The sequence below is a fragment of the Poecile atricapillus genome, chromosome 17, assembly GCF_030490865.1.
Source record: "Poecile atricapillus isolate bPoeAtr1 chromosome 17, bPoeAtr1.hap1, whole genome shotgun sequence".
In the NCBI taxonomy this organism is placed as follows: domain Eukaryota; kingdom Metazoa; phylum Chordata; class Aves; order Passeriformes; family Paridae; genus Poecile; species Poecile atricapillus.
This window is the reverse complement of record NC_081265.1, coordinates 4,996,834-5,068,922: the sequence shown is the minus strand read 5'-3', so window position 1 is coordinate 5,068,922 and position 72,089 is coordinate 4,996,834.

The following is a 72,089-nucleotide window of genomic DNA, read 5'->3' as shown; positions in this document are numbered from 1 at the left end:
CTGTAGCAGTTGCAGTCAAACTCCAGGCAGAGATGCCTCTCTGTGTGGGGGAAAAAACACCTCTCCAAAAATGTGTGGTTTCTAAAGCCAAGCCAGGTTGAGAGAAGCTGTGCTACCAAATGTGCATCATCAAAGTTCACGGTGCTTGTGGATTTCTTTCCCTTCCTCTCATCCTTTAGGATTCTGAAGCAGCATACTTCAAGGGTTTGACAAGAAAGAGGCAGATATTCCCTTTTGTGCAAATCTGCTTGATGCTTAGGAGCACTGTTCATTCAAAAGCTCCATTAAGGTACTCTCCTAGTGGTGTGCCTCTGACAAAGAGAAACAGAATTAGTTCCAGAGCAAGGAAAAGGGAAAAAAAAAATCAAGAAAGCCAAGTAACATCTTGCAAGCTTGTCACTCCAAAGAATATCATAAGTTAACATTAATTAATATATCCTGTTAAATAGGTTATATTTATTTTTATCTAAAGGGGAGAAATGTGTGCAAAAATTCAAATAGGGCAGCATAGGCACAGGTTCCCCTACCAAAAGTTACGTGGCTGTAGTGGGTTTAGTGCTGGCTAAAATTGTCAGTGCACTTACTAAAATTATTTACTCATTTCCTGATGTGAGATATGAGTTAGGAGGAGGGTAAAGCAGGCTCAAAACTTGAAAATTATAAAGAAAACTTTATGAACAGAGCAAAAAGAATAATAAGAAACAGAATTAAACATTCAGAACACTTCTCCCCTCCCTACAAGCTCTTTTCTTTCTCACTGACAACATAGAGACAAAACTTGGGTTTTTCAGTCAGTTACCACCTCTACAACAGTCTTTCATCAGGTCTTGTTGGGAGAGGACTTTCTCTCGCCGTGCCATGGAGATTTCTCCACAAGAAACAGTTCTCCTGTGGCTTCAGTGTCCAGTGAATCAGCCACCTGGGACAGGAAAATCTGTTTGCAGTGTCAAAGTCCCTCCCATGCCTTGCAGCTTTTCCAAAGCTGCTTTCATGGGCCATGTCAACCTATGGGGTGCTGTTCTAAGGATGAACTGTTAGAGCATAAAAAAACAGAAGTTCTCTCTTATCTCTCCAAACAGAGGCTTTTCTTTTTCTATCCCTGGGGCAAAGTGTCTCATCTCTCTCTGTTCAAGTTCTCATTGGATTACAGCTTTTCAGCACCCACACACTCCAGCACGAGAGCCCTTTTCTCATGGGCTGTGGGGGAATGCTGCATCCCCCCATTTCTGTCCTTCTGTCCACATCATGGCTGGCTAAAAGCAACAAAATCAACAGAGCCATGCCAAAGTGGCCATGGCTGCGTGCTGCTGTCCTGGTTGTGCTGTACAAGACAGCAGAGGCCACTCCAGGCCCCTGGAGTGAAATAGTAAATGTTTCACTTTTGGAGGCAGTCAGGGAAAATAAATCAGTATTTATTCATTTGGTTTTGTTTATCTTCCTAGCTAAGATAATACAGTAATTTGTGCAAATCCAAGAAGTTGCAAATAAGAATAGAGGCAACCTTAAAAGGTCAGGCAGAGTATGATCCAAGCAGTATTTTCTGCCTCATACGTCCTTTCTCCCTAATTGGAAGGGTAAGCAGTTATTCTGTGGCTGCTTTTTACACTGTTTGGGTGAAAACACAGTTGGTTTTGGTAAAAACATTGCCATCCTAATGATTGCAGGGCCAGCTGGAATCTTTAGGATGTTTGTGTCCCCTGCACACATAATAACTTCAACTCTTCTCAATCCTTCTGGTTTCACTGGTGGGTGTCAGGATGACAACCCAAATACCAACATGCTGCTAATTGATTTTTGCAATTTTCAGTGGATATTACCATTTGGAAACTAGCTCCTGCTACCAACAGGAATGTCAGTTAAAATTGTGATAATTCTTCTTGAATCTTTCATAGCATTTCTATCCCTTCCTGGCTCAGTGTTGTGTGCTGACAGCCACCTGATAGGAATTTAATGGCATTCTTTGAAGGCAGACATGGGGATTTCTGCTCTGTGACTATGCAAAAGGAATTAAAATCTCCAGTGCTCAATGGCAGCCTATTTTCAGACATTATATATTAACTTTTTTCATATGTGACCATGTCCATGTGTATTTTCTGACTTTTGCTGTGTCTCTCCTCTCCTGACTGTGGTGTTTCCTGGCACTCTTGGATTATTTGTTTGGCTGAAGGATAAAGGAGTGGAACGTGGCCATCCTGGGAAAATACAAGGCTGCTTTTGCCTCCTCCTGGTGCATGTGCTGGAAAAATATTGAGGAAATAAATGCCTTCCATTGGGCTCACCTGAGAAAGGCCTTTTAAAACTGAGTCAACAAAATGAAATACTGGGACATACTGAAGGAGAAGGATGCACAGATGAGCTGGTGAGAGCTGAGTGTCACTGCAGAGGAGACAGACCTGCAGATCTTCTTTCTTTTAGCTTTTTCTTTCCTTTATGAAAAAAGATGCAAAGAAAGAAAATTAAAATACTGTTTTGCTGGCAATGGTGAGCTGAACCTGAGTTCCTTCACACATAAACCCATTCAGATCTTTAGGTGTTGTGACACCATTTATTTTAACTGTTTTACAGTGGAGCCTGTGGATTGAGTTCCACATGTACCATGTCCTCATGGATCTCCCAGAGACAGAAACCAGGGACCAACTCAGTCTTTGATGTAATTGTCTATAATTTGGGAACCTTCTCACCAGGAAGGCAAGTGCCAGCTCAGATTTTCAAATTTCTCTCACAAAATTATCAAAGAGAATATCCCGAACTTGAATTAAACTCAAACAAAACATCTTCAAAATAGTTATCCTTCATGAGGAACACAGAAATCCCAATCTTGTCTGACTCCCTTTTCTCCTGAATGCCTGGCCAGCCATAGAGATGCATTTCAATCTGCCAGAAATCATATTTTCCATCCTTTTTTCCTATTCTTTCTGAAGATGTTTGTTAATGAACCTCCTTGAACACTCACAAAGGAGGATGAAAGGCCAGGGCACTGGGTGGAAAAGCAATGCAGATTGGAAAAGACAGAAAGCGTATTTAATTATTTCTTTTCCTGATCTCAACTCCCTCAAGTAATCTTTAAAAGGATGTTTAAAGCTTCCTGTTAAAACTTTTCTACATTTAACTGTAATAATTAGAATCAGAAAAGGTAGCACTCAGAGAAAAGGGGAAAACTTTCACAACTGATTTCAACCACTGCTGGTCATGTGTTTGGGGGTGGGTGGAACCTTGAGCAGGGTTCACAGCTATCTTTTTAACTTTGTTTTTATTTTCTAATTTGTTTTGCTTGAATTTCACTTGTTGAGAATGGAAGTCTTCATTTTGTGCCTGTTGCTTGCCAACCCTCTGAATTCTAAATGGGCACTAATGACTGTCAGCAGCAGTGAATTGAGCTTTAATTGAGGATGGAGTTTATGATTCTGCCAGTAAGTGAAAGGTGTGGGTTGAAAGAAGGAAGTGGGGGTGTGGGAAAAGTAGAGGGATTAAAATAGTTTTGATCAAGTTCCCAGGAAGTGGCACTGCACTTTGCATGTTGCTCACCACATGGATCACCCTCCCAGTGGAATGATCAGGATTGATTGTTCCTAATGAGAACATAAACCCAGGAAGTCTGGTATCATCCCTACATCAATAACTAATTCCAGTCATTTAAATAGGACATAAAAACCCTGTAATGAATCTACTGATTCCGTAAGGGAAGTGCTGATGTGATACTCTAAATACCAAGGTCTCAGACATAATTAATATTCATTCTCAGCCATGCTTTGCTCAGGATTGTTAAAGTATCTTAAATGTAGACCAAGACTGTTACAGGTAAATGTCTTCAGCTTTTTTTGGGGAAGATGGAAATCACTGGTCTAATGGCTCCTGGTCAAGTTGAATTTTTGATGTAGTAGTAACTCAAGGGCTCAGTTAATTCCTGTATCATCTTAGACCTGAAGAAACAGGAAAAGAGTAAAATATTCCTGGACAATGGTCACTAGAATATGATACACAGCTGGAGTAGGGGCTAGAAACAGGGCCATCCATGGGCTTTAGGAACAGGGAATAGGGACAGTATAGTCACAGCTGCCACATATGCCCCTATTATTTACAGTAAAGTTGATGTCAACAAGAGGGAATGATTTTCTTCTTTTGTTCATTGGAAAGGACTCTGTAGGTGAGGGTTGGAGGCACTGAGGCTCTGATGAGGGCTCAGATGGACAGGGGTCACCATTGCTGTCAACAGGTACAGTTGCTCTGATTTTGGCCCCGTGTCCTATAAATTTTCTATTGCATCTGCAAACAAGAAATGTCCATAAAGTCCCAGAGTGGCTGAGGCTCAATCTGGAGCTGCTCAGTCCCAGTTGAGAGCAGGCTTACCTGCAGCAGGTTGCTCAGGATCTTCTCCAATTGGGTTTTCAATTTCTTCAAAACTGGAGACTGCCAAAACTTGCTGGGCAGCGTGTTTATATTTTCTGGATGTGCTAAACAAATAAATTAATCCCTGCTGTAATTCCTTAGAAAACAATGAAGTTAGAATTGGCAAGTGTTTCTCTGAAGTGCTTGTTTCTTGTTTGCATTTTTTTATATACCTTGTTTAACCACACTATTAGAAATGTCTTGCCAAAAAGCTGGACACAGTTACTCAAATTTATAAAAATACAGCTGGATTTGTGTCCAAAAAAATAAATCCTAGGAATGAACAGGTTGCTTGCAGGAGTCTCTGCTAGTGAGAAGGGTTCAGGAGCTGGCACCTCTCCGAGTCCATGACAGCACGTCAGTTTTATTTGTTCTGCTCAATCCCGTGTTATTACACAGGAGTGAAACTGCAATTAAAAATTCGTACGCTGCTCTCTTCCCCCAGTGCACACAGGACAAATCTGCTGGGCTGGCAGCACTCGAGACAAGGCACTTCTGGGAGTTCCAGCAGCCACAGAATCCTGTTCAATGATTTCCAGGTGCTGTCTTCTCTGCCATCAGAGCACTGCCAACCCTGAGCCTTTGTTGGAACTTGAGCTCACACAGGTTGAGTGAGCACAATTTATCCCATGCACAATTTATCCCATAAATCCGCTTTTATGGATAAACACAGACCTCTCACCCAAACTGAGTGCGTCCTGCACAGGCTTCATGATTGCAAAACTAAAATCCAAGGGAACTGTTTTAGTCAGATTATTAATGTTTCAGAAGGGTAATTCTGAATTTCTGATTTCCTTCCACTACTCTCCAGCTGTTCCCTTACCTGGTCCTCAAAAGGTTATGCATGTGGGTTTTTTCCCCCAGATTTTACAGAGCTAAAAGGCAGAGGACTGAGCTCACTGATGCTCAGAGAAACAGGCCCAGAAACACCAATTTTTCTGAGTCAGCTTGGCCATGGCTTTGCCGCCAGGCTCGTCTGCTGCTCAGTCCTGAGCTGCTTGTCCAGGGAAGGCATCAGGCCAGGTATGGGAGCAGCAGCAAATCTGATAAGGAACATAACAGTGACATGCTTTATCCCAGCTGCTGATGGATGCAGAGCAATGAGGTTTTGCCCAGACTCTTCCTTCTGCTGCTCCACAGTGGACATTTCCAATGGCAAGAACAGGGCAGGAATTAGGGGGGGAGGTGTCATGCATTTTATATGCAGAGACCATAAATAATGCCTCACTAATTCCAAATGACCAGTGTCAAATGACACCATTTAACAAAGTCAGCCTCCCAAGATGCAGATAAATGTAATCTCTAAACCAGAAGCTCTGTGTTGGATCCTTATGCCAGTTCAAATGCTGATGGATTTATACTGTGAAATGCTTCAGCCTGGCATTCCCTCTCCCCACTGTTTTAATCTCAACCACATCTACCACTGTCTCTTTATGCAATTATTAATAATAAATCTTCAAATAATCTGGTTACAACATGATCTTCAGCCTGTTATTTCCATAATTTGTCAGACAAAACAAACCAACAGATGATTTGGAGACTCCTGAAGCAGTATTAATGGGGATTTTCAGTCACTTAAATATGGAAAGATTTAGCTAAACATTGGGATTATATGACAGATTGTGTCTGGCTGCTTTGGCTGTTACACTGAAGTAACCTAGGGATAACTTTAATGAAGTTATGAGACTTTCCTTAAGGCAGGAGTCTTCTCACAGACCTATGTAGGTCTTGGAAACTTTTAACAGCAGCTCATTAGTCAGCCTTATGTTAGATATTAGTGATAAATAAGCATTTTGTGGGCCTCTGCAGAGTGGTTTGTGGTAACTGCCATGGAGCAGTTGGACACCACACACTGCCCACACATTTATCACAAACCATCAAGCTGCTATTAAATCAAGTGGCTCCATATGTGGAGCTCTCCTGGCACCCTTTCCTCGGTGTCTCACCTGGAGGTTTGGTTTCCATCTGATCCATCAGCCAGGCTGTTCTCCCCCTCGCTTCCCTTCTTTCAAACCCTAAACTGCCCCATTTGCAAAACTGGGAAAGTATGGTAGGTCCTGTTTGGAAATGCTGCACGTGTTCTTTGGCATCTTATTCACAGGGATTGTCAAATGCCTGCTTGCCTTGGACAGATATTTTTGTGTGAGAAAGCAAATTTGTGTATTTGGCTGGCTAGAAAAGGAAGGTTCTGAATGTGAATAAACTGACACTGAATGTTACACAGTCTTCCAATCCCTTCCTGGAGCATATGTGTGTCCCAGCACTTATCATACAGAAGGGAGAAAAAGGGAGAGGAAATGAAGCTGACTGTATCCAGAACACTGGTGTAAAACTGCTACCCTAATATGTAAACAGTTTTGAGTTAGGGAACTGTTAAACTGGAGTGAGGGTAAAGAAGGCAAATTCCCAAAGCTTGGAGTGCTGTTTGTATTTGCTGATTAATTCCTAATGAGGTCAGAAGCACTTAAAGGAATACAATAAAGATACATTTTCTCTTTTCATTTGGAAACATAACATCTGAGAATCATTTATTAGCAAAACCAACTCTGCACATTTCTAAATAGAATGTTAGAGCAACTGAATTTTAATTTTTGTGTCTGTAATTTGTTGATATAACTACTCTACAGTACAGTTAGTTGCTTTCAAATCTTTCAGTGTTAATTAAAAAGCTAATAACTTGAAAAGCTATAAATAGTAGTGGGGGTAGTTCTCCAGGAACATAACCCTTTATTGGTCACATAGTAGAGATTCCTTTACTAGAAGGCCAGGCTTTGTGCTGGTACTTTGTACTTCATGTGGCACTTTGTTACTCCACTCCTCTGTGCTGCCTGGTAGATATTCCCACAAACAGTGCAGGGGTTGATTCCCTAGAACAAATCAGCATATTCATTTATGATTCATAATCATAAATGCAAGCAGAAAACAGAAACAACCTCACCCCTTCAGCCCATAAACTTTACTTCCTCCTCTGCTTTCATCTTCTCTGACCCATCTAGACCCACCTGCCTGTCTGTGGATTGATGGTGAGTTCTTTTCTGACTCCTAAAGCATCTCCAGCTCCTCTTGTAGTCTGATACGTAGGTACTGTGAGAAACTCTGAAATGCCAACAAGCCAGCCATGAGCAGTGGGGTGTGTCTGTCACAGGATGTGTCCTCCCAGCTCTGAAACTGAGGGCAGCAGTTTTGGGAAATAACCCCTTGATCAGAACTGACTGTGGTATTTTCAGTTTTGGGGGGAAAATTTTCATGTCTCAAATTAAAAAAGGGAAAGGAAAATTTAAAAAGGAAATGGAGGGTTTCTCACTGGAATCTTTGCTTCTGTGAGTCTCCTGAAACAACTCATTGAGGTTCTCAGCAGCACATCCTTCCCTGAGACTGCCCAGGGGATAAAATTCCACTTGCACTGCTACATCAGTGTGGATGTGTTGAGCAGCCCCCACAGGGCTAATCACAGCTGAAGGTAAAAGTATTCTGTTATCTCTGTGCAGTGCTCAAAGCAGTGTAATTCATGTTGTACTGCTGCAAACAAATTGTGGTAGGCTAGAACATGAACCTCTCTTCCCTGTGTCGTGTCTATTCTTTAGTCAGTGGGAATGGAAGGAAGATTTTATTTAAAGGTAGTGATCCTGGTCCTAAATTAACTTTATCTGGATGTAGCCTCGTTTTAATACAGTGACTTGTGAACTGAGAAAAATGCTTTGCAGTAGACATACTATGGTCTGGCACTGATTGTTTTAAATCTTCTAAAATAAGATATTTATTTTAACCAAAAATGGACTTGCTCTGCAGTTATGTAAATGAAGCACAAAGAAAATGAGGCTGGGCCACCTCACAGAAGGAAAAGCTGTGTTTTAAATTGTAATGAAATGGTAACTTTTAGGCCCATGCACCACACACACCACAAAGCGATTGAGGCTGAGTTTTAAAACAATCCAATAAGACAAATGCTGGAGCTGGGGAACAACACACCCTCTTAATGGTGCACCTCAGCATCATCTCAGCACACAGCCATTTCCCTCATGGAAATCATTCATTCTGCACAGCCTTTCTGAGGAATGGTGCAATGATGAGCTTCCTAAAAGGCACTCAGAGGAAGCCCTGCGTGCTGCAGTCACTTTAGATTGTTTAATGTTTGTCAGACCTGAATTGTGTTAGAAGCAGACATTGTGAGAAATGGATTCTCTCTCTATTTCCACATGGGCAGGGCTGTGCAGCTGCTCCATGTGCCATTTACTGCACTGCATTTGGATCAGGTGGTTTTGCCAGCAGATACATAAACACAAAAGGGGGGATGGAAGAAGAGCACAAGAGAACAAATTCATGTATTGTCCAATATACAACTCTAAGCGATAATTTAGAAAATTTAAAACACTTGTGTGCAAATATTTTGGAACTGTAGCTTTGAAATGAGTATGTTCTTGCAGAGAACATGGTGGCTTTACCATGAAACCACTCTTCCTTCTGTTGGAATTATCTTCTAGCTACTGCACTGCTGCTACAGGACACCTGCAATCCCAAGAGCCTGCCCTGAAAACATGATGTCACATGCTAAAAAAGGAGCTGTGCTTTATAATTTCTTACTGCTTTAAGGGGATTTTAGGTGCTAAGTCCATTTGTAGACCTGCTGTTCAAACTCCTAAGATGAAAGTGTGCAGCAAGTAAGAAATGCCAAATGTCTAAAAAGCACCCACCAGGCACTGATTTCCAAGCACCCACCATGCGTGGATTTCCAGCAGGCATTAGAGAACGCTCTGCTTAGGGATTCATTGGTAAATCCTACTGGGCTGCCCTCTTGGTAGTCAAATCACTGTGCTGTTCTGTCTGTGAGCACTCACAGGAGGTGCCAGACCCTCTCATTGCTGGGTTCTCCCAGGCTGGCTGTAAATTCCTTTCTGATCAGCATTCAGATGGTGCAGAGGTGTTCAGCTGGGCCAGTGGGGCCAGTTCTATCCTGCACAGCCCCTCGGAGGTGTCAGGGGAAGGGTGAACCTGGTGACAGTCACTGCTCACCCATGGGAGAGCACAGCCCTTCAGTCTGGCACTGCAGCAGGACTAATCAGAATAAATCACCAAAAAAGCCAGGAAGGGTGTCAGAATTTGGCTCTTTATGTGCTGTTATGTAACTGGCTTGGAGCTTGGCATCCAGGTAGCTGGGAATCACCACCTGTGTTGACCACGAGACACTGGCATTCTGTCAGGGCAGTTTCTTGGCTTTCAGAGTACCACCTAACCTGGAAGGATTCACTTCTGTTTCTTTAAATCTCATGAATGCTGTGCAGAACTGAAGATCATTATGGTTTTCCTGGATGAGCTGTCATGGAGAGCAAAAGGAGAGACAGCACATTGCAGACCAGGGGTAATATTTAGACATTTTGTCTCTGACTATGAAATCCAATGGCAGAGCCTGTGATTCCTTGGGGAGGCTGTAGGAACACAGGCACACTGTCAGGGTATAAATTGCTGTTTGTTAGTTCTGGAACAAGCTAACTGATGAGCACTGCCAGGGCACCAGAGCCAGGGACACATTTCATGGAGTGAAAGGGACCTGACAGCCAGCACAATGTCAGATACAAAAGCTGCTTCTCCAGACTTACTTCCCTTGCAAGACGTAACATATTCTAAATATCTGTAATATTTTTAGAATTGGGTTTTTTTAGCATCACCTAATACTTACAGTGTACTGCTTCTTGTGATGTTGGAGTCAGAGACACAGAGAATATTACTGTTTCTGTGCTGGCAAGCTCTGACTCTCACAAGAACAGTGAGTGTGATTTAAAATCATGGGTAAAGTTTCTAGAACAAAGTAGAGAAACTGAGAATGTGAGTGTGTAAGTTAGAATTATATTGTCACTGGTGAGAAAGTTCAGGGTTTATGCTGTATTAGTGAATAAGAGACAACAGGGGTCATTTAGGGCATTATCCTTTTCTCCTCCTCCTCCTCTTTCTTCTCCTCCTTCTTCTCCTTCTTCTCCTTCTTCTTCTAGGGTTTTTGGGTAATATTAGGGGATTGGATGAAAGAATCCACATTGCAGGACACAGGTGTCAGATTATTGGGTTAGTAATGACAATAAGTTACTTGGCATTTCATTATTGGATGGGTTGACACTTAAAAGACCTTGAAGAGATACTTCAGCCATTTTGCACCTTGTTAGCCTAGTGTATATAGCTCCTTGTACTCTATAAATATCTAATATAGATAAGAAAGAATAAACTTCCTAAGCCCAAACATGAAAACAAGCCTCCCTCATCAATCTTGATCCTGGGGAGAAGAACTGAGCCACCACTGTCACCCCAACAATGTGAGACTGTTTTAATACTGAGCACAAATACAGCCTTTTGAAGGTCATGACAGATGCCAAGATGTTTTTTCTATGATTTGCATAAGGTGGGTAGGGACATGAACTATCTGTCCTGAGCTCACAGATTTGCTTTGTCACTATTAAACCTCAATCTCAAAATATTACTCCTTTCCCAAGCTTTTCACCAAAATTTCTAGACCATGCTATCCCTACTGAGAAAGAAGCAAAAAGAGAATTCAACAGTCTCTTGGGTGAGCTCTAATCCAGATCCTCAAAGGCTTTTGAGACTGTTTCTCTTCAAAGATTATGTCCTCAGCCTGGCAGAAGAAATAAACTTAACCAACCAAAACCATTTCTAAATTATACCTAGCAGGTTGGATCCATCCCTTCTGCATGTTGAAATTACTACTAATATACTTAAAAAATACTAGTCCATGGAAGAAGCAGCTTAATTCTAGACAGTGCTAATACTGAATGCAGGAGTATGAGGATTGATAGTCATTGTAATCTCTTATCTAAACATGGAAGAGCTGCATATGCTTTTCATAAAGCACTGAAATCAATCATCATAGTGGCAGGCAGGTAACTGGGAAGCAAGCTCCTGCTTGTGCTGACCAGGAGAGGATAACAGCCTGCAGCAGGTTTTTGTGGTTTTTATCAAAAATTATTCCCTGTCTCAGGTTTCAAACTTCAAAATCTAAAGCAAGTCACTTAAAATCCCTGAGTGTGAGCGCTCAGAAAGCCAGAGTGGCTTTCAGAATTGCACAAACCTTGTGTTCCTTGCACAGCTTCAGAGAGCAGCATTGCATTCCAGCACTGCAGGTAGAAAGGCCTAAAAAATAAAAAATAAAAGAGCTCAGTGCTGGCTGCTGACACCTGACTGCAAAGAGAGGGTTCAGAGTTGTGCATCCTGGTTAGAGAGAAAAACCAGTTATGTCTGCATGGCCCTATAAGTAGGATCAGATTTTAATTAAGTTCTTTGAAATGTTAAGATTTAATATAATTATGCACAGTTTTGCAATTTTGACAATCAAGGTTTTGTAAGAGGGATCTTGGAGCAGTTAACAGCTCTGTTTACATGTTCAGTCAGATGAGGATAGTCAGAGACTCCATAATTAGAGTTTGTTACTAAAAGCCTTCTCCATGTATTAAACATTAACAGAATGTTTCTAACTATGAAATGAACTAGAGCTAACTAAATTTGTAGGAATTAGAACTATTGACTCTGATTTTTCAGATTAGTTACATTAATTTTAAATACTGCTTTGTGCCAAGAAGAGGCTGGTAAAAACACAATACTAAAAATTAACTGTGTCTCATTCAAACTTTGACAAAAGAATATTCCTTGCATTTTTTTTTTTAATTTTGAGGTTTTTGGCAACTCATAATCCCTGACTTTCATTGAGATTGCTGGCATTTATCCTTTTCTTATAACAACACTAGTAATCATTTTGCTTTGTCTTTTATAGCTTCATAATATGAATGGAAGTTCTTTCCATTGATTATAGAAGCACAGTTTAGCTTTAAGAGGTGTGTGAAATAGGCAATGGTCCCACTTCTCTACACAATTCCTCTGAGCCCCTCAGATGGGAGAACTTATCTGTGCTTTCCTAATTCCAGAACAGCAGCTGTTTCCCTTATTCAAGGCATGTGGATTTGTTTGGAGGGTTTATGGTCTGTTTTGTTTTGGGGTTTTTTTATTGTTTGCTTTTTCAGGGTTTTTTTTGTAGGTTTGGTTTGGGGTTTTGGTGGTTTTATATTGTTGGGGTTTGGTTTTGTTGGGGGTTTGTTTGTTTGTTTGTTTATTTTCACTAACTGTGTTTAGGATCCTGAAGGAGTGTGCGTGTGGGCAGAGCTGTGCATCCCTTGGTCTCCCCTGAAGTGTGAAATGCAAACTCTTGTTTGCCTCCTCACATCCCATCCCAGAGCTGCCTTTTGGCAGGAAGGACTGCTGGTATTAATGTTGTGGGTTGCAACCACAGCTTTCTGCAAGTACAACGAGCTGACAGTTGGCTGGGTGGCAGTGGAAAAGCAACAGAAGAAATGTGGGAATTTTTATTTCTTTTTTTACATCCTGTGATAGTAAAGCATCTTCTTTTAACATACCATGCATTAAATTTTTGCTGCTGCATGTTGCATTTATTCTCTGATGATTCATAGCACGATGGCAAATGCTATATTTTCTTCCTTAATATGATGGTATTTTTAAAAGTGCAAACAAAATAAAAACCTCATGTAAGTTTTCAGATTACTTGAATAATTTACCATGATTTAAGCTGTTGCACAGTATGTGTTAGCATTTGTTTCAGTTCCTTTGAAGATAAACAAAAGGCTCTGGAAAAAGGTTGGCCCTCTTCCTTCTCTGAAGACATTGTCCTCTCCTTTCCTTTCCTCTGCACTCTCTAACTGCTATTGCCCAAACAGAAAACTCCCCCAAGAAAATGTTGTTTTTTTCTAGAAATATTTACATGCTACTGAGCACAAAAGAGTCCTCATTTTAACCTGATGTCTTTAGATGCCACCTTTATGCTGGTCAATAAATAACCATCCCTAAAAATACCCATGGACATGAATCTCGATTAAAAGCAGCACCTGGGTCTGCATCAAAATTTCCTTTTGGCAAATCTTCAGCTGTAATCCATCATAAACTCTGTGATATATTACAGAATAACTCCCTGGTACCACCATAATGACTCAGCCTGCTCTGTCCAGCTGTGTCTGCAGGTAACGTGCAGCACTGGGGTAGTAATTTCATCTTAATTTACTACCTGGAGTCTGAAACCCAGATGAAATTGGCATCAAAACATCTTCTTGGGTCTGGGTTTAAAATGATACTTGGCAAGAACTGGGAGGGGCTTTGGTCTCTACACAAATTTGTGCTGACAGGGGAAGCTGCTCTGGTCTTCCAGGGTGACACTGAGAACATTGGGGTCCCCTTGGCTCAGATCAGGGCTAGGCCAGAGCCATTCCACATTTGCCAAGGATTTAAGCAGCTCCCTAGGGGTGCATGCAGGAACCCCTGTCCTCTATGAAAAGGGTTTTACACTTCTGTTTTAAATTTCAGGTTAATTGAGCAGAGTGCTGGTTTAATGTCTCGTTTTTCCCATCCGTGGTAAAAGCTGCTTGTAAATGCAGAGCCATCAAAAACTGTTGATATTGTCAGAGTTTAAAACATGTTATCTCAAGCTGAGTATATATATAAATAAAGGGGGAAAAAATGGGTTATTTTAAATTGGTTAAAATATATAAATATGAGTGGATTTGAAATTGTTTGTCTCATGGGAAATTCATATTTAAAACCCATATTTGGATGTTTATGTTCTCCAGACCGTTTCTGTCAAGAAGGTAAAAAAAAACCTGCTCCCATTTTCTGAGTTTATTTTTTGGCAAGTTACACCACTGGCAACACCTTCCCTGAACGCTTCCCAGATTATATTTCTGTTCCACTTATGTGGGGCTATTTCAGTTCTTTTATGGAACTGAGTCATCTTCTCTTTACAAGATACCACTAATTAAACCCAAGATGAGCAACTTCTTCCACAGCTTGGTGGGTACGAGAGCAGGATTGTTGGAGCACATGTTGCAGCATATGTATCCTACAGGAACATCAGATGGATAAATATTGCTGAGCTGCCCAAGAGTGTCAAATCCCTTGAGCAAGGGCTCGACTGAACTCTGATGCCCATCTGAGACTGTGAAAACATTAAACACAAAAGGCAGTTTGCCACAAGGATTGATTTCATCCCACCCCTCCAGCCTGCTCTGGGCAATGGCCCGTGCTGGCTCTGCCCAGGGGTTCTGAGCTCTGCATCTGACAAAAGAATTCCAGCAAGGATCTCTGCTGAGACAGCATTGCCATGGAAAGCTGAACCAGCTTTGCTCTGCCCTGTGTCCCTGGCACTCTCTGTTTCTCCTGGCTCTGTACACAGCAGGTTCTAGCTCCAAAATCTATCCAAGATGCTCCCTAGATTTAAACAATTCCACATCCAGGCTGGCATTTCCTGATGGGGACCAAGGAGATCTCTCTCTCTATCTACTCATATATTTTCTCCATGTAAAACTACTTGGAGTTTGTAACTACACTTAATGCTCATTCAAAGGCATGAGGCCTTAGTCAAGCACAAGGAGTTGAAAGCAATTGTAGTCACGGTGCCTCCATTTCCAGGCAGAAAATGTGAGTATTAGTTGCTCACCTTCAAGAAGTTATTACACACTTAGTGGTTTGGGCCCACAGGAGGGTTGGTAAATAAGGACATCCAAGATTCTCTGTATTTTTAAGCTTTTGTAATCTCAGACTGCCTGCTTCAAGTTAGCAGCCAAAAGGCAAATGGAGATAAATAACTACCTTCTAAAATAAACTTTCTAAACTGGTTTTCTTTGCTTCAGTTTTATGTAAGTTTGCCACTGTTTCTGCAAGCATTCTTCTTAGAACTTTTGTAGCTCTTGAATATTTTTGTAAATAGCAGTCCTCATCACTGGAGGTCTGAATCTCTCTACCAAAATGAACCAAAAATCTTAAGCAAACCAAGATGTTAAAAAAATCCCTGCAGCCAGTGCTTTCAAATTCTCTATTCAGAGAACCAGACTGAAGAGCATTACAGAAATGGATTAAAAACATCATTAGCTGTTCCAGTTATCAAAATGATGTTAAGTTGTTCCATGTGGATGCAGAAACACCCACTGCAACTCCACTTTTCTTTTAAGCCAATCAGGATTTCAAGGCATGTGAAGCCTTTTATAAGAATTCAGAGTTTACATTTGAGGCATGTGAAAACAACATGGTGTTCTCAGCATTTTTGTGTGGTCACTGCAGGACAGTGGCTCTCTTGAGTCCCTATGTTTGGCTATAAATTCCTGTGTCAGTGGCATTACCTTAACACAATGTGACTGATCTAATTAGACAATTAGCTGCTGTGTCCCAGCAGCTGCACACCAGTCTTGAGGCTGGCACAGGCCTTTCAGGTGATGGCAGCTTTATGTGTTCCTTCCAGCTGGGATTAAAAACGCTGCTGTTTTCAGCCTGGAAGCCAAAGCCTTTCCACAGTGCCCTGAGGGGTGACAGTCACACAGAGCTGGGTGCAGGCAGTGCTGAGCTCCTTGGGGTGTTCACTGCTCCAGCCTCTCCTCCACCCCAAAGCTGTGGGCACAGCTGGGCAGTTTGGGTGCACCCAGCTGGGCACTGAGACCCAGTGCAGGGATGGGCACATCCACCTGGCACTGTGATGGAGCTCCAGGAAAGCTCTTCCACTCTGGAAGGGATTGAGAAAGAGGCCAGCAAACACAAGCACGTGGATCTCCACCTTGTCTTTGCCCTCAATCCTCACCTGGTCCCAAAAAGCACATCCATGAGCAGCACTGAGGCCAGCTGGGTGTAGTGGCAGTACCCTGCCAGGACCTGGTGATGTGTACAAAGCTTGGCAGAGCTGGACCTCCCATTGTACCTGGACATCCAGGTCTTCCTTTTTGACCATAACTTTGATTATCAAGATTTATGAATTGTATAAATGGAAGAAAAGGATAAGAGTGTGGGAAGATGAGCCAAATGATGGGACTGTCAGAGGAAAGAGTCACCAGTGTGGAAGATGTCATGAAGGATGTCAGACAAGATCTCTGCCAACACTCAGTCCTGCCAGAGCCAGGCCACCTTCCAGACCATTCTCAGAAAGAGAGAAAATTTTGTATGCCAAGTTTTCCCTAATTGCTTTGGCTGGAAATGAGTGAGGCACAGACATCTCCACTGCAGACAGACAAACCAGGCTGGAGGGCTCTGATATTAATAAAACCTTCTTGGCGCTTGAAAGCAGGGGGCTAGACATGTAGGAAAATATTACAGTGTTGTTTCCAGTTCTTTTTCATTGTAGCAAGTAAAATTGGGCAGCTGTGAGGATCAAACTGCAGGAGAAGTCAAGAATTTACAGAAAATGTCTCACTTCATGTAGGCAGGTTTCTCCCTCGTGGCTGTAAAAGGCACACACACACACCTCTCTGTAACTGCCTGGATGGGGCCTGCTCTGGGGTTGTGTCAAACAGCACCAAAATCAAAGTCATTTTCCCGGGGCAGGAGACATTTGGAGTGATTTAAAAAGGCACTGGAGTGCAAAGCACTGTCATCTCTGAGCAAGATACATTTGGGAAATGAGGGTTATTTTGTCATGGCATAAGCAACGGCTTTATTACAGCCTCAGCTCACGTTATTCTGCCTCTCCTTCTCTCCTTCTTTCTTAACTATGTTCTTATGAGACATTAAAGGATGCTGGAACCTGTCTTCAGAAAAATGAGACTAAAGATGATGGCAATTGCTTGGCTGACGGGGAGAGGATGTGCTTGCTTTGCAGAGGGAAGCAGGAGAGTCAGTGCCCTGTATCAGAGCCCTGATGAGAGATTTTCTAGATCAAAGGGTCAGAAAAGCTGCATCCAAAAAAGCACTGATAGTGCTTATCAGTGCATGGCCCAGACTGGGGCATCATTCCTGAGGGGAAATCTGCAAAAACTGCTCTTTGCAGGGAGGTCAAAACATCAAGTATATCTATCTATGATTACAATTCCATTTGGAAATTAATTAGCATAAAATACTGAAAGGATAACAAAGAAGTGGATTAAGTTAAACTGGATAAATCATATCTAATTAACTGATTATAATCATCCTCCATTTCCTCACACTCTGACTGTTGGTCCCATACACCAGTTTGTGCCAGCAAATATTTAAATACCTGGTCTGAAGTCTGAAGAAAACAAAAGGACTTCAGTAGCCTTTGTACTGAAACAGAGATTTATTTTCAGTGATGAAATTATGAAACAGCAAATATTGTTTATATGCTGGTCATCTCCTAGTAATCATACACTGTGCTTTTCAGCTGCAGTGCACTCTACAAGCCTTTATTCATTGGCATCTTAACTGCTTTGGTAGTCCCAGCTTGAGCAGCTGAAGTGGTGTTCAGAGAAACAATGAGACATAGGTGCTACTTGCCAGATTGAGATAAAAATACCTTGTTTCCAGAGGGGATTTACCATGAGAGTGTTTTCTCCTTTCTGAAAAGCAGCTTCACTGAGGTTCCTTAGCGTTTCTCTTGGATTCTGGTGTATGGAGTGCTGGATGGAGCAGGGCACCACAGGAGAATGTGCAAGCAGAGGGTCTCAGTCCCTTGCCTGGCAGTGTCAAGCTGGATCCCTTTTCTCTGGGTGTAGGAGGTGTTTTCCACGCAAGGCATGACACAGATCCACTCTTCTGGCTGTCTGTGCTCTGCTCCTTCCTCCAGGGCTGAGCTCCTGCTGTGGCCATGCCTTACCTGTAACTCATGGGCATCAACTGCTTTGGCAAAAAGGGCTGTGGATTGACTGAACTGGGCACAGCTCTAGAAACACAGTGTTAATGAGCTGGAACAAGGTCATACCAGGGTGGGATGTTTTGCAGAGAGCAGGAAAATGACTTTCATTGTCTCCCTGTTGATACTCACACGTTCGGGCAGCTATTTGCAGCTCAACTCCGAAGGTGACTCTTGAGCACACCCTACTGCTTCCCACAGCACATGCAAAAGGAATTAACTAAATCAGCTTTTTCCCTCAATTTTTGTGTTTAAGTAAAGTGTTGATTAACTTATTTTCCTTCTCTGATGAACTTAATTTTCATTATTTTCCTTTGCTTTCTAAATGTGAAGTGCAGAACCCCTTCTTCCCATTGCCTGGACTTCAATTACATCTGCCTGGTTTCCATGAGTTTGCAGCCACAGAATAAATAGCCCTTTGTATTTTGGGCTTGGAAATGCGGTATAACCATGTTTACATGTGATTACAGAGCCCAGCTCATAAAGTTGCAGAGATTTAATCAAAATTCCCTCCAATTTTTATTGGCCTTTGGAATGAAACCAGCATCAAAGAATGCTGCAGTATAGGTTTGCATTGCTCTGATGACCGTAAGTGTTCAATTAAGTAAAGATTCCTAATTACTTATAGTGAGGTCAGCCTTTCACTTAGCCTGTTAAACAACTGAAACCCTTTTATGGGATGTGGTTTTGTTTATAACTGACTGTAGTTGAATGAACTAGAGAAGAAATGGCTGTATAAATAGGACCTGGTTAATCTAATCATTTAATGCCTGATAATTAACCATAAATACTGCTATTCTGCTATGCTTCAAGAAGTTAAATGTGTTCTCTTCCTACCTGTGTCATTTCTAGGGGAGAGATTTCATTGCTGGTGAGATATTTTACTTTGAAGTTTTACATATCCACATTTCAGATGCCTCTGCTTGACTTCAGTGTTTTATAAGGACTGAACACAGACACTCAACAAGTCAGAACAATTCCCATTGCAAAACAGACACATCAATGTTGGTCTAATTTTTGAGCTGCTGCCTTCCTAGTTCTGACCTGGCAACAGTTCTGACCGTAAAATATAATCATATTTTCCACACTTCTCTAGTGTTTACCACTGAATTTTGTCAGAGCAGGACTGCAGTGCCTCCATAGTTTGATTGAACTCCTTGCTGGGTTTCCTCATCACTGGTTCCAACTCTTGCGTGTTCTCCCCATGCAGTCCTCAAAGGTTTGGATTTCCTCAGCTGAGGAATGCCCACATGCTCCCTTGAACAGTTCAACATGTGTGACAACAAAAAAGTAAAATTGATTCATCCACAACAATTTTAAAGCATTTAATTGCTTTGCCCTCTGGTCTCACACCCATTTTCCTTCCCATGTCCCACTCCTATTCCAGCTGCCTTTGTCTGTGACACTCCACACCAGACAATCAACTGCAATATTGTTTTGTGTATCTTAGAATCTTTAATTTCAAAATTTCTGCCAGCAATGCCAGCTTTCATCTCTCACAAAATGCAGGTTTTTTCATTCCCCTTGAGAATAGTTCCAGAAATATTCAATTGTCAGAATTATACCAAAAGTGATTAATATTTTAGACTTCCTGGCAGCAGAAAAAAACCTGGAAAAATACAATTTAAATGCTTATAAAAAACATTTAAATGCTGAAAAAATATTTATAGAAAGTTAATCTTGTGTGTTTTGGCACCAGAAATGAAACATTTGAAAGCTTGACTTTGGCAATACAACTCTGCTTAAACCTTCTTGATTGTGGTACTTGAGATTAAGCCTGTGCAGGGCTCTCCTCAGTACCTTCGATAACCAGAGACTTTGTTGACCATTTGAAGGCTTTATTATTTCGCTTTGTTTCTGCACCAGTCCAGGGCAACAATATCTTTTATTGAGGCCCAGAAAAGCCATATCTTGATGTGGTGCAAGAGCTCACCTGGGGCACACTGCAGCTCTGATAGACCCCAAGCTGCTCTAGAGCGTTCAAAGGTAGAACTGGCAGTGAAATAAATCAGGTTCAACCCCAGCAGCAGCCTCCAGCTTTCCAAAATGCAGCATCTGGAGTGCTGAGGCTTCAGTCAAAATGGGACCTGCAAAGAATGGATCAAAATAATCTGCACCCCACAAAGACGGTCTGGGAGAACAAGACACGTTCTGGGCCTGTGTCTGTGACAGAACTGTGCAATTTGCTCCATTCAGCATCAGTTATAGCTGAATTTAGCCCTGTATTTTTGGCTCTGTAATTATCTGAGTGTTACAGCTCAGCCTGTTAACATAAGACTAACTCACAAGGATTTATTCAGATTTTTCTCTGCTTTCTGCTCAGACAAAGCTCAAGGCAACTGGGATTTTCCAGAGGAGGGAATGACTTGTCACTAATAATAGCTTTAGTCAGCAACATATGTTTAGTGATGCACATCAATATTTGTGCTTTTTCAGAGGCTAAGCTTTTGCATTTTCAATGTCATCATGTCCACAAGTATCCTTTATCTCAGTGCTTTAAAACTATGTGGAAAACACTGGATTTTTATGTGTACATTCCTGTCATAACCATCTACTCCCAGCCCTGGGAAACACCTGGCAAGCTCCTAATCCACCAGGGGGAGGAGGGTCTGACAGTGGACAGAGGAAAAAGATGAAGGAGGCTCTTTATTCCTGAACACTTTATTTTATTCCTGGACACTGCCCCAGTTTACTCTCAGAATGAACTCCAGGGGAGAAAGAGACTGAGGGAGAAATGGCAGGGGCTTTTAAATGGGGGAGGGGGCGGAGCTTAGAATTACAGCCAATGGGGTGAGACTGAAGGGGTGGGGCAAGGGGAAGGAACCAACTTCACAAAACCATGGGGGAGCACAGGGAAAAACCACTGAATGTGAACGTCTAAGAGCGACACAACACATTTCCCACTGGCTGAAATCCTCTCATCACATTGCAAACCATCCCATTTCCTCCAGACTCCCATGAATCTTTGAAACAGGCACCTCAGCTATGATTTATGAGATATTTGTATTAATTTTCCTGTTGTTTTTCTACAGAAGCAGGTAGTACCTCATAGGCCGTGTTGAAAGACTTCATGTTTTTAAGTAATTAATCTGATGTTCTGCCTCACTCGCTCCTTTAACTCTAGAAGGAATATGCGATAAAGCAATGTTGCTATTCCTTAGATTGTTCTTTCAAGTTTTCTCTCATTTCTACCTTTTTATTGAGTTATTCTCCTTGTAACCTCCTAATCTAAATTTCTTCAGCCAGAGGCTGGAAGGTGACTTTAGTAGAGATGACTTCAAGTGAAGAGGAAATCTTAGACTTAAGGATCCTGGTTACATGCAAAACTTGCAGTTTTTTGGCTAAATAAACACAGAAGTGTTTACATTTGCATCACAATGTTCTCCAAAGCAAGCACAGCTCTGCCTGCAAAATAGAAAATTCCTGGTGATTCCCTCAGGCATTGGACTGGAGGGAGGAGTTGCCCTCCTCATGGTAATACTGGGGTTCTAGTGGGTAGGTATGTTCAATAAGTTTAACACCTTTTCCAGAGATGGTGGTGGTGGGTTTGTTTCCAATAACCCCTGTTTGGTGTGAAGTTCAGGTGTTCTCTATCAGGAAATGAGAATTGGTCTCCTTAATATTTTGGAGGAAAGAGGTTTAATGAAAATCTACCATATGGCTTTCATTTTTATTTATTTATTTTTTTAATAGGCTTAGGTTTTGCTTGAAGCAATTTATGTTTCCCAAACTCATGGTAAAATGCAAAACATCAGGAACTTCCTGCTCCTCCTGGGCACTTAACTGGTGACAGTACCATGCATCAAAATGCTTATCCACCTTTTCTGACTGGGTCAGATGGTCACAAAGAAGCATTTTTTGTCTTGTGTTATGGCTGCAAATGGGCTCCTCCAACCACAGAGCACAGAGATTTTGTTTTCTCTGCGTGAACTGTGTTCTTGATATTAAGGAGTAGAGTGGTAGCTGGTGAACAGCTGCTGTGTAATAACCTGTCTGGTTTCCTCTGTGTCTTACCCTGAAATTGATGTTTAAATTCATTCTCATTTGTTAGACTTCACTGGTTTTGTTCATCACCTGAAAGCTGGCTCTGCACAGGTCTTGCTCGCAGCAGAGAAGCAGGGTACCACACTGCTCTAGAGCTTCAAATATTGTTCACAGCCTAGTTTTTATATTTTTGCAACATTTCAAGCAGTGTTAAGAATTTTGAAATAAAACTTTAGAGCCTGAATTTTGCTTGGATACTTAATTCCATCCTCCTGCATGCTCTCCCCATCTTTAACTGCTGTGGGATGTTGTCTGTAATGCCTCTTTTTCATTACTTTTCTCTCAGTGCTTATAACTCTGTCCTTTCCTTTTGGTCAGTTCTTATGTGCCATCCTCCAAGTAATCATTCCAAGGAGAGAAGAATAAATACACTGCCCATCTCTTTGAAGGAAAGAAGTCCAAGAAGAACTGTTTCCATCTCTGGTATTTCCTCTGTTAAGCTTCCCACATCCCTTTTGCTTTTTCTCCGATTTATGGGCAGTGGTGCTATCCTTGTGTGACCAATTTGCATAAAGCCATAGCAAAATAGATTTTTTATTTTATTTAAACTGGCTTTTATTTTATTTAAGTATTTCTGTGTGTAATTCTATAGATGAAAAAACACAAAGAGGTGCAGGATTCATGCTTAGAAAAGCACTGTGTGTCAGTGAGTGCCCTGCTTTTACTCTTTTGACTTAGCAGCTTTGTGCAATGGAGGTTGAAACTACCAATAACTGCAAATATAACCCATTTTTATTGGCATAACAGTGACATCTATTGTTTGATATTATATACATCTGTGCCAATCTTAGCAACTGCATACAGGTATTGAACTGTCTCAATTTCAAGCGTGCAAAGTCAAATTATTGATTCAAAAAAATTAGGTAATGGCACATGTAGTAATGCCATTGGACAGCTGTGCGAAATTAAACCTAATTTGTTTTGTCACAGCCTAATTTACAGATCAGTGTGGGCTGATGCACAGAGAGAGGCGTCTCCTGTTCCAGTGTCAGCAGATGTTGTTTTGATGTCACACCAGCCATGCTGCATCACCCCCCTGGAGACAGCCAGAGGTTGGCAGCATCCAGCAGAGGATTCTCCCAGGAAATCTGCCTCAGCATTGCCCCAGAGTGCAGCTGCAGAACATCTGGCCTCTGCCATTCCCCCCTGAACCAAGGGAACCCTGATATTGCAGGCACAGGTATAGGAGGTGAGTGGGGAGGGCAGGCAGTGAACAAAGCCCTCCCCATGGATTTCACTGAGCATCTGCTGTGAGGCAGAACCACAAACCAGGGCTGGGTCCTGCCCAGGCCAGCAAAGCTGAGCCCTTCCAAGGCAGCCCCAGGAGAGTGTGAGGGCTGCACCATGCCAGGTACCAGCTCCAGGTGTTTTAAGACAGGTCTTGCACTGGAAAGAAAATTCCAAAGCATCAGGCTAGGGGAGTTTAATTCCTTTCTTACTGCACTCATTTGATTATCTCTGTTATTTCTCACTTCTTTTAACAGAGAATACAGAATTTGAATAGGAAAGATTATAATATAGCAGTAATGAAATACAGGGACTATTGAGTGTGTCAGACTCTGTGGCTGATTAGACTTTCTGATTCGTGGGCTGGCACTCAAGAAAACAGCAACTGTCTCTTTTACTACCTTGTGTATGAAAACAGCAGAAGGCTATGTATGCTCATCACTATTTTATGTGATTCTGAGCATTAGAAGAAAAACAGAGAGAGCAAACCTATAGAAAGATATTTTTAATAGTTTAATGGAATACTGTGTTTAATTCTTACAGAAGCAAACTCTGGATAAGCAATTACTCTCAGCAAAAATATTTGGTACTGGTAAGTGAAGCAACATAGTTCCCTTCTTTTTAAGCCATAAGCTGTAATATAAGGATGTAGAATTGTAAAAAGCATGGGTAAAGGGAACACATTGCCTATAGACCCTACTGTGAAAATAGCACTGAAATATGTACTAAACATTCAGCTTACACTTAGAGTTCACTTGGGTACATAAATCCTGTCTTCAACAGCCACAGTATATTCCTAAACTGAGGATACAGTTGGGCTGCTGTGTAACCCACCAAGTTTTCTATCCTAAGAGTAAATGCCATCTACTTCTCCGTGGATCTGTACATAAACAGATTTTTCCAAACCTCCAGTCAGTTAGGATGAAATATTCATATTAAAAATCTTGGATTAAAATCTACAGCCTTGCATGCCTAGCTTTCATGTATTGTTGTCCACAGTGATGGAAACATGCTTCTAATTTCCTACACTCCTGCCTCCCTTTTAAGATCTCTCCACAGAGTAGCACCCAGCTGAAAGGTAACAGCAGCTGCGTTTCTAAGAGCCTGTGTTGAACTTCTGTGCTTTCCAAAGAGAGGAATAATAAATGTTATAGGAATAAGTAACACAGACTTCATAAATAAACAAGTTCTGGAAATCTCACTGTTCCCTCAGTGGAGAGGGAAAATAAGAGTGTGTATTGAAAGCTGTAAGTCTGTGCAGTGTTGGAAGGGCTGGAGATGCAGACAGGCACCAAACCCCAGAGGAGCAGATGTTGTTTTATTTTGTTCACAAAAGCACTGAAAGATGACAGTTCAAAAAATTGACGGTTCCATGGGTGAAGAACGAAGAGAACTCATGGTGGCTACAAGGATCTGTGGAGGGGCCAAGGAAAATGGCTCTGCTCTCCCACCCCCAGATACCTGAGGGAGAGGACTCTGGCTTTGCAGCAGGCACAAAAGAAAAGCTGCAAGGTTTTGCAAAAGACCCAAGGGATGTGGGAGCCTGTGTCATACTGAAATTTGGAGGGCACTGTGCTGTTAATTCCCCACACATCCCCATGAGGTTCAAGTCCTCTGTATTTATTTATTGTCTCTCAAGCTGCATCCCTCTAAATGGCAAAAGCTGGGAGTGAGTGATAGTAGGTTCTGAAAACTCAGTGTTAGCAACAAGCAAGCAGCCCCCAGTCCAAGTGGAGGGCAGTAATTTATTATCCATTAGGTGCTCGGTCAGTCAAAAAGGACTAACAGAGCAATAAAGTCTGAAGTGATCAGTTGAGCTCAGCCCATACCACTTGCTGGCTATCAGAAAGGTCAGGGTAGTAAGATGGATGGTTTCCTCTCCTCCAAACACTCCATCTTTCTGTCTGGTGACACATGCAGCTCTCTCTCTTTCAGCAAGTAAGATTGTCAGATATCTCCTGTGTGTGGAGCCAATCCCGACCCAACTGCATATTTAATTGTTTCAGAGGAAAGAATACAAACTTCTCACATTTGCTGAAATGTTGAAATGAGGACAGTGGGCCCTGTTCTGGTGGTGGTGTAAATGGGCTGCAGCCTCCAGAACCAAACCCACCTTCCTTGCAAGGCTGGTGCTCCACAGCCCTGCAGGGCTCAGGGGCAGCAGCCAGCTACTGATGCAGGGAAGTTTCAGGGAGAATGTCAGAAGCTTTTCTCTGTTTTTCCACGATAATCAGTGTGCCAGGGCCTAGATATGAATCTTCTTACTTAGGACTCAAGGGGTGCAAACTCATTTCTTGTCTTTCACCTGATCCATCAGCCGGTGGGCTCCTCCAGGGTGAGGCCCTGACCATCCTTTAGTAATGATCCTGAAATTCTGGATTCATTAAGCCAGACAGAGAGAGATTCAGAGACTCCATCCCTGGGAAAGGGGAAAATTTAGATTATGGTCCAAAACTGTGTCAAGTGTTTCATTCTCCCCTTTTTCCAAGTAAAACAGAAACATTCCTGGAGGCAGCAAGTAATAAGTGTTTTGAAAGGCTCCTCTGAAGCAGGTACAGCCTGCTGCCCTGACACATTAATATTTCCAACAAACTTCCCTAAACCCCAACCTGTTGCAGTGTGGTTTTTGTTAATGTTCTGTTCTGTTATTGCCCAAGTTGATGGTTTGGTCCAAATGAGACCCTCCCACCCCACACTGTCAATCTACCCTGAGTCCCCTGCCAATCCTGTCTTAAGCCCACCACATGCTTGGAATTCCACTTTGGAAATCCCCTAAAGTTCAATGTTTGATTAGTCCATGTCACCCAATTTCCCCCTACCTCCCTCACTGGATGATGATTTAGTGAACCCTGCCTTTTCCCCTCCCCAGGATATCTCTGATTAGCTGATGCTTTGTACCCTCCCTTTGAACCACCTCCCTATTTCAGCTGTTGCACGCTCGCATTTTCTGTCTTTTGCCCCCAGGATTCCCCAGAGCAATAAATCCTCTGTTATCCCATGCAGAAGAGACCTCCCTGTCGTCCTTGTCTCCTCAGAGCACAGAGTGACAGCCAAAAGCCGTAGAGCAAGTGCTGCAGTGGCACCTGGGGTCATCCTGCTCCTGGGGAGTGACCCAGTGCTGGAGCAGGTGAAGGGATGGAGCCACATCAGCTCTGGTGAGATGTGATACCAGCCAGTCTTGCTCTTGGGTGACCAAGGAAATGCATTTCTCAGTCAGAATTGTAGCTCATTGGAGGGCTCTCTCCAAAGACTGCACACAGCAGGCTGGAGCACACTCAAGCTTGGGAATTAATCCATGTTCTGACACTCTCCTTGGCTCCATCCTTCCCTCCTTACTCCTCATTGCGCTGACAGTTGTTACCAGTCTCTGCCTTGCAGTTACAGGAAAAAGTGTAACCAAACTTCCAAGCCCCAGGGAGGGAACTGGAAAAGGTCCCAGCATCAGATTCCAGCCCAAAATGCAGTTCTGGTATTCCCCATCCTTATTGTCACTGCAATATCGTGCCCATGTTTATTTGTCATGCTCTAACAAGCCATATGTGAACAGCCAGTTCCTTTGTTCTCAGAGGATAGATTAGAGCAGCCAGTCTCCTCCTGGAATAAATGGAAGTTGAATTATTTATTTCCTTTTCTTCATAAGAAGCTTATAGCATGCTGGATGAAAAGTCAGAAATAATTAAGAAAAATGCTCTGCATTCGAAGAGAAGAAACACTCAGAGAACAGTTGGAGTGCTGGTCACAGCTGGTGTCAGTGTGGGATGGGATGGGAAGGGAATCTCTCACTGGTCCTGCAGGAATCAGCCTGGAAGGATTTAGTGATTCTGTGGATGCCTGACATTTTATCTGGAAAATTTCTCCTATTTACTTTCAGCAGTAAATTTCTGGGTGAGGCTTTTCCCCAAGAGGTGTGGAAGTGTTTCACCAGACAGGCACCTGCTGTTATGGTGGGAGTTTTAGAGAAGGGGATACTGAGGCACAGGGAAGGGATGACATTCGGGGGCTTGGAACATGTTCCCAATTCAATTATGCTGTCAGGTGTGGCTCTTTATTTTTAATATTGATTTAATAATTTTTCTGTTATTTTCCACACAGAAAGTTTGGAAATACTCCTTCTCTTTATAGATGCAACTTTTTTAAAACACACCATGCCTCCCTCAGAGGAGAAATTCTGTCTTTATGAATTTCTATTCATTGGTCCCACACCTCAAGCTGAAATTCTGAATAAAAGACAACATTCCCTGACAATGGAAGTTAGAGCTGGTTTATAAGGGGTAAGCTAACATCCCTTTAAAAAAACAAACAACTGTTGTTTTACGGATACTGAGTTGATTTTACATTGCCCAAATACAGGTTACATGTGTCAACTTGGGAATATTACAAATACTGACAATTCCTTTAGTTGTGATGCTGATAATATATGGAATAATAATTTCTAAAAGAGATTTAAAGAAAAAATAAATTTCAGGGACTAAATCATCAGTAATACCTATTGCTGGAATTCTGTGTGGGACTAAATAGCCCAATATACCCACTTCAATTTAAGAAAGAAATACACTCGTGTAAAGGTATTTTGAATGAAAAAGTAATCTACTTTCCTTCAACACAAATTGAGTCTGGCCCACTTTTTACTACACACAGATCTGTGATTGCTCATGAAAATGATTTCTTTAGGTTTAAAGCCAATTGCTGCTCATGTTTAAGTGAAGCAGCTCTTTCACCTGAGGTATGACAGAAAATACTCCTCTCAACCTATTACCGAGCCCTCAGAGTTTAATTAATGGCTGTGGGTGCTTGGAAGTCATCAGAAAATGGTAAATACGTGATGATGACTGCCTTGACTCTGCTGCCCCAGGGGTTGAGAGACTGAGCTGCTGCAGTGGAGGGGAAGAGCAGGGCTGGGTTTTCAGAGCTCCCCACAGCCCTGTGCATGTCACACAGCTTGTAACCAGGGAATGAACCAAAGGTGTTCCTCAATGCTACAGATCCTCAACAGGCAATCAGATTAAGCACCTACCCTTGAATCTGGACATTTTTGAGGTTAAAATCCTATAAAAAATACTTGAAATACGTGTATTTTTCTAGAGCTGAGCAGCATCTAGCTCTTTAAAGAAGCAGGGATTTTCCAAGCTCCCCAGGGTAGCTGGGTACCAAATTTATACTGAAGCTCACCAGATGCTAGCCCTAATTTTCTTAGAGTCCTTTGAAAATCCTGGAGCTGGTAAAAACTGATTTTAAAAGGCTTTTTAGATTCTTAGGAAATAATAAAGCATAGCCTGGATACTTCAAATAGGATCCACTTACAACTAGGATAGCTTCTTCTGTTCTTTCTCTTTCAGATAAATCCTTCTGTATATATTTTAGGCTTGATATAATTTATCACTTGTGAGCTCCATAAATTACCATTCTAAAATTCACTGAGTGCTTCCTGGGCAGTGCAATACTCTTTGACCACCTTCCTGGGTATTCTCTTGCTGGTGGGTTTCACAAGTTCTTTTAAAGTAGGTCAGTGAAATGTCCTCTCTGCTGAGGGTTTTGTTTTTTTTTTCCTTTGGATCACCCTCTCTAGAACAACCTCAAGCTGCATTGTGAAATCCATCCAGGACATAATGTATAGCAGTATATGGGATACAAGATTCATTGACTTAGCTGGGTTTAAAAAACTAATCCTTGTTCCCTAAATCTTTGATGAAACATAATTTTAGCTTGAAATGTTGTGTTGTGTGGCATGTAGTAATTCTTCCTGTGGTATAAAATTTTATTTCTGCTTCAAGCCTGTTTTGGAAACCTTGGCACTTTCAGCTTACTGCAGTCAATTGCCACAGTATGAAAAGTCCTTTGTGATATTGGAAGAGCAAGGTGCCCCAGTGCTGTGTGATGTGAAAACTCAATTAATTACAGGAAGGAACAATATATGATAATTTCAGAATTAAAACATTATCAGTGCTGGAAGCACAGAGGTAAATCCTCTGCTGAATCCAATATTCAGAGCAGAGAAGTGAGTGACAGATAGAGAGGATTGCTCTAATCCCAGGTTGCTGGGAAATCAGGCCGCTGCATAGGTTAGAGGAGCCACTGAGAACTGGTGTGACCTCCAGGAGATGGATGCATGAAGGGACACAGTGTGCTCTGGAAGCACTGTCAGACACTGTCCCACCCACTGGAGACCCTCCCACCCAGCAATGTGGGCTGTTCAACAGCAGGAGAGAGTCTGGATATTGTCAAGAACTCATCCTTATTTTATCTGAGCTGGCTCCTAACAGTTGGATCCCCTAATCTGCTTACAGCAGATCATATTTCCCTTACTATGAAAGCTGAGTTTAAAAAATTGACAGAAGTCTACAAGCTGAATATTTTGGGAACCTTTTAAAGCTAATGCTGTTCTAAATGCAAGATTGGAGATTTGGAGACTTCTCCTTTCTCGTTTTTGTTTCCCACTTAATTGTTCAGCATCACCTAGTTTTGATTTGCAGGCAGATGTCCTAAGCTCCAGTATCCATATTATCCTTATTACCTTTGCACATTCTTGTGTAATTATTTTTAAACATCCTGACCCATTATAGATTAAAAGTCATGAATGAGGTTAATGTATAATTAATGAGAAAGGATGTTCATGGTGACAGCTCAGAATAATGATGAATGAGCTGAACAAGAGATCTGATGAGCTGTCCAAGGTCAAATTGCACATGGGAGTGTTAATGTTGCCTGACACAGCTTTATTTCTTTCTGCTTTCCTATTTTAAACAGATTTGTTATTCTTGCAGAGCTGTTAAGCCATTTTAAGGGATGCCAAGGTGTCCTCTGACCTCTGAGTAAGGAGTGGTCCTTGCTGGTAGTCCTTTATACCATCTGCCATGAAGTATGAGATCCAAAATCCACTCTTTTCTCCTGAAAATATCCATTAGATTCAGAGAACACTTGATCAAGGGGGAGAGGAGGGGAGATGGTAAGAAAAAACACCTGGAAAACTATTTAATTATTGACTCAAAGGAAAAAAAACAACTCTTTCCCATTTCCATACAGTCAATACTCCATCAACTGAAATTGTTGTTTAGTGACAGACTGCGAACAATATTCCTGACTGATTTTTCTCACAATTATTGTCAAAATGGTGGGGTTTCTGATACCATGAGAGTCTTGCTGTTTTCCCCAGAGAAATCATGACCAAAATCTGATGTGGAATAGCAGCTGACTGATGACAATGGTATAGAAATATTATGTTCAAAATTGGAAGTCATGGAGCTGAGGCATCCCATACTCCAAGGTCCTGTCCTGTGACCCAAATCCCGAGGTTACAGAACAAACAAAAAAGGGTTTTACAGCAGCAGCAATTAATTCTGCCCTTTCTCCTTACTTAAAGGTGTGTTTCTTCACCAGTAGCTCTGGCTGGAAAACAAGGAGGATGGATAGATTGTGTGTCAGGATTGCTGGGAAAACCATTTGTGCCTGCTGACTTCAAGGTTTGTTGCTCTGGAGCGTGGACCCAGCCTGGTGAGTGCCTTGGAAATGGGCAATTTGTCTCCTTGCTATGTTTTCCACCCAGTCTTAATTTACAGTTGCCTGGGGGAGGAAGGAAAGGTTTTCTGTCTCCCCAATCATTTGCTATGTAAGTTGCTGCCACTTAATTTGTTTTCTTTGGTCGCTGTTGTCCAGGTTGGTGCTCCTCTCTCAATCATGCAGGGAGTTAACTGAGTGCTCTCCCCGTGTTCCTGCCCTCAGCATCCTGCTCTATCAAAAGGAAATACACAAATATTGAATATTTTACTTTTTTCCTGGGCTGTAGAGGTTCTGAAAACACTGAGACATTTCAAGCCATTCAGGGACATAAACATGAGCTTCCCTCAGCATTAAAAATGAAAGCGAAATCCCACAAGCTGTAGCTATGTGATAATGTGATAACGATCCATATTACTTAAGGAAAATAAATGTATGAATTGCACAAATTTAGAAATTGCTTTTATTTTGTTGCATTCATAAATTAGCATTTGCACAGATTAAGATGTTTTTAGCATGTCAGGAAAATTAATCTATGTCAGCAGTTTATGTCTGAAAAAGAGGCAGAGGAATCCTGTAATTTTATTTAAATAAAGGGAGAAGCCATGGACATTTCCCACAGGTCTCTCAAGTTGTTGGAGGATGCAGCCTCCTTTTTATCCTAATTGGCTGAGGTACTTGAGAGGTACAGACTTCCCTAATTGCTTAAAAAACTCCCTTCTAATGTGCACCCACTGTTCTTTTTCTTTGTGTCTCTGTTCTTTTTCTCTAAGTCCAGGAATTTAGCACGGCCTCGGGAGAGCAACAGTCTGTGTCAATTTGTGGAATTCCTGTGGTATTTCTGGTTCCTCCCCATTGCTTCTTTCACCTATCAGTATCTGGCTTTATCTACCAGAAGGCTCACAATTTGTATGTGACAGGTCCCCTTTCAAGCAGAATATTTATCTGCTGCTTATTGCCCATAAACAGGATTAAAGCAAGCTAGAAACAAGCAACCCTTTTATTTCCCACTGTGCCACATGCAAAGTGTAGTAACTCACTCTGGACACACTGTACCTGTGTGGGGTGTTTGGTTTTTTTCAGTTAAAAGGTGAAAAAGTATCAAAAGATAGGCAAAAGTTGCAAAGTACAGCACAACTGTGGCATTATGCCTGCCATGTAAATGGAGTGACCTGTTCAAGTCAATCAGGAGATGTTGCCGCTGAAGATGAACAGATCACACGGACACAGGTCGAGGTGTGGTGAAGAGAAGAGAGAGTTTATTTTTCCTCCCAGGATTTATAGGCTTGTGACCATAGCCAGGGATTGGGTGGTCAGGATAACACTTTCCCACTGCACTGGCCATGAGAGATGCCCATCACAAGACGTGGAACAGAAAGAATGTACACATATCTATGTTTACAGTTACTGTCCTGGGAAAGTCTTTAGAAAACTATGTTAGCAAGCTCAGAAGCTGAGTTTTCAGGGCGACATGGAGATGCCAGACCTGCCTCAGGCTGGACATTTTCCAAGCACTGTGTCCCTCCAAGGCAGGAGGTCCCAGTGAGGGAAGGCATCACTGGGATCACAGCACACCAGACACCTGCCCTACCCCTGATCTGCAGCTCAGGAGGTTCCTTTGTTAAACCTGGGTGCCTCCCCTTCCATGGACACCATCCTGGAAAACACCTGCAGTGTTTCATGCTCACACATCCCAGGACAGGTGTGGCTTCAGGTGTTTCTGTTGGTCCCTTTGCTGCCTGGCAGGGTCAGGAGGGTCCATGGGCAGAGGAAAACTGGCTGGACTCCTGCAGCTTCACCGGCTCCTGCCTCTGCTGGGCATCCAGGGAGTTTTCCTGTGCCTCAGTGGAGAGCACAACATTGATCCCACCCAGCTCTGCAGCTCTGAGGAGGCAAAGGCAGGAAGGAAATTAGTTTACTCTGTTTTCTACAGCACTTTCTGTTACTCTAATAACTACATAGATACGAAATTTTGCCTGGCATAAAACACAACCATGTCACGCATCTGACAATAGGGCAAGGTGTCCAAAATATATTTCTTATTTTCTCTTGCTGGATGTTCCCTTCTGCTTCCTGTATTTTCTTTCAGCTGCTTGGCTTGAGATTGACTCAGAATTCAGGTTAGAAAAACCTCACATGTTTTTCTTTGAAGGTGTAATGCTTTATTCATGTTTATTGTTCTCTTGCAGTACTGTTTCCACTACCTTTTTTTTACCCTCCTTTTTTTGACATGAAGGCTGCTGAAGCAAAATCTTAAAAACAGGGAAGACAAGATAAACAATAGCCTTTCTAAGAAAAAATATCCATGAATTCTAACAATATTTGAAATGTGAATTTAAAGAGCAAACATTCTTCATATTTCTGAGCAGAAACTTTCCACTCACTTGGGACTTGGCACTTCCTCTGACATGATTTATTGTCATTTCTTGATGTCCTTCAGTAATGACTGATCCAACAGCATCCTCCAACAGGCATAAGATTTTACTTTGATTGGGATGAATTCCCACCAAGCACCATTTTTTAGGAGGAAATAAGAGAGCACCTGACCTACAGGTACAACCCCACCTGTGGAAGTCATGATTGCAAGAACTGATCTTTGTGAGACACAAGTGTCTGAATGGATGAAAAAAAGTTGAGTTCTGGGTCTGGGTGGGGTTGTTTTCTTCATTTTGTTTTTTGAAGAGAGTTGAATAGGGGGAGCTACACTGGAAACCACAGTAAGCAATGTCCCACTTGGAGAGGGTGGCAGCATTTTGTTGTGGGCTATGTGGTGTGTATTGGTTGCTAACTCATTAATTATGAGCAGAGTTTTAAAAGCTGGTTTGAAGCCTAAATGGCTGAGCTGTGTCCATCTTTCCCTTCTGTGCTGCCTTGTGGCAGAAAATGTTGATTTTCACCATTCCTTTTAGCAAGTGAATCTTTACTTTTTGTGTTAGAATTTAAAAAATCCCCATGTCACCAGACCCTGGGTTACTCATCAATTAAGCCACAGGGCCACTGCAGGAGCTCTTTGCTGAGAGGGGCTCTGTTCATCCCCTCCCATCATTTCCTCTACACTGGCTATCCCACAGCCTCTCCCCTTACATGCTGAATTATTTTTTTCCCATCCATCTGAGCAAGTTTGAGGCAGGGAAACACTTGTGTGTCTAATTCAGGGGCTGGAAGTTGTCGCTGTCTCTTCCAGCTCAGTACCTGGTGTGTTAATCCAAGAAGTAATTAACAGGATGGAGTGTGATGCTAATGGGATGAGCCCTCTGCCAGGCTTGGAAGCACACAGGAGGGAGGGGAACATGATTCTGGCATGTTTTCCTCCTCAGCATATGTGCCAGATCCCGGGCTCTGCCTTGGCGGTAAAAACCTGGCTTCTAAGGAACACTTTGGGGTATTTTTGTCACTGATGCTGTGAATATTTGCAACAGCCAAAATAATTTGGATAAGCCTGCACTGGCTAGTTACCATGGTCACCTAATATGGAGTGGCTTTGGTCAGGTGTAAGGAAGGTTTTACTGTGCCTTCTGCTGGTAAATACGGATGGAAAACACATTAGGCTGTTTCAAGTAGTATTTGTAGATTTGCAAATAAAATTCCCTTAATCCAGACCGAATGTTAGGATTTCAAGGAGTTGTAACAAAGATACAGACAAAGCTGGAGCTGCTTGTCAGTGAAATGGCTTCATGTTAGAAAACAAGACTGAATGTCTCAGTTTTGAGATAAACAGCTTAATGCCCAAATTAGACAAGTCAAGTACTCTGTTTATGTTTATCCTCAGCATTGATTCACAGAAGCTGTGCATGTAGAACATGTGCACACATATTTTTGCATTACAATTTATTAAAAATGTGATTTTTTTTTTTTTTTCTTGCAAGAGAAAAACTAGAACCCACTTGTCAGCAACAGAACCAGCCAACCTTAAGGAATGGAGGGCAGCTGGAAATGACATTGAAATATCCTGTAGGATGCTGGGAAAGGTAGAAAAAGGGTTTTAAAAAAAATCAATCCGTATATCTTGCTGGGGTGATGGGAATGTTCACATGGTCATGTCCCACTGGAAAGGTAGAAAAAGGGAAATAAATCTAAATTCCTGGTTGTAGCAGGGAACTTTCTGAGTGTCTTGTCCTGCCATGAACAATGTTTGGTGCATTTAGAGGAGGGATAGACCTTGCTGTTCCCAGTCAGCTTTGGCCAGTTGGTCCCTCTGTCCCTCAGCCTTCCCTGGCTCTGAGCACCAGCACTGGGCTCACAGCTGGTGACACCAGTGCCACAGGGACACCACTGCTTTGGTGGCAGGACATGAGCACCCAGTTGTGTCCCTGTGTGTCCCTGTGCTGCACGTGGTCCCTACATAACCCAAGGGTGATCATCCTTTCATCTCCAGCTCCCAATTTAGTGATGACCTTTTGAGGTTCATCCCGGATCTTTGACTGCTAAAAGAAACATTTCCTAAATCATCCCCATCATGGTTGTTTCTTTTTCCGTATTTAGTGAATATTCTGGTGAAGTTTGTTTCACAAAAGAACAAAAACATATTTGAAAAGCTCCACTATTCAGTATGGAAGAAAAACAAATTTTAGCTTGTAAAACAGAAAAGCTTGAAAAACTCATTTTTGGGCCAGCTGTACTTGGCAGTTTCTGTTCAAGTTAGGGGATGCTGAGCTGGTGGGTAGAGCTTGGCAGAATGAGGCAGCAAAGCTCATCTGTAACACCATCATTATTGTCCCTGTTCTGTTCTCTCACTAATTTCATCTATTAAACAAATAAATGAGTGATTATGCCAGATGAGGATTTTTTGTGTGAGAGTATCTTCTCCTAGCATTGCCATCTTTTAGTGGTAATTATGCAGTCATACAGCTGTTGCTTGCAGGCAGGTTTGAAATAATATTTTTATAACCTGTATAAATCGCACCATAAAAATAAATTGAGTCAAGAGTTTGGTTTGAAGACAGCAAAGAAAAGAAGTCGGGGATCTGGATGATTGAATACCTGGAGAAATACAGTCAGTGCTGGCTATAATTGGGCTATGTAGTCGCATGATTACAAAACAGAATCATAGAATAGTTTGGGTTGGAAGGGACCTTAGAAATCATCTGGTTCCAACCTGTGCCATGGCAGGGACACCTTCCACTACCCCAGACTGCTCCAAGCCCTGTCCAGCCTGGCCTTGGACACTCCCAGGGATGGGGCAGCCACAGCTCCTCTGGGCACCCTGTGTCAGGGCCTCACCACCCTCACAATGAAGATTTTCTTCGGTAAATCTTACCTGAATTTCCCCTCTTTCAATTTGAAGCCGTTCCCTCTTTTTCTGTCACTACAGCTCCTGGTGAAGAGTCCTTCTCCAGTTCCCTGCAGCCCATTCAGATCCTGGAAGGTGCTCTGAGGTCTCCACACAACCTCCTCTTTTCCAGGCTGAACAGCCCCAGCTTTCTCAACTTGTCAAGCCTGAATCCATCAATTAAGGCTCTGGTGCTTAAAAAAGAATTACACAGATGCTGAAGTGTCCACACCATGGGCAAGTCAAGTATTTCTAATTTCTCTGCTCAGATTCACAGTGAGGAGTGGGGGAAAAATTACTGCTGTAGAAAGTCAAGTAGATGTGTCATGTTTTGGAAGATAAAAGCAGACCAGCATGAAAATGTTGAGAAACCCAAGCTTCAACAGTCCCAAACTCACGAACTCCACATGCAACACTTTGCTAACACATTGACTCATACATTTGGATGTAGCTCCTTCCCAACATATGGTCTGAAATGGGTCTCTCCTGTAAATTTCATGGAGTTATTTTCTTTATGGCTTTATTCTTCCAAAGCCCAGTAAAAATGCCTGTTCTCTGTTTATTCTGGCTATTTAGTCTGGCAATTATGTAATGTTCATGAAACAGAAGCCGCACATAATTTTTATGGTTCATAATATCTCTCCTCAGGAAAAAGGCCACTTAGAGGAATTTTCTTCCCCCAGGATGCTTTTTTGGAGATGACGTTTTGACAAAACCAAACTGCTGCAGCCTGGAGGGAGTAACTTTTAACTGACTGGCTGTTCCATTCTCACTTATGAGCATTCATAGCTTCCATTGCTTCGCTCCCCTGTTTCCACTTTCTTCCTGAGGCAAATAAGAGATAAAGGTCTAATTTTGGTTTTTAAAGCTGCCACATTTCAGGATCGGTTGGTTGGCTTGTTTGGGGGGTTTTCTCCTTTTCAAGAGAGAACTGAAGAGACTGCAGATGAAAAAAGAAAAATAACAACAACAAAAAAACCAGAATTTTGTGTCAGTTTAGCATTTAGAGGTGTGGAGAGTTCGTGTAAATTTTCTGTCTCATTACAGTTCAGATGTGTTTTCATCATACAGCTGTGCTTATAAGATCATGATGATTTTGTTTAGAACCATGGGACACTAATAGAAGGATGCAATCCCAGACTTGTTTCTCATTTCCACGTAAACCCACAGCAGTTCCATTGAAGCCAAGGAATCAGTTAAAAGGAAAAAGACAAAGGAAAATTAGGAGACTTTTTTTTTAATGTGAAAAGTTTTGCATCCGAATTTTAAGAAAATATAAATTAAGTGGAGGAAAGAGTTGGAAAATTCCATTTATTACACTTGTGTATGGCAAACAGACATGGATGAAGACGAAACCTTTATTTGAATGAGTATTGCAGTTACAGGGATAAATATTTATAGGAAAGGTGTGAATTATTTATATGTGTTCCAAGATAGCAGAGTATAAATGCATCCTTCCCCTGGATTTATTACCCTGTAAGCTGGGGATTGCATGCACAGTGATATGGTAACTGATATTAGAGGATTTCTGTTTGACATGAGGAGATTGCAGTGGAGGGAGGGAGCAGCCCCATGTTTGAGTTTGTGTTTGAAATTTGTGCAAAGGCCAACAAAAGCTCACAGCCCTGAGTAAAGAATATTCAGGGCACCATAAATCATCCATCTAATGTTGTTATGCTACAGTCACAAATTATGCTGGGTTTGTCTCTGCAGTTAGTGCAACAGATGGCAAAGATTTGCACAACCAGTTAAAATTCTTGGCAAAGCACATTTTTTGAATTTGTAGCTGAAGCGTTAGTTGGGATACACTGGAATATTTGTACCAAATGGGGGGAAAAGCTCAACTTTTTTATAGTCTCTCTTCCACTTAAAAAACTATAATTTTACATATTTGCCTAACAAGCAGCGCTATTACACCAGCAGGTCCCATTCATGTTTGCACTGTGGTGGAGAAAACTGCCAGCCTCAAATTATCCAGGAAGCTGTTTCCAAAGGGGAAATGCAGAGCAGGGAGAAATCACCCCTCTTAGGGCTATTCAGGAAATTGGTAATAACACAGGCACATGGTGTTTGGCTGCACACAACAACAGCCTCGCTCTGCTCCTCATTTGTGGATTGGTGGTTCCCAAATCTTCCACTCTGGGCACAGCAGGTGTGAAGGAAAGTTAGACCATGTTCCTGAAAGTGGGAATATGGGGGAGAGGTCTGCTCTAAACACAAAGTGCTTATTTCTCATCTTTAATTCATCACTGGATTACAGTCATACCCTAAACTACAAAAGGCTGTAATTACATTGTAGTTTAGGTAAAAATTACAACACATTTTCAGTGCATTTTAATACATAATTACCTGTTAGTTAATAAAGCTGAACAGTTACGTGTTTAGAGGCCTTTTTTATTCCAAAGGAATAATTCTGAATATGTGTACCAGTAAAATCCAGGTATTATAACAAAACCATACTACTCCCATGTTCATTCTTTGTTATCCAGTAAGGGAAACTGGGGGTAATTTTGAAGTCAGTGCAAATCCCTGTTTAACAGCAGAGCAATTTCCCAGTGATCTTCAAGGGCATTTTGCTTTGCTGGTTGATTCCTGCACTGACTCACACGTGCAGAGTGTGTAGGACATAGGTTTGGTCCTGCTCTAATTTGCTCTTTCTTGAGTGGGTTTTGCAGTAAGAACTGTACCAAAAATGGTATGGGAAGCAGTTTTTAGTACCAAAGATGACCTGACCTGCCCATTTTCAATGCCATGGCTGAGGGTAGCACAGACCTAAACTGGAGAAGCTGGCACGAGGCTCACACTGGAACTCTCATCAGACATTGAACAGAATCATGGAATAGAATAGAATCACAGAATCATTACAGTTGGAAAAGACCTTCAAGATCATCAAGGCCAACTTTTGACCCAATCCAACCAGCACTCACCTTGTAAAGGGCTGGACATTACACAGGCTGTTCTCATTTCCTTCCACTGCCAAAAAGAATCAGCCAAAAGGTTTGGGGAGGCTCGTTCAGGCTCCTCCATGGCCAAGGGCTCGCTTGAGGTAAAGTGCTTCTTCACACTGGGGCCTCAGTCAGGCAACCCTGGAAGAACTGAGTGGACCTAAAGAGTCCCCTGAAACACCTGAGCCATCCAATAACACCCTGAGCATGGCTTGGATTGGGGAGCAGTGGGGCCAGCAGTGCTATCAGCCCTCGGGAGGTTTCTCCAAGGAAGATTCTCCCTCATGCTCAGGGTCCTGCCGGTGCCCTGTGGTCATCCCCTGCTCAGTGGGGGATGTGCCACAGAGACTGTCACAAAAATATCAGAGTACTCATTCTTTGGTGGAGAAAAAAACGGGCTGTTTTTCTTCTGAGGGCCATCAATCCTCTCTTCACGCCAGGGCTGCATGGATGACCCATTTCTCTTTGATTTGGTTTTTGTTTTGTCACTAAAACACTGCACTGCTCAGGAGGGAGGGAGGTTTATCAACCCCAAGATAAAACAGATGATATTTGTTCATTTCTCTCCCAACTCACCCTCAGTAAGGAGAGAGGTGAGCAGCCCAGCCTCACTCAAGAGAGGGATTTTTCAACACTTTTGATACATTTTTTACAGGATTTCTCTCCCAGTTCTCCCATACTCCCAGTATGACCCCTGCATACAAAGCAGCATTTTGAGCTTCCCTGGCTGGTGTGCTCTGTGCTGCTCTGTCCAAAGGATAGGAAATCCTCTCTGCCTCAGGCCTGGATACAGCTGAATTTTAGAAGCCAACTCCCACTGAAGTCAATGTAACCTCTGTATCAAAAAGATCTTTGGGAGGCTGCATCTGCATGAGAGCACGTCCCTGAGACAAAAGACAGAAGCTGCTGCCTCATAACACGGTGAAAAAAGGAGCCAAAATTATTTTTTTAATATAAAAACAAATGTAAAGAATTTATTCTAAATCAGGTGACTCCATAACGACACAGAGAATTTCCTTGTTTGCAATCCCTCCCTCTCACAGTGTCTCCATGAGTGCAGAATGGATATTTTAATCTTTAGTTACACCTGACCATTCTTCCTGGATTTATGTGGTGCTATGCTATTTGTAACTTTTATATTTTTAGCTGTAGTAAATGTTGAGCCTTCTCTTTGCAGATAAGCTCTAGGTGGAAAAAAAACCTTGTTAATATTTTACCCATTTTGTTTCATTGAAACAGCCCTATGGAACAGCTCAGCCTTATGGATTTTTACCTAATATTTTCCACAACTTTAAATCACTTCCCATCATTGCTTCTCAGACAAAAACACCCAAAGTTTTGGGTTTCCTCAGTCATCTGTTTTGTTACAAACTAGTGATTTCCATGCTTCTGGTACTATTTTTTAGTTTTATAACATATTCTTTGGATTTTCATCTGACATATTTGTTATTTCAGTTAGTTGTTGTGGTTTTACATAGCCTTCTACTGAATATGCAATACTTTCCAGCCATATTGTGGTAATATAATTTAGTAGAAAAAAAAATTTAACTTTTAATATCAAGTAGAATTTTATATTCATTTTTAGCAATGAATTAACATGATACTTTTCCTACTATCTCGCTGGAAAACAAAACATCTCACCTTTGCAGTAGAAAATATTCAAAATAATATATTCAGAATAACGGAAAATAAAATAATTTTAGGCTGGTTACAAGAATCCCTAAAGCTTTCAGTGGCAAATGTGCAACTGGAATTCTCTTCTAGCTGAGTTTAAAAACACTCTGCTGTTTGTATTACAGGATCTCCCAGTGAACTGCCCTCAGTAAAAATCCAGCTGTAAAATGCAGAAGAGACACTGCCCATCATCCTCTTCTTCACTTGAACTGTATATAAGGCTTCTTTTATTTTTTGTTATTGCCAAAAGCTGGAGTAATTTGATTTGATGGCATCACAGGAATTTCTCAGGTTCACATGGAATCATCTGGGTCTAATATGATCCATCTCAGTTTCCAAGAAAAAAATCTGTTGCTCAGCCTTGTTCTGTTTTTATCACCAACTTGCTGTGTAAGGAATTTATCAGCAACCTACCCCATTTTCCCCCTTATCTGATAAAGGAATATCTTGACATGTTCATAGGAACAAATAGGGGGAGATAAAAAATACCACAAAATGCAAAAACTTACTCAGTTGGATGATGTTTTTTTTCAGTATTGTCATGAACTTCATTATGCACAGCTGATTTCTCTAAGGATACGTATACCAGCTAATTTGAGAACTTGCCCAAATGTTCAGTGCTGTAATTGAGGTTTCTGTTAGGGACAGGGGAAAAACAAAAAAGAAAAGTACACAAAGCTGTTACCTAAATGAGCAGATATTCCATGACAACAACACTTCTTTTTGATAAAGTAACTTTAGAAAGAAACTATTAAAGCTGCATTCTTGTGCAATTCAAGAGATAGAATTGAAAACAGTTCTCTTACAGAGTCAGCTCCTCTAAATTTGTATTTGTGCTTAAATCAGTCTTGTTTTTAGTTGGAAAAGTGGGACATCCTTCCTGTTTTCTGCTACTTAAAAAAGCTGAAAACCATCCTTCTTTTGAGCAACTCATAAAAAAGGTAAGAGAAACAAATCATTGTTTTTCTTCAGAATGAGTCAATTGAGAGAGAAAGACTAAAAAGAAATCCTCAACCCTCTTATCTGCCACAAGTGGGTAACAAGATCAGACTAAACAACATGACCCAGGAGGCCCTGGGGAATGAATTTGGGTCAGCACAGGCATGAATCCTGGAGTTAAAGAAGGCTGAGAAGGATGCAGGACCACAACTTTCCCAAAACAATGGAAGTTTTGGGGGGCTGGGAGGTGAGTGTTTTGTTGCCTATCAAAGGGTTCTTTGATGGACTTCCTTTTAAGAAATAAGATGCTGCCAGACCAGTGGTTTCTTGTGCTGCCTTAATGACTGTTTAGTTCTCTCAGTAAGTGCTTGAAATATGAAAGTGGAAGGGAGGGGTAAAAGAAAAGGAGATAGGTGAACAAGATCAATGACTTTTAATTTTCTCTGGTGTGTCTTTGGGTGAAAAATTAAATCCCCTGGAATGGAATTTGTTAAAATAGAAATTGATACTGCTATTTTTCATCCTGTGAGACTTTATTTACTAAAAGAGTAGAAAATCTATTTCTTCCTATTATGGCAAGAGTTCCATTTTTAGCCTTATTTCCTAAAGGACCAATACTTGTCTCTTCCTTCAGAGAAGAAAGAGCACCAAAAGCCCCACCAGGCAGAGGTTTTGGTCAGCCAGGGCTGAATTTGGGGGTGTGCAGGATTTCCCAGCAGCAATGGCTCTGTTCTCCTGTCCTGGCAGTAGGGAAAGGGGAATGAGAAAATCTTTTCTCCCTACTGCAGTAGCATGAAATTAACACCACTGCCCTGCTCTCCATTTCATGGAAGCTGCAGGGGCTGAATCCCTCCAGCCAGAACTGGATAAAAAGCTGGAAAACCTTGGCCAGTTATTCCCCAAGCCAAAATGGACATAGGTCTGTTGTAAATGGGTACAATTCTCCAAGACGAGTGCCTGGGAAGGAATCAACTAATAAAAGTGTCTACCCTGTGGAAGAATACTTATCATTTCTGAGGCTGAAATACTTTCTATGCTTTAAAGGATGGGTCATTTTGAACAACACTTAAGCTAAATTGTCTGGTTTATACTATGAGGTGGTAAATCCCATCTTCCTCACAAATTAAGTCCATGCCATGAAATATGTGAAGCAGTTAGCTTTTGAGTTGGGTCTTGTTAGGTCAATAATCAAATAATATCTTCATATATTTTTTTCATGTTTCAGGATAATTATGCTTATAAGCATAAATATTAATTTCTGCTCAGTATGTATGCGCTTTTGAGTCCCTAGGTGTGAATAGCATTATCTAATTGCAGAAGCTAGAATATTAATTAACTTCTGTCAGATAATTTTCAGCTGGGTGTATTATGAGTCAGGTATGTGCCAGCAGGAGGGTTTTCTGCAGAGCTTTGTAATGCTCTTGGAAGTTTCCCTCTGGCCAGGAGGATATCACAGTGTTCAGCTGCTGGCATAAAAGAAGAGAAATAGAAAAGAGCCTTGTGGGGCAAGAAAAGCTTTACATTATTGTACCAGATATGTTCTGTATAGTTAATTCTACTGCCCTAACAACCTGATTAGTTGTCCTGATGGGACATTTGCAATTGGGCTCTTTTTCCCCCTTGGACTGAGATTGATGAGAGAGACACAGTTTTCTCTTGCTTGGACTTGGTTGTTTATTCTTTTATCTACATTACATGGATACAGGGTACAAGGAGTTATGTGCACTAAGAAAGGTGCAAAATGGCTAACAAAGATCTTCTTCAAGGTTTTTTATATATCTATTTATCCAATTAACAAATGCCAAGTAAATGATTTTTCTTAGTGACCCAATGACCCAACACCTGTGTGCTGCCCTGCGGCATTCTCTATCCAATCACTCACTACTACCCAAAAACCTCTAGAAAAAGAAGAAGAAAGAAGGAAAAGAGACAACACCCTAAATCCTCCATCTTGTCTTTTGTTCTCTAAACTAGCTTAAGCTCTAAACTTTAAGTTTCTCACTCAGTGACTTAAGAAAACTTTTTAATTTACACACTCACACTCTTAGTTTTTCTATTTAACTTTAACTGTTGTTTTCATGGTGTTATGTGAAATTCAGTGCTTTCTTGGATGTCAGAGCCAGGTATCAGAGACAAGGGCACACACTCTGTGCCTCTGACTCCAACAATTAGTATCTTAAAAGCAGTAATTTTCAAAATCATTACAAACTGAGCAACACTGAGATATTAATGTTTATGTGATGATAAATTTGGGCTGTTCTGAAAATGATGTAATGATGTGAGGTTTGCTCCTTTCTGTCATTATTCAAAATCTCCAGAAACTTTGCACACTGTGGAGAAGAGCAAGGAGAGCAGTGGACATGACTATGTGCACTCATTTGCTTCTTAGCAACAAGATTTACATGTTAAAGTCACTTTTGGGAGTGTTTCCTGAAATCATGGGAAATAAAATCTACAGGTTTTACCAACAGAAGGAGCCACCCCAGCCAGGGTCAGGTCTGGGTGTTACTGCTCTCTGATGTTTGACTTACATTGCTGTGCTGTTCCTTTGTGTTTATAGAAATATCCAACTTATTCATTTGCTAATGAGCAATACATCTACATAATTAATAGCCTCAGTGTGTGTTTTGTCTCTCTCTTTCCTGAGTCCAGCTTCCCGCATAGAAAGAACTCATGGAGGAATCCTACAAATTCAGGCACTTCATAACCTCTGTTTTTGAACTCCTGAGGTTCTTGTCTGAAGCTCCACGGCATCCTCCCCAAACCACACTCCCAATATGTTCATCCTGGATGAGTGTTTCAACTCTCAGAACAGCCAGAAGGTGTTTCTGACTTGGTAAACACAGCACAGGCCAGGCAGCAGATCCCAATCCCACACCAATCCCTGGCTGCTCTGTGCTTGGCAGTCGTGCCCACATTTGTTACAGCTGACTCATCTGTAAGCAAGATTCATTGATACATCATTTATCTGCTTTTTCTTCTAAAAAAAAACCATTAAAGAAAAAAGAGATTCCTGTGCCATATGTAACCCAAAAATAGATTAGTTTAAGACAGGAGTTTTAAGGAGAACATCTGCTAGCCTAGCTTGGTTTTGGTTTTTTTCCTCTCTTAAGTATGCTAACGGCTACCTGATCTCAAATTGAGATGTGTCATGAGTACCAGGCTGTTCAGCCATTTGGATCCGAATTTTGGATCTCGATATTTGGTGAAATCAGGAGGAGCATCAATGAGATTTCTATGTGGGATTTCTGGCAGACTTTGGCCCATTTAGGAGACTTATTCAGAGAGTTCCTTGGGAAGCAAGGACAAACAAAAAACAACAAAGGAGTTCAGGATGGATGGGAATGCTTCAGAGATCTTGGGGGCACAGGAACAGACTGTCCCTGTGTGCCAAAAGATGAGTCAATGAGGCAAATGTCCAGCCTGGATGGGCAATGAGGTTTTGAAGGAACTTAGAAATAAAAAGAATCTGTATCATCTTTGGAGGAGGATCAGGTCTCTCAGGAAGTATTTAAAGGAGCCACTAGGGCATGTAGGAAAAAAATTAGGGAGGCCAAAGCTCAGTTTGGATTTAAATTGGCAACTTTTGTTAAGGACAATAAAAAATGATATTACAAATATATTAATGTTAAAATGTAGGGTAAGACCAACCTTTGCTCCTTATTGGATGAAGGAGGGAACTTAGTAACTGCAGATGAGGAGAAGGCAGAAGTGCTCAACACCTTCTTTGCCTCAGTCTTTAGCAGGAAGATGGCTTGTCCTCAGGACAGCTGTCCTCCTGGGTTGGGAGATGGTGGCAGGGAGCAGAATGTTATCCAGGAGGAGGCAGTCAGAGAACTGCTGAGCCACTTGGATGTTTATAAATCCATGGGAGCAGATGGGATCCAGCCAGGGTGATGAGGGAGCTGGCAGGTGAGCTGGCAAAACCACTCCCCATCATTTACCAACAGTCCTGGCTCACTGGTGAGGTTCCAGATGACTGGAAGCTGGCCAGTGTGACACCAATTCATCAGGAGGGTGGGAAGGAAGATCCTGGTAATTATAGATCAGTCAGCCTGACCTCAGTACCTGGCAGGATAACGGGGCAGTTTGTGCTGAATGCCATCACACAGCACTTACAGGATGGGCTCAGGAGGGGTCAGTGGTGCCTGAGCACCCTGGTCTCCTTTATCACCAGGTCACCCACCTGCTGGATGTGGGAAAGGCTCTGGATGTGTCTGTCTGGACTTCAGCAAGGCCTTTGGCAGTGTCCCCCACAGCATTCCCTGGAAAAGCTGCAGCCCAGGCTCGGACAGGAGCACTCTGTGCTGGGTTAGGAGCAGCCTGGAGAGCTGTGCCCAGAGAGTGCTGGAGGATGGTGCTGTGTCCAGCTGGCAGCAGTCACCAGTGGTGTCCCTCAGGGCTCTGTGCTGGGGCCAGTCCTGTTCAATATCTCTATTGATGACATGGATGAGGGTATTGTGTCTTTCATTAGTAAATTTGCAGACACTAAGCTGGGAGCAGGTGTCCATCTGTTGGAAGGTAGAAGGGCACTGCTCAAATCTACATTTGCCATACCTGATTTTTGTTCCATTTTTACTGTTTGCTGCTTGTGTGTGATGGCATCCAGCTGGTTAATTGAGTCAGGTCACAGTGTTTCTGATTTCTGACTGAATTCCTCAAACTTTTTAAACAATGAGTTAGTGGTGAATTAGCAAATACTGTGACTCCCCCAGGAATATTTTTGTGTGCATGAGAATATATTCATACAGGAACAGCCACTCCCCAACCATTTGTGTAAACAAAACATGTTTGCTTGAATATTCATGAACAACACAGGGCACAAACACGGCTGAACCAAACAGCTGCTCAGAATTCATGAACCCATTCTGTAAACAGAGTTTGGCAGCATTTGACCAGCTCTAGGTACTGCTGTCAGACAGGAGCACAAACGAGCTGAAATGTTGACAGTAGTAACAGCAGATTAAAAAATAAAAGTAATCAAGGATGCATTTACATGCCCACTAAATCTTACTGTGTGTAAAGGCCAACAATGATTATGAGCCTAATTCCACTTTTTTTTTGTCTCTTTGATGATAAAATGCACTAACAAAATAACACATCTCACTGGGAGCCTTTTCTCAGCCTACTTGGCTGTCTCATCTCTTCAAGTATTTCCTTCATTATCTTATTTCCATCCTGCAGTCTTGATTGCAGGGAAGAATTTCTTGCTAGAAAATGTCTTCTTTATTAAATATTCTGATTGATTTCTTGGTTCTTTTCCACCACTGGTGTCTGTTGTTTCCAGCAATGAGCAGAATGGTGCCCAAGGACTGGAAGTGGAGCAAAAATCACCATTTTAGTTTGTGCTGTCTCATCTGTCTCTTGTTCAGCTCCCAGGATGGTGCTGCTTTGCTCAGAAAAGCAAATAGTGAAGAAGAATTTCAGCTGAAGAGAAGCAGAATGTGGCTCTTCATCAACGAACAAAACTCTCCAGGTTGGTGAAGAAAGTGGCAAAGAAAAACAAGTCTGTGAGGGCTGTGATGATTAAAAAGGCAGACAAGTTTTGAAGAGTAAACTGGAAACTGTCCTCAATTAATTCTTGAACTGCTGACTTCCCAAACCAATTTAGTCATTCATCCATGAAGCTAAAAGGACTTTGTTGTTGTTTATGTCTAGGAGAGTTCTGGAAGCTCCTTTTTGTTGTTTTTTTGTTTGTTTGTTTTAAATCTGCATGCAATCTCTCTGCCTGCCATGGGTTTTTTGTGTGCAAAAGTGCAAATTAAAAGTGTTCTCTGTGATTTCTGGAGCTGTAAGTGAAAATCTCTGAGAGAGAAATTAAGTCCATTGCCCTAAACTTGTTAGATCCTAATTTCTCTGGTATTTTACAAACAGAAATGAAATGCAGTGTTTTTACCTGTGGGATGTGACAAGGTTCAACTGGTGGGATGCTGACATAATAATGGGCAGGTCTATTTTAATTATTTTAATAATTGTTCCATAACCTATTTGCTGTGTTGGCTTTTGCAAGCTGTGGTTGCCCCATACACAAGAACAGGGAAAGAGAACTGTAATTTTTCTTTTTGGATTTGCATGGAGCTAAATTCTTTGTATTTTCCAAAATAAATGAAAGACTGCATAAATTTCACTTGCAACCCTCTGGGGCTTTTTCCTCCCTTTCAATCCTCCAAAGTAACCTGTGTTAAACAGGAAAATTCTTGCTCCATCCTCACTGTCCACTTCCTGTGGAGAACCCCACAATTTTTATTGCTCAGTTACCCTGCACCAAGATTACAACAGCAAGACAGACTGCAGGCACTAACAAGGTGGAGATTTGTACAAAATAACACAATTAAGTTGCTTCTGCTCATGCAGTTTGCCACATTAAGTAAATATTCATGGGAATTATTCAGAAGAAGGTGGAATATATTTGGGAAAAAAAATTGCATATTTGCATAATGCAGTGAATTTCTCAGCTTTTGTGCCCAGCTGAATATAGATGAGATACTCATTTAAGGAGTTTAAAATTCTTCATCCATTCTAACATCTGTTTATAATAAATAGCTGTGACTAGTTTGAAATGAGGAAGGTGATCTCCACAGCCTTTGGGCATTAACTGCTGCTAGCAGGTACATTTTTAGCCTACCCTCTTTATATTGAAATAAGATGTTTGCCATGGAAACCTACATGTTACAATAAACCACCACTTTCCAAAGGGCAGGGAAGCTCTGCAGTGAGCACCAGGAATGTATCATCCAGTGCTTTTTTTTTTCTGAAATTATTTGTTCTAAATAGAATTTCTTAATATTTCTGATTGATTTGGTAAGGATTGTCCTGACCTCTCAGTTTGTGTGGAAATTGGGAACTCCCATCTACAAAGAATTAGCTTCCTTTTAATCATCTTTTCCCTCCAAATTCCAGATTTTCTGTAAAGGAAAAGCCTGAAAAATATTTTGGAGTAGGTGGATCTGTTTCTTATGGACAGCAAGAAACAGTTTTTCATTTTATTTTGATTTCCCATTAGATGATGTATAATTGAATACTAAAAAATACAAAAATATTGAAAATTTCAATTTGAGAAATATGAATGTGAATTGTTTTGGATTTTCCCTTATGTTCCTATTGCTCTCTTATTATAAAAAAATCTAGTGAATTTCACGAAATTCTCTTTCCATTTTATGCAATGGAAAACTCAACTTCTGGAGGGCAAGCAGCCCTTATCAAAGGAATATAATAAAGATTGAAACAATGGGAGCGCATTTTTCTTCTTTCTCTTTCCCTCACTTCCCTCCCCACTGCTCATTTTTGGTCTGTAGCTGTCTGAGCAAGTGAGGCTTTGGAAGATACCTGAGAGGGTCTCTTGTTCTGGTGTCCTGTGGATATTGTGCCTATTTCTGGGAGCTGTGTAAAGGGCTCCCACGCTGGGGTTCCATCCCCTCCTGCACCCAGATGAGTTTTCCTGCTTTGCCACAGGACTCTGGCAGGATGTGATGGTGCAGAGTGAACAGTGAGCAGAAAGCCTCCTTTGTCAGAGATGGAACGGGAAACCTGAACCCAGCCTCTCTGAGATCACAGGAACCAGGTGAGGCACAGAGATATCCACTCACACTTCCTTCTGCTCACTCTCTGTCTGCTGCCTTACACCTCACTCTTGAAATGCTTTCTTCCAAAAAGTATTTCAGGGCATGGAGGGGGGAGGAAACAAGGCTTTGCTGCAGCCAAAACAGATGAATAAATTAAAGCCATAACTCTTACAGAAATCAGTTTAATAACCCTAGTGGCAGACACTGCTAATGTTAAACCTGCTTTGAAGTCTGTTATGTAGTTAAACTGGGATTTCACATTAAAAAAAGACAGAAAAAAGTTATTTATGTTTTCATATGCTAGCCCAGCTTTTGTTAACAGCACTGGAAGATTAGATGTAAAAGATCTGAGGCCAGTAATAGAAATGCAACAGTCTGAAGACATCTCTCAAGGAAGCTACTACAAGACTTGGGGGAAAAAAAAGTATTCAAATTCCCCACCATGTTCCAATCATCCAAAGCATATTTCCAGATGCCAAAACAATCTCAGGCAGTAGAAGTGAAACTCATTTGCTCAAGCTTCCCTGTTACATTGGGGTCCCAGTTTTGGAGACAGGCACGACTCGAGTCACCAGTGGGCACGAGACAAGCAGCCTGGTTTATTGTTCAGAACCCACTTTTATAGGGGACCCAAAATTCCCATGCTGGGACAACTGGTCCCAGCACTGCCCAGCTCCCCAGGCAATGATAAATCTGCATTCAGCATTGAATGGGACTGGCTGGAGAGCCCTGTTTGAGTTCAAATCCATCCTATTTTTGGTCACCCAGGGACTTGTTTCTTGCCTCTTGTTTCTTGTTTCTTTTCTATATTGAGCTAGCTAACTGGATTTCTGTTCTGGCCAGATTTACCTGTCCAGCTACAGAGCAGCTGTGCTGTGACACTTCCCATTTGCTGAGCTTGCCTAATAAGACACTTGAGACCTACGTTTACATTTTTACAATGAAAATTAGATGGAATGATGCAAAGCCCTCCTTGATGTCTCTTTCCTTGATGTTTTTGCTTCTCTGTCTTTGGGTTGACCACAACATCTGAAACTTCCCCAAGCTCTGGGCTGCAATGCTATTCTGATTGCTGCTGGGGGAGAAATAATTCTGGGAAGTATTGGGATTTTAAAGAGAATAATGGGAGATGTATGGAATGTTTCACACTGTTTTCCCATTTCAAATCTTGGACCTGAGTTGGGTAAGACAGATGTGGCTGGATTTGTTGTCTGTCCTTTACCTTTAGGTTAAAACTTCTCCTTAGGCCTGGAGTCAGGTCTTGGATGAGGTATTTGATTTCAGGCATCTGGACTTAAGAACTGGGTTTCCATTCTGAAAAACAGCTTTGATTTTCTGCAGTGTTTCCTGCTTTTTAAGGCAAACCAGAATTTTGACCACTTTTGAACCACACGCCAGATTTTTCATTTGAGACCAATCTCAAATAAAAAATAGTACAAACCTAATTTTTCTTTCAATGGGAACAGTAAGGAAGAAAGGATTATTTTACTAAATATAATTAAAATAATAGACATCTTCTGCAAGTGATAATTAAATGTACTATTAGGAATGAAAATTTAAATGGAGAAATAACAGCATAGAAGAAAAATAAAAGAGCTAATTGAGTCCTTGTAATCCAGTTTTAGAAGGTCTTCATCAATCAAACTCCCTTGGGCTTCACTGAGAGCCCTGATCCCCCAGCACTTCTGATAATCAAACCACTACTGCTTTTAACTTTTAAGCAACTATCAGATGTTTTTTGTCTGGATCAGATTAAAATGAAAAAAAAACCCTGAAGGAATTTGCCTCTCACTCATTTTAGCTTCATTTGAAAAATCTTAGCCTCTATGTTTTACTCTAGCTTTAAATACTTTAAGTCACCTCTCCTATTGGCCATTGCTTTTTTTAAGGTGAAATCTGATATTGGAAGCATCTAATTAAATTAAAATTTCTTATGTATGAATTTTTAGACAACACTTTTGTTTCTTTTTTTTCTTTTTTTTCAGTGCACTTTCATTATCAGAGCACCTTTTTCCATTTTGGGGGCTAGATTGGCTCCTAGCCCACTCTATCCCTTAAAAAAGTTTTTAAACCAGAAGATACAGCACCATTTTCAATTGATACCTTGATTAAAATCCCAAAATGAAAGTTACTCGAATACTTTATGAGGCTTTGAATAGCATCAGATGAATATCCCAGTGATTGATTGTGATCACAATCCACATATTAAAGAGTTTTTCAGTACCCTGGAACTCATGCAGCCTTTCAAAGAGGCTGTGTGTGTGTCTGCTCCCTGAAATGTTCATAAAGTCAGGTCTTGGGAGCATGGCTGGCCTGAACAAAGGACCAGACCACAGAAAGATGTGACTCTTTGGGTCAAACTGATTTTTTACTGTCCCAATGTCACTGTGGCCTTACAAAGGATAGAGGCAAAATAGAGAAATAAACACATCTGAAGCCAAATCTCACATCACATGTCCCTATCTGAAAACACAAAGCTGTGTCACTGAACTGGTGTCTGTGCCATGGCCAGCAGGCCCCTAAAAACCAGACTGCTGACAAAAATGGATGCTCATTCCTATAAAACTCCTTTTTTTTTATAGCTCTCATTTTACCCAAAGTGGTAAAACCTCACTTTGTTAGAGGAAATTAGCTGGAAAGTGGGGATCACTGATCCCCAGTGGTTTGAGCTAAAAAGAGTTTAGGATTTTCAACAATGCACACAAATGTTAGTGCCTGACTCCCAGCCCTGGGCATGTCACTTGTTCTGGACTTTTGAAAATGTCAGTCCCAATGCATTTCTGCTTCTTCTTTTCCTGTTCATCAAACTGAAAGAATTTCCACCTTCTAATTGTCAAGATGAGCACAATCATTACACATATGTGTAGAAATCCTTATTTAGTGGACTTTAACTGTATAACGCATCCATAATGTTTTAACACTTAACATAAAACATAATGGTCACTCAGCTATTTTCAGAAAGCAATACATTGCAGGAGGGTTGTCCATTTGATTAAACTGAAACATGGTTTAAACATTAATTTGCTGCTGGCTGGAAAGCAGAGCAGCTGGTGTGACAATATCCTCCCATGGCTGCTGCAAAGCTCCTGCTGACATTCAAACTCATGATGCTCAGCAGAGGTGTGACCACCAGCACTGGTCAAATACCAGATGAATCCTGGTGCAATTCCACACCAAACCAGCTGGGTAGAACTAAAGCAGTTGGAAAACTAGAGACACAATTAAATGCCAAGGCAGCCAAAGAGGAGAAATGTCCCACTGAAATGAGGCCTGAGTCAAGCTCAGTGAGCTCATAGCAACTGAAAGGACTCCAGTTTAGGCTTTCTGGGACATCATCAGCTGGTGGATGTTTGCAGTGACATGTAGGAGGTGTCAGCAGGAAAAGTGTCCTGCTGAAAGTCTCCCTGCTAGGACAACACTTGGAATGATTCCTTCAGAAAAAGGGGAGGAGGTTCCCCTGGCAGGAACCCTCCAGCAGAAGATGTCTGTTGATCACTGAGCTGCTGCCTTATGGTCCTTTCATAGCTGGCACCTGGAAGAGAGATTCATCTTGAGATGATGAGATGAGATAAATTGTGACCTAGAAATGATCTGCCTTTACTTTGACTGGATGGGTTTGGGGACTATTTCAGGTCTTACCACCCACCTTCAATCAGTTATATTTCAAGTCTATGAAAAGGTATGGGGAAATTTTAATTTCTACAGCACAGGCCAAAGTAATTTTTCTATAAATATGTGAACATCAAGGGAAAGCAAGTTACACAGTGAGAGAAACATCAGACTGACTTTCTTCTTTCATTTATTTCCTGTGACCATGAGTTAGACTGGAGGGTCCCATAGCTCCTGGGCTCTGGGACTGGACTCTTACTAGAGCAAAATCTCTGGGAATTGTTTGCCTGGCTCAGGAGAAAAGAATATTATTTTTCTGTATAAGAAAAGAAAGAAAGAAAACTCATTTGAAATCCTGACACTCAGTGGTGTTTCTCTATGTGACAGCTGAAATAAGTGGAGGGATGATTAAACCTCGGCCATGGTGTTGCTGTATGCAGATCTCTGATTTCTGCCACCTGTATCTCCTGTCACCACTCAAACCCTGAGGTGATTTCTTAGAGGAACTTTTCTTTAGCAGAAATAGCAAGAGCACCCCATAGCCTGGTTGCCTGTGGTGTGACTGAGCAGTTCTTTCGGAATCTGTTGCTAATTCTACCTTAACAAAGGAATCTGAGGTTCCAAGACAGAGTGGGCAGATAATCAGATCTATGTTCAGTTTGCTGTGTTTGATGCCAAAGGAGAAGAAAGGGGTTAACAATTCATTTTCTGTTCTGTCCACTCTTCACTGATGACACAAAACTAATAAATTTCAAAAATTTTCTAATGTACAGATGCACATTCATATCTTTGCTGACTGTTCATCCTCAGTGGATGATAGTGGTGATATCTGATATATAAAACATGTCCTAAACAATCTTTTTGTCTGTTTTGTTTGCTCTTCTTCATTTTAATTTGCAGTGAGTCTTGCAAATTCTCATTTTTCCTCCTTGGCACTTCACCTGCAGTATTTATCAGCTTTAGCTAAGTGAAAGCAATATATTGAGTAAAGAGATCCACGAGCCATATTGATCTCCTGCTTCTTTCCCTGTCAGTCCTGGGGGATGGTGACAAAATTGTAGCAGAATCAAATGGCAATTTACAATTGTCTTTTCAAAGCATCTCTGCCTCAGTCTTGTCACGTGTAAAATGCCAGTGACATTTTTAAGTGTCCAGAGTTCCAGCTTTGAAGTTTCTCCTGTAATTTACTTAAATTGAACATCTCGCATGAAGTTTATTTATCAAAAATAAAATCAGCATCAATCTTTCTTTTAAAAATCAGAATGTGAGTCTTCATGGACAGTATGTATCACTGTTTCCTTAACACAGGTTAGATGAAAGACAGCTGAAAGGAAATATACCCATGCAAAGGATCTCCATCAAGGACAGTAATTTTAAAAGCAATTTGCTGGAAATGCCTTACAAAAAGTTAGAAAAATTGTAGAATTCCTCTGTTAATGCATTGTTGACAACAAAGATCCCAACCACTGGTGCTGGCACCAACAGTAGTTGCTCTGTGAAACATCATCATTCCAGGAAATGAACAGAAAGAAAATAAGAGATATGACATCAATTTTTTCTGAAATCAGATTTCAGAACATTTTGAATACTTTTCCTTGAAAAGATGAGAGTTTCCCTGGAAATGAAAAGACAGCACAGGAATGCATGACTTTTAACTTCTTAGAAGTTAATGGCTCCCTTATAGCTATGTACTTTCCCTGCAGCAGACAGTAAAAAATAATTTAGTGATTTGACTACTCCTCATGTAGTTCCTTCTTCCTTCCCATGAGATGGACCTGGTCACTGCAGTGATTATAAAGTTATTTATTTCCTTTAAAGAAAAAAAATAATAATTGAAAACTTACTAAGCGTTTTTCTCAGGGGTTTATTTTCCACATTTCTCACATGTTTTTTTTGCTCAGAGCCTTTTTACAGCTCTGACTTTGTTGTGTTCCTGTGTCATCTGCCACTGGAGCTGGCTGCAGGCAGCAGATGGACCTGGGTGTGCTCCTGCCAAGATTGGACATGAGGACCAGGCTCTGGTGTGGCCCAAGCAGAATGTCACATCAGCTACCTGTGGGGGACTCCTGCATCTGTCCCAGCAAGATCTGCCAGCAGTCCTGTGATTTGGAGCAGGGTTTGGAGCTTTCTGAACACACACAAAGCTGGAGCAGCCATCCCTGAGCTTGGGGTGATTTATTCCAGTTTATGGTGCACAGAGCTGGGCTCAGAAAGGCACTGAAGGAAAGAGGGCTGGGGTTGCCAGGGCTGGTTTAGAGTGGTTTCAGAAATTCTGGGCTCTCTCAGTGGTGTGGGGATATGAAAATGCATTTGGATGAGTGGGGAGTTTCAGGAGATTTCCAGGGGAACAGGTGCAAAGGGAAGGTGCTTTATCAACAACTGGCACAGGAGGGAGAAAGCAGAGGATTCCCAGCCAGTGGTGGGAAGCAGCTTCTCCAGTTACATTCCTGACAGTTTTATATAAACTGGAGCACTCAGCTCCAGCTTGGCTTTCACCTTCATCCATGGGACTGTTTCAAACAGTTGATTTTTTCCTTTTATAAGGATTTTCTCTTAAGGAATAAGCAAAAGTTGAATAACTCCTTCTGGAAAACATTTTCACCTCTCCATTTTATTAATCTAGCTCTAGCTGTCTGGTATTTTGTTTCCTGTTACAAATAATCCCTAAAATTCTCTCAAACATTCCAAAACTGCCACAATAAAGGCATAGCTCCTGCCCCTTGGAAGAGAAAGTAATTTCTGTCTGCAGCTGCATCTTGCCAGTGAAGTAAAAAAAATTATTTGGAACCTTTTCCACAATAAAAGTTGAAATAATTGCTCTATTCTGGGTGGTTTTTCCTTGTTGTTCTAGTGCTTTTACTCTCAAAGGCCAAATGGCATTTAGAATGACGGATGTTTTGCTTCCTCTTTCCTTCATCAAAATACACGGCAATGTCTACTGGAGATTTCTGATATTACCAAAAATGCATTTTTCTGATCAGTTTTTCATTCATTTTAAATAGTCCTTCCTGGGATATGTAGGAAATTATCAAATCACATGGCCTTTTTTTTTTGTTTATTGTGATGGTACTCAGCTGTAAACTGGGATTAATAATTTGGGGTAAAATAGAGTAACTATTGAGATTCATGGAACCTTCTTCTGTGGCACAGTTCATCCCACAGGTTTCAAACACTCTTCTGCTCCATGTTACACTTTTTTTTTGTTGCACATCTTTATGTTCAAGAGATTTGTGTGGCCATTCAGGTCAAAAGAGTGTGGGATGAATTCCTTTCAAACTGCTAATGTCTACTCTCCTTTTATTTTGAAAAGAAATCTCAGATTCTTGGGTATCACTTTTCATTCCTGCTTTGCTTATGTCCCCTGTCTCTGTAAATGTCCTGGCTTTGAATTTAGATGGATGTAGGGTGACCATTACATCAGCCCATACTAAAATAAGGGCAAGCTAAATACACTGAAGCCACATCAATATGTTGTAGCTAATACAAACCACTTACAGAAAAACAAAGTGGCCTGAGGGTGCTATTAATTTTAGACTAAGAATGCATCAAGGAATGAAGGCTAATCCATTAAGCCAGGATTGTTTTGCTATGATTCTAATGTAAATCAATGTCAGAAAAGTAAATATATTAGCAGCAGCTGAGCAGTTTTACCAAGATCAAGCCAAGGTTTGAGAGATGTCTTCCTCATTCTAGTGGGTTTGCAGTTGTTTTTCTAATTACTCAAAATTAGTCAGTAGCACAGGAAATAATTCTGTTCTGGACAAAAAAATAACCAACTCTATTTGAGACTCCCCTGATGTCTACCCAGAATTCATAGAAAACCCCTGAACTAGGTAATTATGTACAAGAAAAGTAGTCATGAAACAAGAATCAATTTTATTTCTAAATAAAATTTAGTTACTCCTTCCCCCTTTTTTTTTTCCTTAGGGAGAGATGTTTTCAAGGGGAAACCCTTATTTTGAATATTTTCTTTTATCAGAGAATTTCTAGCAGTTTCCCTCCAATCCTGACGCTGCAGCACATTCAGGCGTAGTTGGGATGAGGTTCCAAACAGCCTGAGCCTTTGACTGAGCACAAAGGAAGATGTTTCCTTGGCAACTGCAACACCAGAAAGGTCCCAAAGCAGCACTTCTACCTGCCTGAGATTTCTCTTTAATCTAGGAGTTTGCACGTTGATTTTGTGTGGAGAATTGGGTTCTGTCTTCAGGCTTTATTCGTAACACAAGTTGCTGATAGCAATAATGTTGTTTTGGATATGAATTCATCTTTGGGCTTGTTGCAGCTGGCTGGCTGTGACTCCAGGACCAGTCTGGCTGGGCAGTGTGGCAAACAGAGGGACAGATACGATGGAGAGCCCCAAAGATGGATTTTAATGTTCACAGAGACCACATGTTCTGAGGGCTGCATCCAAAACCAGTGGGCATGGCTAACCTGGCCTTGGGGGTATCTGAGGGCATCCAAACACAGCTGCAGGAAAAGGTTTTGACCTCACAAGTCTAAGGTCCTGCCTGTTCTGGGATGACTCCCTCAGCATCCCCCAACACCCTGACCCCCAGGGCTTCAGGTTTATTTCCTCTGTCTCAGGAACCCAGTCCCAGGTATGATCTTTCCCATCTAATCAGGTTCCCACATGGGCTGGCTTGCTGTGAAGGCTTAGGGAGTGACAGAGGATGCTGAAGTGCCACGTGGTAGGATTAGGGAATGACATACAGCACTTAAGCTACAAAAATTAATGTGCTGCATGGGAGAAAAAGCTTCTGTCTGGGGAAGAATTAGTTTGGTCCTGTGTCTGTGTTAGAAATTATGAGATCAGGGAAACTGCTGAACCAGCAGAGATCTTGGGGGTTACTAGATTTGTGAACTTTTAAGGTGAAACAGCCAAGAGAAGGCTGTGGCATAAGGAAATAAAACCCCAGGTGGTGTAACATTAACACAGGGCCAGGCTTTAATCTGTAATTGCCCCAATTAACCCAGAGCCTGGGCTGCCACTCCTCAGCCTCACTGCCAAGGTCCCAGAAGGATGGGCATTCATAAAGGGAGGCTCTCACACACTTTCAGAGTCACTCACAGCCACTCCAGTTTCTGGAGTTCACTGTTTTTGGAGAATCACTTGGATTTAGCAGAGCTTGGCTCCTTTTACCCCCACACAGAGTGTGCCACCCACATGCGGTCTGCCCAAAGGTCTGGGAGCTGCTTCTCTGGAGAGAAGGATAATAAATCAAACCCTGCTGCTGGTTTCTGGGGGTTGTAGATTGCTATAAAACCTCTGCTACCCAAAGGGCTGTGAAGAGAAGGGATGTTCCCCCAGCACGTGCAACATCTGGAGCCACCAGAGCCCTCTGGTCCCACAGGGAGCACAGAGGGAAACTGGGGTTGGTCCTCTGACCTCAATATCCCCATGAGCAACAGAGACATGAACTAAAAGATGCCACAAATGACACAAAGAGCTGCAGCAAGGTGGGACAGGGGCAGCCTGAGGTACCCAGGACCTGAACTGAGGGAGAGAAGGTGAGGAAATAATCCTGAACTTCAAATGTTCGTGGAAGCAGAGCTTGGATGGGTAGAGTTCTGTCCATAGTTACGAGCTAGGTGTAAGGGATGAAGGTGAAGCCCAAAGTGTTTCTCCAAAAGGCAGCTGTTCCTCTCAGGTACATCACTGCCCTTCTATATCATATTTTCAGTTTAATTTTGTAGGACTGTTCTGCCAGGACAGGGCCCCTGAGCTGTGGCTGGGGCTGTTGCTCTGGTGATGCCTATTTCTGCTGTGAGGTGTTTGTCTGCTCATCAGGGTTACTTTCATGCTTGTGTGGACTAAAGCTTGCCAAGATATGCTGGAGAGAGAGGCACCATGATTTTATTCTGCTTTTGGTGTCAAGCTCCTTCTCCACCTTTTTTTTGTTAAAGCTCTCTGCTACAGTGAATTGTCTGTCCCAAGGCTATTTTCCTTTCTAGATTGTGTGGCACCTTCAGATTTATCATTGTCCAATTTCATAACCAAGCATGGGATTTTTGCTGTTTTATTGGGGTGAAGTTTCCTTCTGTGTAAGAAATGTGTCTTTTCAGTGCCTGGATATCTGATCCTAAGTAAAGAGATTTTCATGGGGAAATGCAGGCAGGGAGCCGCTCCACCAGCTCCTCTCAGGGCCACAGAGGTGCAGGTGCCAACCAAAGCACTGAAGGAGATAACTAAAACTAAGTGGTGATACTGTCCCTTCACCAGCTCAGTTCCCAATTAATTGTTGTAGTAGAGACAGACAGTGACACCTGTTTCTTCTTCCATCACAGCCCAATCTTTATTGCACACAGCTTATATTTATTTATATGGTTATCAGAAGGCACCGTGCTTAATTGTAGTTGGTTAGGAACTCAGTGAGTGCACATGTCAATCAGAACTTTTCTCTCTAACAATGTTTACATACTTTTTCTCCTGATTCTCATGGAACAGATCCCTTGTTACTACAGGTGCACTTGTTTTTCTACCCAAGAGTAGTTTGTTATGTTAACTTTTCGTTCTCAAGATGTTTTTGCATGGGAACTTATCAGGCGAGCTGCTAGCTATACTTAGCCAAAGGAACAAGGTGTAAACCTTTACAAGGCCTTTGTTTTGTAAGGTTTTACCTATATGTGGCAATTAATATTTCCTGAACCTGAGTGAGGACACTCAGAGTGTGGTCCTATGCTGAACAGGGAGAAGAAAAATTATTCCCAGCTGTAGAAGTTCTTTCAATCCCCCTCTGACAGAAATCTTTTAAGGTCACACTCTATTCTCTCTGGCAGGGATGGATCCTGCAATGAAGGTGTATGTCATGTTTTTCAGACACTTTGTGACCTTGGTTTTGTTACTATTATGGCAGTAATTAGCATGTCACTTATTGGTAGCACTTGGCAACTTAACTGGGTTTTGGTGAATCAAATAAAGTCAAGACCAGAAGCAGATTTTCAACCTTTTTTTTTCTTCTTCTTCTTCTTTTCCAAGCCTATGCTTGGAGAATGATTTTAATGCCCAGGGGAAGTGCTTTGTCAATAGAGAAAAACAAATGAAAAGGAGGTTCTCAGGTGCATCAGGAGTCAGAGCTGTGTCTGCTCTCAAAAGCACTGACTTAATCAGCCTCCCCCTTCCAGTCACCCTCGTAAGCATTTATTATTTTCATATCATGCTTCAATAGAACTTGGGAGTCCTCAGGCTAAATACCAGCATATGTGATCTCCATGTATTAATGTCTCCCTCTTGTTTCCATGTCACTAAAATACTGCCAACCTGCTGAGTTGTTTGGTTATATGTGTGTGTGCATGAAAGAATAAATCAAGATAATAAACTGAGTGACAGCAGTGAAGAGAGGAGGCAGGGAATGCTCAGCCTGACAGGAGGGTCAGAGACACAGCCCAATAAATAAAGGGGACGTGGAAGTGTCCTGATCAGGGAATCTGTGCACATGCTGCTGGGTGTTCAGCAGCTGCAGGGTCACAAGGGGCTCTTTGCTACTGGTGACAGTCCCCAGCTGGAGCTCCCACTTCTGTTTCTCTGCCTCTTGGGCCCCCAACTCCTCTCTGAGAGAAACTGATGGTGCTCAAGCCTTCCCCCCTGGGCTCACTGCAGGTACTCTCAGCTGCTTTGTTCTCTTCCTTGGGCAACTCCTGTGGCACAGACCATCCTTCAGACTGTGTAATTTAGATAAAGGGACATCTCATGTTGCTGGATGCTCAGGAGCCTTCCAAGGAAGCCACCACAGGAATGGTCTCATATCTCAGTATCAAGGGGATCTTACTTGTGAAAAACGAAGCTCACTCTCCTGATGAATTTTAAAAGGTTTAATATAAACTAAAAGACAATAGTAGACAAAGATAATAAAGCAAAGGGTTAAAACAGCTGGGTGCTTGGCTCTCTGCCCAGAGCACACCTGGTGTCTTGGAACACCCTTTATATACCATTTCTACATGGATTTAATGAATATTCAAACTTTTCCAGGAACTATTTTGCATGACCACTCCTTGGATCCACCTTTTTAGAGCATGTACATATCTTGGTTTTGCGGTTTTAATTTTTTTCTTATCATCTTTTAATTTGGGCCTTGGCTCTTTCTTTCACAGGCAGTGAGTGTTGACAGCAGCCTGGGCCTCATTCATCTGTTCACTGGAGGTTATTCTACCTGTTCAGGCAGAACCTGAAACTAATGTCCAAAATTCCTCTGACCTACACCTAAATCCTAGCTAATAGCAGGAGAAAAAGACTGCATTCATATAAAAGCTATTCTAACATTATCCATATATCATTCATCTTAATACTTGCAAAAAGCCAATATCAAAATATGTATTTATAACATTATTCATGGTGAGACATAAAAATGATTGGGCAGGAGTAATGAGCAACATGATTTATATATTTTTTGGGGTTTTAATTTTTTTTTCAATGTTTGAGCTTTAACCATGCTACCGATTCTCTCCTCTGTGAAGAGCAGAGATTCTTCAAGAGTACAAGAATTCTTGTGAAAAGATTTGCTTTGTGTTGTGTACTCACAGCCCACTTATGTCACGCAGCAGAGAGGCAGAAATAGCATATTTTTAAACAATGGAAAAAAAAAATTGTTGAAATATATAAAGCTCTTGAAAACAAATCTGTTACCCAGAAGTAAAAACCACTATATGCTGTGCACCTTTATTTAGTAATTTCTATTTTGTACTGATACAGAAATAAACATGACTTTAAAAGCCAACAGATACATGAACATTGTGTGACAACCCAAAATATCTGTATATTACAAGAAAATAATCAGCAGATCAATAAGCCTGTCTGAAATGGATGTCTTGCAGCAGTATTGAATTTTATTTTTGCACCACTCAGTGTTTTCTGAAGGGATGATTTTCCAGTAAAGCAGAGTCATGTCATGACCATTTGCTGGGCTGCTACTTTTTAAGGCTGACAAAATAAAAACAATAAGGCCAGATCCATCTCCTAATTATCAGGGATCTTGATCAGAGTCCAGAGCTTATTCATAGGAGGCTGTCCAGGCTGTCTGAATGGAGAAATTATGCATCTCAAATGCCCTTGGATCCAAACCATGACCAGTGACCCTGGTGTGCCCTGGCTTCAGCTGTGCTGAGCCGGAGCCACAGCATATGGTGCACAAGTTCTGTGCAGAGAAGGTGTCAGCTGATGGCTAAAAATCACTTTTTAATTCTGTCTCTAAACAAAAGAAAACAGAGGGGAGGGTGCAGTTCTTCAGCTCTGGCTTAATTGTTACACGTTCTCCAAGCTGGATCTTTTCTTTCCATGTCTAGAAAGCATCCAGGGAGGCAGAGGACAGATGTGCTGATTACTGCAGCTCATTAGGAAATGCCTGGGCTGAAACCACAGGATCTGTCCATGTAATTCCAGCCCTGAAATGGTGCAGAGGTGATGGAAATCAAAGCAAAGTTGACTTTCAGACTGCTTTTAACACTGACACCTAATCTGAATAAATTCCAGATGGGACAGGGGCAGTTTGTCTGGGTCATTTTGTGGTCTCCACTTGCATAATTCTGTGCTCTGGTAAGGATATGCATGGGAGCATCCAACCACCAGGATGCTGCCACAGCAAGGAGAGCTCAGGAAACACCAGACAAAGTGGGGACAGGGGGAGGAGGATGGCTTTGGTACAGCCTGGAGAAGCTTCTGAATGTCTAAGAATAATTAAAATTAATTCAAAATATACATGTAAAAATAAATGCTTTCCTAGAAATTGCACTTAAGTGTGAAATTTCAGGTACTTTTGCAAACACCAAAAGAAGTGGCTGTGAACTTATTAGCCCTTTGTTTTATAGCAGTAGAAATGGAAAAGGGAGCTCAACATAAATTGAGACAGGACATTTAATTAGTAGAAATCTGACTAGTTACAAATCAGTCCAACTAATGTATTTTAGATTTCCTACTTGGAGACATCAACTATCACTGAAATTTCATTAAACATGACTAGTTTAATTATTTTGTCCTTAATGAAGAGTGTTAATTAACTTGGCTATGATAAATATGCATCTTAATATAATCTGGAATTCCTACAGGTCCTAATTATTCTTAAAGACCGTGGTGTAGACCTTGCTATAATAATTATTTTTAAGTAAAGATTTCTTCAAGGATACCAGCGATTCCAAAGGTGAGTAGTTATTGTTTTTTTCTTCTGAAAAAAATAGAAGGCAATTTTTGATCAAAATCTGAGGTGAAATTATGAGGGCTCTGAAAATAACCTTGAAGTGTGTATCTTGCTCCTAGCCATGGGTTCTGCCTATGAATTGAAGCCAGATGAAAATCTGCAAAGGGGGATTGGTTAACTGCTAACCATTGTAGCAACTTTGAATATGTAATCAGTGCATGTGTGAGAATAGCATTCCTTACACTTGAAGGGGAAAAGGGAGGATGTGGCAAACCCCCCTAAGCATCCATCAGACCTTAATTTTGGGGCCATTGTCTTGTAATCACTGTGAAGACTTTCCTTCAAAATCATTGTGCCCTTCCTGGCAACTTGGAGTTCATGATCTCCCTGACTGTTGGCTGGATTTGTGACTCTCTAATGACTCAGAGGAAAAAAAGTAAAAGAGCTTGCTCTGAAAACTTTTTATTTTAATAATTTCTCTTTGCATTTACTACCTAGAAAACATTTACTAGAATAATCCTTTTTGCATCCAAATGGATGTTAGTTAATCTGTTCTATAGTTTCCTTGCTTGGATTCTTGACAAGAAGTCATAAATTAGAGTACATGTAATAATGAAGTCAAAGTGTACTAATTAAAAACTGAGTCAGTATAGGTGTGCAAAGGTGTTTAATGGATTTGCTTGGGTTTTTTATTATTGAAATCTTTGTGTCAGGACATGTTACTTTGTGATCCTTAACCCTGTCAGCTAATCAAAGAGAAGCATGCCTGACTTCTGATTATACAAAATAATTTCCATTGTGAGTGCAGATGTTCCTGTAAATCTAAGATAAACATTAATTCAATTCAAGTGCAGTTCAAGTTCCTAAAATTCACTTTAGAACACCAATACGCCACAGTATTAAGCATTTAAAGAAAGGTTAGTCACTCAAATATTTTGTGAGAAATTACACTCATTTTTTTAAATTCTACAGGTTTATTAAACCTTAACAAAATACAACAAAAGCACTGAATAAGGAGAAAGAGCAGAGCGTGGAACTGAACTGCCAGGCGCTCACTCACAAAATGGCTGCTCACTCACAAAATGGCTGCTCACTCACAAAATGGCTGCTCCACCTTTGAAAGGGGGGCGGGCCATCAGGGAACCATGGCCCCACCCAATGCCTGTCAATCAACTCTTCTTGGCCTCCCATTGGTGGAGACTGCTTTAGTGCATCCTGATTGGAGCTCAGCTGTTGCCGTGCTCGTAACAAGCCCGCCCTCCTCCCAATGCCCCGCCCACCAAGGACACCCAGTGTCAACAGCAGGAGCGTGAGGGGAGAGGAGACTGTGTGGGGAACAGATCACAGTAACACAACTGTACAGCAATCAAACTTAACATACACATAATATTCATCCCTTAATTGTGAGAGACAACCATCGCATCACCCAGCTATAACGTGATGAATACAAAAGTCAATAATTTCAGAGCACTGTTAGGAGAAGACATACAGAAATTGACACTGAGCAGGGAGAAAATTACCACCAGATCTTCCCTGAGACTGCAGCTTCCAGAAATACTGCTTTCCCAACACAAATCTCAATGGGGAGGGGAAGAGAAAAGGGACACCAAAACACAGAAATATTGTATAACGGGAATTGCAATTCATTTCAACTGAGGGAAGCTCTTGAAACCTTCCATGGCCCAACTTTGCTTTTTGCAGATCACGTGAAGTTGATTTCATTTGCATGAAAGTGCAAATTGAGTCATTCAGCTTAATCCCCCCAGATCCTAAATTTGCATGGATGCTGCACAAACCCCACAGGTTGCTGAGAAACCCCTGAAAGAAGTGTTTACATCAGTCAGGTTGGTGTAATTCTACCTGCTGGAGAAAGGGATGTAATACAGCTTCTGAACTGCCTGGTGTTACAAGTCCTTATGCATAAAGGGAGAGAAATAATCTAACCTCAGCTGTTGGTTTGAATAGTGTATTATTATCCTTCTGTATGCAAGTATTATTTATCATTCACATTGCTTCAACAATACACCCAGTGCTTTACAAAACCTTTACAAAGGATGCTCATTGATTAGAAGGAGGAATACACAAGTGGTGACTTGTAACTACACAAACTACCATGATATTTTTATACTAAATTTACACAGCAAACACAGCTCAGATCTTTTTGGTGAAGGCATAGATAAAAAGTAGCAATTAGTTACTAATGCCTTGCATATTTTGATATTACATGTCAAAGACAGGAAACTGGTTGTTTATGATTTGTAGAACAAGTCTTTGCAGCCATCATTTTGCCAGGCTGGCTGATTATTTTTCCTTTCGGAACAACCCAGCCAACATGGTGCACCAGTGACAAAGGACAATGCCAGCTCATAAAAGCAATAGTCTGAAACCACTCTGCTGGAGGGGGGTAAGAGGAGCTTTTCAGAAGTGCCCATCATCATCAGCTTCAGACTCTGAAATGGCAAAACACAGAAATAAGTAATTGTAGTTTCTGAATCATAGTGGTCATGCTCCAAGTGAAAGTCTCTGTTGGAGCAGTGTTAGTAGGGCACCCACCATCCTGTCCTTTTGCTTTTGTCATGAACAAAATACAAACCCTTGGAGTTCACCAAATACAAATTTCCCCTAGGAAAAACAATCTCTGTGTGTCTGTTTCTTAAAAGATTTCTCATTATGGCAACAAGGACTCTCTCAAAAGTCATCTTTCCCAGAACATAATTCAGAGCAGCTGCTGATCTAGCAACAAGTTTATTGGAGCTTTTATTTAAAAGCAAATCTCAAGGAAAACCCTTCCTGCTGAAGTGCATTTTCTCAGCCACTTCTCCCCACTGTTTATTACTGAACTGTCTCAAATGAAGGCTTCAAAACTGTTCCTCTGACAATGGGCAGACAGAAAGTGGAAAGGCTGACTAGGACAGAAATGACAAAATGAGAACCAGAGGGGAGAAAATAAAGAAGATATATGTGATGTAAAAATTAAGCATTTTACACCAAGTGAATCTAAGTATTCAACCTGGACCTTGGAAAACCATTTGGAGCAGGCCCTTGGAAAGCTTATATTATTGACACTGGAGAAGCCAGTGGGAAACATGGCCAGAATTAACACAGAGGAAGCTGAAAATCATTCAAAGACATTCTCACCAACCTCAAACACTTTCTGATCCATCAAGTTATGTCAGAGGAGACCCTAGTGCCTTATTTTTGCACAAAAGTAGACACCAGCCTTCCCATCAAGACCAACCAACCAAGATCCACAATCAGTACTTGAGGTAATGAATCTTCTCATGGCTGCAAAAAACAGATCCAACATGAACCAGGGAAAACTGGGAGGATTTTAGCAACCAGTTCTGAGGCAGCAAGGCAAGGAGGGCCAGGGGAGATTTATTCTGCATTCTTTGGCAGAGTAAGGGGGAGTCAGGGAAAGGAGACACCTTGGCAGCACTGCCAGCTGGCCTTGCTAGGGGATCACTTTAACCTCACAGCCACTGCAGATTTAGGTGGCATCATTTGCATTCCTAATGCTTCTCTCCATTAGGAATGAACACAAACACCTACTTAAGTGCTCCATTACATTCAGACAGGTGTAGGCAGCATCTCTCCCCCTTCCACAACACCCCTCTTACCACTCCCAACATTCTCTCCTCAGCTGCAGCTCCACCTCCTTTCCTGGTATCCCCAGCAAAAATATTTGATTTATGTGAGCAAACTGGATGCTAAGCTGTGCTTGCCTGGATGCTCCTGCCCCCTTCACCACACTGAATATATGTTCTCATTACACTGTGAGCAAAATTCAGGTGTGGCCCTGCAATCACCTCACTGAGGAGGGAGCACAGTGCAGCAGCTTTCAACATTAAACCTCCTTCTGCCAAGGTTGCAATACAAGTAACATTTAAAAGTGATTACCACAGTCCTGTTGATTTACAAGCTTCTACCAAGCTAGATAATGAACAGAACAGAAAGGTTTAACCTTTAGCCTGGTTTCACCACAACCAAACACCTGGATATTAAGCAATGTCTTTGAATACATTTGGACTTTTCATTTTAATAATTTCTCTGCAGTAAGAGGATATCTTCAGCTGTTTACCTTGAAATCTAAAATTATCTCAAGCTTTGCTCCATAGCTGCTCTATTTCTCTTCGATTACCAAACATGCAAAATAAAAGATCTTTTTGTTATATCATATTTATTGAATGTCTCTGAATTCAAGGACTGAAAAAAACTAAGTAAAATTGAAAAACCCAGATGGTTTATAACTTGAAATGACCTTGCAGGAGATTTCTATATGAAATGCATAATAATCTGCTTTTATACACCTGGCTTATACATCAGCTGGTTGGTTTTAAGCTTTAATTCCTAAAGCTCTCAAGACAACAGCTCTCTGTATTTATGGCTAAGTCTTCACATTTATGTTTCAATATTTCACCCAAACCCTCAAAATCCAAAAAATGGAGCTGATTTGGGCATCAGTTAGTAACCACTTGCCTTGGAAATGTTTGATAGCATTTCTTTTTAAAATTGTCTTTACAAAACATGCTGGTTAAACTGGCCAGGAAGCCTCTTCTCCTAATCTTGATTTTTATATTTACTCATTTTCTGGTTTAACCACTGAACTCTTACAGTAAAGACATGAAGTTTGCTTAGACTTTTCTTGGTCAGGAAGCCTGAGCAGCCAAGGATAAACTTTAGGAACAGCAAAATCTTGGAGAAGTTAGAGGGGGAGAATGTAAAGAAAAACCCATTTTTTTCATTGAAATTTTACAGAAATTTAACAATGAAGCTGTGATGTGTGCTTTGAAGAGGAGAACAAGAAGAGAAAAAAAGTTTTCCAGAAATTATAGGAGTGTTCATCTCCTCTTTTTTGGGGATACCTTTAGGATGGCAGCACCAGCAGCAGCTCCCCTTCCCTGCTCAGGTTCCTTCCCTCACTCCCTGCAGATGGGCTGGGGCTTGCCATGGACCACCAGGCAGCTCTGACAGATCTGACACTGCAGATGCTCCCCCAATACTCTGCACATGAACAGGAAAGGTTCCACAGACCCCTTGCAACCCTCAGCTGAGGCTCTGCTCTCTTCCACACTGCTACAAGTAATTAGAATTTAGCAAAGAGTCTGTAATTGATTTAATTGCTGCTGTTCTTCTCTTCAGGAAAACATCTAAAACCGGATCATTAACCCCTCAGCTTTCTCTGCTGTCTGGGATTATTCAGTGGCATTTCTCAGAAGGTTTAAATTTTATTTTATTTTATTTTATTTTGTAAATGCTGAAGTCTGAAGTACTGCTTCTCAAGGTGCTGTGTGCATATCTGCATTGAACAGGGTTCTGTTCAGCAGTGACAGCACCTGAAGTTAATGAAATGAGGGAAGGGAAGGGAAGGGAAGGGAAGGGAAGGGAAGGGAAGGGAAGGGAAGGGAAGGGAAGGGAAGGGAAGGGAAGGGAAGGGAAGGGAAGGGAAGGGAAGGGAAGGGAAGGGAAGGGAAGGGAAGGGAAGGGAAGGGAAGGGAAGGGAAGGGAAGGGAAGGGAAGGGAAGGGAAGGGAAGGGAAGGGAAGGGAAGGGAAGGGAAGATGAACTTCTGCCTTCACAGAAGCCCTGTCCACAGCAGCTGTGTGCTACTTGTGGAGTAACCAGTTGAACCTACCTCTTTCTCATCCAGAAATCTCTTTTTTTGGCTCTGTGTTACCTGCAGACTCACTGTGTCAGTGGCCAGATGCACATTTCTTGTCCAGCACTAATTCCCCACCCAGAAATTCCCCAGTCCTGCAGGAATGCAAGTCCCCATAGCAAGCAATGACTCAGACAATAGAAGGGTAACCCCTGAGCTGAAATCCAATTTCCTCCCTCATTACTCAAGCTTCGAAGATTGAATCTTGGAAAATTTCACTAAAAGAGGACAATGAATGGGTGCCAACATAACCAAAAGGAATTCATTTAAGACTCCGATGAATATTCATGGGAAAATATTCCTGCATTGTTTGCCTAGCTCTAATTGTGTTCATTAAAGTAAAGCTTCATTAGCGAAGGCAGGAGCATATTGTTGTGCACAATAGTGAAGATAATATAATCCTAGAAATAGCACATACTGGTTTTTTTAACACTGTGCACAGGTTTTCCAGCTACTGGTAACAAAGGAAACATTTCAGAGTTATAATGAGCTCAAATGTTCATATTAACAATTCAAATCCATAAAAGGGAAAGGCACAGTTCAAGCTTCTCGCAAAACAAACAGGAGCACCAAAAATATTGGCACTGAATTTTGAGAAAAAGGGTTAGATTCTGGGACCAGCTAATGGATAAATAATAGAATTACTGCATTGCATCAGAGTAGATGTGTATCATTGCCCAGTGAGGGATGATTTCTGGGTGCTTTTGAATATGCTTTCATCTAATTGCTGAGGCACAAAGGCACAATTTCTTATCTTGGTGCCAGCTAACAGAAGAGGACTCCGTTTTTCAGCAAGAACACCCTCAGTTCTGCAAGCCACTAGCACACATCAACAGACTGGCTGCACACTGGGGTAGGCTTGAAACTGGGTATTTACTAGGCAAAATGAGGGTTTATTTTCTCTGGGAAACACTCAACCCTTTCACTGCCATTAGCAGGCTCTGGGTCACAGGGATGCCTCTCAGCAGTTCCACTCCAAGATCCTGCATCTCTCCTGGGGCAGTGGATCACCCCAGATCTGCCTCCATCCTGAGGAGAGGATCTGGAGCCAAGCCTGGAGTTGTGCGTGATAATGGGCATTGCAGTGCTGGTGTTGCAATAATCAGATTCATTTGTGGGCTGAGTGTTCTATGGGAACTCAGCCCAGGGGACACTGCAGATCCTTCATCAATAAACAAAGCTGATAACACTTGTCTTCTTCATGGGTCTGGGGAGATTAAACACAACAGGAGGCACTTTTACAGCCTTAAAACCACACAGGTACCACAGTGACAGATCACCTTTGATAAACATTTAATGTGATGTCTGGGAATCCAGCCAGGGATTTTATGTAAAGCACAGTAAGTTTTGACTGGAAGTGTCTGCCTCAAATGCCCTCAGCCTTAAACCTCAAAGCTTTAAGTGAGGGGTGATCACTGTATCCTCCACACACCTGAGAGGGGTAAGAGTCCTGAATCCAAAGCTGCAACTCATTTATACAAAATAATTTTGCTACTTCCTTCGCTTTACCAAGAGAATCTCAAGGAGTGTCATCCACTATCATATGCATGTTTCAATTAAATGGAATAAACACATTGCATTTCTTTCCTTCTCTTACATTTCCCCCAGATTTATGTTCCAGTTTTCATCAACATACAGCTCACTGCAAAAATGCCCCATTCAAATAGCAGAGTAACATTTTTGGGAGTAGATATTTGCTCACTGTATGTGTGCATCTGTTATATTAATGTGCATTTTCATAATTTTATACCATTTCTGTGTGTAACAGAAATCATTCTCTCTGAAGAATGATTCAGTGTTGGGGATTTTTGGTTGTTGGTTTTTTTTTGTTTTTTGGTTTTTTTTCCCCAAAATGGCTTATTGTCTGGGACAAACACTACGTAGTGAAAACTTGTCCCTACCCATGGTAAGGGGTTAGAAGAAGTTTAAGGTCATTTCAACTCAAATCACTCTATGGTTTCTCTCCTTTCTTTCTCAGTCTTCCTGCTGAGATTCTAGATTTTCCTCTTTTTAGTGCATTTGCCATGTTTTTCAGGATTTGGATACATTGCCTTTATTCAGAATATTTCAGGTTATGTTGGTTATGCAGTAATTTGGTAGTTCTAAAACCACTTTTGTTTCTCCTCCTTACCACCACCTTTGCAAACAGAACACCTCCAAAGCCTCTCAGTGATATGGAATTTACCCAGAACAGCCCAAAAGATTCCCCTCAAATATTTATTTATTTTTAGAAAAGCCGTGAAAGGGATTTGAATAAGGACATTACAAAGTAGCGCTACTGATTCTCCCTTAATTTCTTTCATTATTTTTCCTCACATACACAGGAGGTTTGGTCTGGAAGAATCACAGTTTCTAAGACATCAGGATTTGGTGGCAATACCCTGACACTGCCTGTATCCAACCTCACCAGTGACACAGGGCCAGCTTTCCTTCCAGCCCACCTCAGCAACAACAGCAAATGCTAATTAAATTGCACCCAGGGTGAAACCCAACCTAAACATTATTAAAAATATAAAAAAAGATGATGTACATAGGGAAGAGGAAAGAAGGCTTTTGTGCTTTTACAGCTGTACAGCAAATACATGATGAGGTGGGAACTAAATGAAGATCCCTCAAGTCCCAAATATTACCTTAATCTACAGAATATTTTTCCTGACAGAATTTGCAGATGATCTTCTAGCAATCCTGTCCCCCTGCCTTCATTTTTCAGCCCTATGTTCTATACAGTACATTGATTTACTCCAAGAGCTTCCTTTGTTTAAAGAATTCTATTAAGCTCAGCGTGCAGGAGGAAGGAGTCATAAGCATTAGCCAGGCCATCAGAAAGAAAAAAAGTTAAAAGTAATAAAGCATAAAGTGAAATAAATAATGAGAGGGGGAAATAAGATTGAAATGAAACTCAAATATACAGTCCCCTAATCTGCAGAATTTAATATAATTTACAGTCTTAATGATTCCATATTCCTTTCTTACTGAATTTCCTCTATTTAACTGATATTGATGTTGTCCCACATGTAATTGCCCTATATTGGTGCCAAGAGGAGGAAGCTCAGCGTCAGTAGTTTTCCAGAAACAACTTGCTATTATCAACTTTCCAGCTTCAATAATGCAATGCTCCCCATAACATGATATGGATGTGTTCTCATTTGTATGCACAGCACCTCTGCTGCAGGAGCAGTCCAGAATCACATCCAAATGTCTTATGGGCTTTTTATAGCTACAGTACATTTGATTTACTGCTACTCCAGAAAACAGTTGTGCTCATTACCATTGTAAGCCAAGGCACTTAGATCCTTTTTGCTTTTCATGTCCCTTGTATTATTGCAATTTTAAGAGGCTCCAGTGAAAGATCATAGAGGAAAAAAGATCAGACTCATCTTATATTTTCAGGTTATAATTATCTCTTTGGAAGACAGAGAGTATTTCCTGGCCACAACATGGCTGCAGCACTCTTTTTAGTAATAATACTGATGAAAATTTATGCAAAACACTCCTTTTCATTACCAAAAACCAACCAACCAACCAAAAACCCCAACCCAC